This window comes from Acipenser ruthenus, chromosome 1 (assembly GCF_902713425.1).
Source record: "Acipenser ruthenus chromosome 1, fAciRut3.2 maternal haplotype, whole genome shotgun sequence".
Taxonomy (NCBI): domain Eukaryota; kingdom Metazoa; phylum Chordata; class Actinopteri; order Acipenseriformes; family Acipenseridae; genus Acipenser; species Acipenser ruthenus.
This window is the reverse complement of record NC_081189.1, coordinates 74,144,083-74,216,171: the sequence shown is the minus strand read 5'-3', so window position 1 is coordinate 74,216,171 and position 72,089 is coordinate 74,144,083.

The window sequence follows — 72,089 nt, the reverse complement described above, 5'->3', positions numbered from 1 at the left end:
GTGAAGAGTTTCATTATTGTATGATCTTTTTTGCTGTAGGGTGATTTCAGATTTCAACAGCAAAGAGACTGTAGATCCGCAATAACCATTTATGTAACACCAGTTGTTCATCTTATAAAGATAATCAGCTATGCATGTATATATTCAGTCTGTAGAAAATGCATCCATGTTAATGATAAGAGCATGTACTGTAATTAGATTAACAACAGCTGCATTACCACCATGTCTGAATTACATAATCTGGTAAAAAAAAAAAAAAAGGTAATTCTAAAAGCTGAAAAATAAGCATGTCTTTAAGTTATAACCAGTGTCAGAGAAAATAATGCTGGTTATTGGAAGCTGGGTAGTCTGTTATCTTTGCTTATTGCTACATCAGTAGGCAACTATTGTATATATACACTGCTTTGCAAAAGTCTTAGACATGTTGCATTTTTTTACTCTGATGCATTATGAGCATCAGTAATTTACTCAAAGCCACCACTAGTGTTTTCTACTATTATAACAACCTTGACTTGCATAAAGAAGTAAAAACATTGAGTGAAATAGCTCGCATCACTCGATTTTCAATATGTAGTATCTGAAGCATAAGCAACAGAACTGGCAGAAGGCACTGGTGTCGTTGTCCATTAAATCAATGGTACAAAGGTCACTCTTGAAATCAAGACTTAAAGGCATTGCAGTAAGAATACCTCTGTTAAGAAAGGGGAACAAGACTAAAAGGCTAACATATGTACAAGAACACAGAAATTAAACTATGGAACAATAATCAAAGGTGCTTTGGACTGTTGATGGATGGACAATGACACCTGTACCTTCTGCCAGTTCTGTTGTCAATTCAACGCTTGTCTGCTTTCTATTCCGTAAGGATATTATCTTCAAGTATTGCTCATCCTTGTTAGACAGCTTTTTGGGTCTTCCAGTCCTAGGTTTGTCAATTACAGATGATGTTTCTCTGTACTTGTTGATTATGCTTCGGATACCACACATTGAAAATCGAGTGATCCGAGTTATTTCACTCAATGTTTTTCCTTCTTTATGCAAGTCAAGGTTGTTATAATAGTAGAAAACACAATGGTGCTCATAAGACATTTTCTCCCAGAGAACATTCCTGAGTTTAGATGAGAATAACATCTTAAAAATGAATCAGATACAAATGACAGCTGTGTAGCTGAAATATGAATATTTCAACATTTCTAATGATGCATGGCATTTGCAGCTTTATGCATTGCACTTTATCTCTTTGCTTGATGCTTTTGGCATTGAAAGTGCATTATGTAAGTTGGGTAACAATTAAATGGACAACATGACATTGCCAAAACCAATTTACTAATAATTTGATTTATGGTTTGGAAAGGTTATGATCAATTATGTAAAGTGTTGCTCTTGAGCTATCACATATCTTTAACACTAGAACCACCGCGGTTATACTCATACCTACAACCGCCGCCGGCAGTCATTATGACGGTTACATTTTAAACAACATCAGTATTAAAATGAAAGACAAACTATCAGATACAACTCAAAAGAGTTATTCAAGCACATCATATCAAATACCCACACAGCTGAAACGCTGTATTTAAATGAACAATTAAACATAAAAGGGTTTATTTTCTAACTTACCACAAATAAAGCACTACTTCAAAAAATGAATAAACATTTCAAAAGAAACTGTGTGTAAACAGATGTAAACAGGTATATGTACATACAAAACTGTAAAAACAAAAGTAGTTTTTAATTTAAAATGAATATAACATGTTTTCTCTTGCGTGTGTGTCACTCGGTGCAGCACAGAATCTAGGTTGAGCTGCTGAAGCAGTTTTCTGATCGAAATGTTTCTGCTGAAGCACTGTGGCTAGCTTCAAGATGAAATCTCTTCTATTTATATTTTCCCTGGTGCATTCCTTGTACAATATGAAATAATTGATGGCTGCCAGGTCCAGTAGAGATAACATCAGGCTTGTATATAAAAATAAAATAAAATATTGTATGTTATATTCATGTATAAACATGTATTTTTTTATTTTTTCAATCCGGCTTTTCAAACCCCATTAGGGTATTTAATACATGTATTTAGGAAAAGTCAAGAACAGACAACTGCATAACTTTCACACACGCAGAGTAATTTACATTTTAAAAGTGAAAACCGTCAAAATGACTGCCATGGCGGTTTTAGTGTTAAGGTATTATGTACTACAGGGTTGTACCCCTAGAATTTGACCAATCATAAGGTTGTACCTGAAAGATCACAAACGTATTTTCAGTGAATACCTCTACATAGTTTCAATGCCTGATTAGTTCCTGAAACCCTGACAGCTTTATAGGTGTCACTAGGGCAAAATATAATGGCATTGTCCAAGAACTCCTTGTTTTGCAAGCAACCACTTTAAATAGAACATCAGTAACTAGTGGACTAACTTTCACTTGCAAATTGAGGTCACAGATTCTAACATATGATTGCCGGTAATACACATCACATTGTATTTTAATAGTAAAAACTGAACACCCTTTTTTGTTTGTTTAAAGACCTAATAATATGTTTTTATTTCTGGATTGTAAATTCCCACATTTCACACAAATCCATGAGTGCAGAAACAGATATAGAAGAATTTAGAACCAGATAATAACCAGATACAATATATATAGAAATTCACAGGGTATAAAGCATTAATTTAATTTGAACATAGAACTTTGAATTATCACAAACAAAAAAAAAAATCCTTCTCATTAAGTCAATTGAGTTAGAGATGTGTGTAAAAGGGTTATTTGTAAAGGTTCAAGAATTAAACTCAAGGGAATGACAATTTTATACGCTTCATTTTATCCATGAAAAACACCTGGATAATGTCTAATTGGATTCCATAATGTGTCTGACCTAAGCTGGAGCAGCAGACACATATAAAAGACTAATTAAGATAGACAACCATTGAGCCACAAATTCAGTTACAAGATGAAGAGTAAGGCACATTTATTTATATTTTGGTCATGGCTTTCAATGCCGAGAAGGGGACTAGACAAGATGAAACAAGTCAGTGTGATATCTGTTAGAATGTACCCAAAATTAGAGCAATCAGTAGCTGCCATTGCTGACGTATATCAACAGAAATGACAATGAATAGTTATACACAGAAAATGTAAGTGTGAAGTGTGTAAGCCTGATGAATGTACACAGTAGGGCAGTGCAGAGGACCTATTACTTGTCCTCGTGAACATACTTGGAAACCAATACTCATACTCTGATTTACTCGGACAACATTACTGTAAATGGGTGGAGATAAAACTGGAAGTGTTGTTAAAATGCATCTCTGGCCCTGATTTTCACTCATATATGCAAAAAAAGACACAGGAAAAAAAAAAAACATCCACAGCAGGCAGTTCTTAGAAACCCTGCTGCAAGTAAGTGTAAAAGTGATCAAAAAGAATGGACTGAATGGGCTAACACTGCTTCTAAAACAAAGAGTAACTATGAGGGACACAAACAGAGAAAATTTTTGAATTCCTAAAGAACTGATTTCTTGTGGGAAATCTGTGCTGACTGACCTTTACTCACAAGTGCTTTTTACTGCATATAATTTGTTATATCTTTATATTTTTCCAGAAAGCATGCTATTTTTTGTTTTGTTTCAAAGAATAGATGTATAGAAATTAGGGATGGGATGAATGCAGCGGTTCCGAATAATTTTCCTTTAAGGTCTCTCTGAACCAACACATTTTAATTGAAGGACGATTAAACTTTTAAATCACACAATTAGGTTGTGCTGTGTGTATAATCTCCAAAGTGCTTTCAATTAAAAAACACATTGTCGCCTTTTAATCTGTAGACAGGTGAGTTTTCGCGTGTCCGATGCAGATCCACATTATAAAAACATAAGCATAACAATAGTGTGTAATGTCTTCATGTCGGGTTTAAAAAAAACAAAAAACAGAACCGACATTTTATTTGAAGATGGTGATGCTCTTAAATTATGTCATTAGGTTCTACAGAGTCAAAGGGAATTGTCATCTTTTAACTGGCCAATTATCATCATGTTTGTTTTGCCTCATCTAAATTTAAAACTTTTAAACCTCAACATCAATAAATTGAATTGTAACAACAGGGATTTTTTAAAAAAAAAACCCTACCTTAAGACGTTACACACTATTGTTAGGCTTAAGGAGGCAGTGTGGTCCAGTGGTTAAAGTCCAGGGCTTGTAACCAGAAAGTCACTGGTTTAAATCCCACCTCTGCCACTGACTGACTCACTGTGTGACCCTGAGCAAGTCATTTAACCTCCTTGTGCTCCGTCCTTAGGATGAGATGTTAAATCAATGTCCTATTACAATGCATAGTTGACAGCCTACCTCTGTAAAGCACTTTGTGATTATTATAATTTTTTATTATTTATTTTTTGGCAGACACCCTTATCCAAGGCGACTTACAATTGTTACAAGATATCATATTATTTTTACATACAATTATATTATTTTTTACACATTATTTTTACATACAATTGCTCATTTATACAGTTGGGTTTTTACTGGAGCAATCCTGGCCCTGGGGAAAGACTTTAGAAATAATTAACAGATATCACCATTCATTATTTAAATTGTCTAAAGTAAATTACAAACAATTAAGACTGGGTCATTTTATATGGATTCTAGGACCAATACATATTAAAATACATGTTCTTAACCAGTATTTTTGGTCTGAAAAATATGACTCTACATTGAATTTTGTTTTGTGCACTTTTGCAAAGACATACCTTATATGTTTTCCCATAAACTTCCAATAAAATTACAATAATTATCAAAAAATAAAAAGCCTTGTGTGGCATACAAAAAGTAATATAGTGACTTTTCAATTTTCTAGCTATAAAACATTTCTATTAGTAGTTACCTGCTTTCAGTCCGGTGAGATATGAAGGAGAATTGTAGACTTTCCTTTTTGGTTTGGCTGCTGTGCTCTGCTCCTTGCCCTGGGTTCGTCAACCTCACAAAATGGAGAGACCGCTCCTTGTATACACCTGTGGCTGGGCTTAATTGATTGTTAATTAATCAATTAAGTCCCAGCCATAGTCTGCACGTGTAAGTCTGATCACACTGTATGCAAGATAGTGGGTATTTAGAAAACCTAAGCAACTTTTCAAAAAGACAACCCTACTATTAAAAAAAATGTTGGTGGCTTTGTAAGCAGGTTCTTTAATGCCATTTTTCAAATGGTTTATTTACTGAGCAACAGTTAAAAAAAATAGAAGAGTAAGGGGGCTCCCGAGTGGTGCATTGGTAAAGGCACTCCGAGTGGAGTGCAGGATGCACCCTATAGCCTGGAGGTCGCCGGTTCGAATCCAGGCTATTCTATTGCAAACTGTAGACGGGAGCTCCTAGGGGGCAGCGCACAATTATTACCGCGCTCACCACGCACCAGCGACCTCTGTAGTCTGGCCGGGTGCCTGCAGGCTTGCCTGTAAGCTGCCCAGAGTTGCGTTGTCCTCCGACGTTGTAGCTCTGAGGTGGCTGTACGGTAAGTCTGCAGTGTGAAAAAACAGCGGTCGGCTGACGGCACTCGCTTCATGTTATTATAGTAACACTATTATTCCTGAAAAAACAATTATTTGACCATGTCCTTCTTTATTTTGGCGTGGGTTTGCAACAACCTTTCTTCGTTGGCCCTTATTTGGCGTTCTTTGTTCTGAAGTTGTGCAATAAACATTTCTTAACACAAGACTTGCAACAGGATTACAGGAGATAAGGAAGTGTAGTTCTCAGTAAGATGACGATTTTTCAATTTGACACATTTTGTCCTACCCGCTTACAATGTGCTTTTCCAAAATCTATAAAAAAAAATATCTTACAATGATGATATTATAGCATCACAATTTTAGAAAAAAAAATTCAATTCTGTGTGACAAAAGATTTTGTAAATGTAACAGGGTGACAGATAAGGAGGGTACAGCGACAGCGGGGGCAACTACACCCACCCTAAGCCACCATCACTATGCCATGCAGTAGTCTGACTGCGCCATCTCTATAAAGAGCAATTAAAATGTAGAGTTTTCCAGTTTTGCCCTAATTTACCAACACAGGTTATTTTATTGGGAAAGAGAAATGCAGGAACTGCAAGAAAGGGGAGAACAAGCAAAACTATAGTTCACATTTTTTCATAAAATATGCCTTTTGTTTTTACAAGCAAAGATGATATATTTACAGACTTAAATTAATATGTTGTCAGTGCTTCTTAAAGAATGAGGCATATTACTTAACAAAAGTTACACAAATAACAAACTGCTTCAGATAGGCGAAATCAAGCCGACAAGCGTTTTTTTTCACAAATCAGCGTCACAGGTCATAAGGGGAACCTAAAGCAGAACAAAACAAAACAATCCAGACTGAGTTATGCTGGTAAATTAGAGGTGTGTTTGAGGACTCTGTCAAGATATATATATTTTTTTTCAGATAGAGCATATGGCACGTATTCTATTGGCTAAGGAATTTTTATTATTTGTTTATTTATTATTTAGCAGATGCCTTTATCCAAGGCGACTAGGGTGTGTGAACTATACATCAGCTGCAGAGTCACTTACAATTACATCTCACCCGAAAGACGGAGCACAAGGAGGTTAGTGGCTGAGGTGGGATTTAAACCGGGGACCTCCTGGTTATAAGACCTTTTCTTTAACCACTGGACCACACAGCCTCCTATCCCAATTTCAAAGCTAAGAAAGAAAGGAATTGGGTTTTCAATTTACAAGCTAAACTGCACAGAACCATTTTAGATCCCCCCTCTCACGACAGAACCCAACGGCTACTAGGCTAAAGAATACAACAGCAGCGTTGAGACATCTGAGCTATAATTACCATCTGCGGATACACACCACTTCACCATGAAATGCTACAGTTTAAAAAGCCTATGGCTCACTCAGTTTTACACTCAAAGTAGCGTTTGTCAAAACCCTTGCACTCTTCCAAACCTTCTACCACCGGTCTTACTTCTCAGTATGGCATTTTGCGGTGGCTTGCAACACCATGTGAATATCGGACAGTTTAAAATATTTTTGGCATTGGGCAATCCACTGTATATGGTCTTGTGCTTGAAGTATATAAAGCTGTCAAAAATGTTGTATATAAAAATATATATATAAGGCTACCAACGGGGTCAGACAACACTATTGGAGACTTTAAAAAAAGAGGATTCCCGCAATGTGCCAGAGCAATAGATGGGACATATCCCAATTATCGCCCCATCACACAACTCTTGTTTTAGTGTTTGAAGAAGAAGAAAACAACTAATTAACTGTAAATGGGAAAGTCTGGGAAAACAGAAGAAAGTGAGGACTGTGTCATTTTAACAGCTATGCTGTCAACTGGATTAGCTGCTTTCTAATGAAGAGTGAAATCCAAATGAACAGATGCAAAATTTACATATGCTCCTGCCTTTGGGAGTAATTGAAAAGAAAACAGTAATAGTCATGAACAGTCCAATATACAGGTGCAGGGTTTTAATTTTTTTTTTTAATTTGAATACCCTGGGTTGATACAGAAAACAAATTACATTGTTTTCTGTATCAACCATGCATATTAAAAAACAAATTAGTGGTAATTTGTAATTTATAATTAATATGTTTCCATATTCATGTTTTTTATGAGAGTACATTGCGTTTAATCCTCCTATTACGTTCAGATTTATTATTATTATTATTATTATTTGTTTATTTAGCAGACACCTTTATCCAAGGTGACTTACAGAGACTAGGGTGTGTAAACTATGCATCAGCTGCAGAGTCACTTACAACTACGTCTCACCCGAACGACGGAGCACAAGGAGGAAGTGACTTGCTCAGGGTCACACAATGAGTCAGTGGTTGAGGTGGGATTTGAACCGGGGACCTCCTGGTTACAAGCCCTTTTCTTTAGCCACTGGACCACACAGCCTCCTATATTTTAGGTAAGTCTGTTATGTTTCGTGTCCTATTTAAAAAAAAAAACGGAAACAGCCTTGATTTTTTTTCTTCTTTGTTTAGCTTTTACTCTTTTAAATATTAGAATTAATATATACATTAGATTTGGTTATCTCTTGTGATCTAATTATTCAGAATCTGTCCATCAATTATCTAACAATTTCAGATCATTATGTGGTTGTGTGGCAAAGTGGTTGCAGTGCGCAGGTGTAGGGGAGATACAGTGTTCAAGACAATGACAGACAACAAAGTACTGGTGAAATTGAGGTTTATTTTTATAATCCAAAGTCTGATGACAAAACAGTAAACAATAATTATAACAGAGAATACACATTGGGTTGCGTATTGCTCTGTAGTAATCCATGGATTGGCCTAGAAATAATTGTCCCAATATTTAAACACCCACACGTAACACAAACACGATCACAAGTGCACAGTGAGTGCTATAGTGCTCGTGGTGCAATTACAGTTATTCGTGACACAGGTGCAGTGTTGAACAGGTTTAGTGCTGGCCTTTAGCGACAGCTCCGGATCGTGTTAGCCGTCTAATAACAACAAACAAACCGTTTTTAGACACGACAAAACAAACAAAACACTCACGATTACAATGCGGGTCTCCTTCTTATTTAGCGTTAACCATAACAAAGGAACAGATCACCTCGCTTTGTCCCCTTATATACCGTCAATCATGACCCCTTGGTTAACGATTGCAACCGCTCCTCCAATCCACAGCTGCCACATCATTTCCCTTCCAGGTCGATGATTTAGTGTATCGTAGCTCCGCCCCCTTTCTAGATGGCCGACTTCCGCCTAACCCTGGGAATGAATTGTCTGGCCATCCAGTCCAGGGCACTCTGTTCCCTTTACACAGCGCCCTCACAGGTCAGGAGGGAGCTATATCACCAAGAATCATTCTGTCTCTGTCACAGGTTGTCTTTGAAATGTTATTACCTGACTCTATGAAACAGCCACCATGCTGTATTAAAGCTAGATCTCTAAATGTATCAACTTCTAAAAAGTTCCTGGAAGCTTTGTCTGTTTTAGATTTGACTCATTCTGGAGCGGCTTTGTCTGTTTTAGATTTTACACATTCTGGAGCGGTCGGAGAGTTGGTAAATAACTATAATGCCACTCTGACAAACACCTTGGATACTATTGCACACTATAAACTTAAGAAACTATCTACAAAAAAGATCTACATGATACAACATGTATACACAAACATATGTGTTGCAAACTAGAACGAAGATAGAGAGCTACAGGACTTCAGGTACATTATCTAACTTTCTTTCAAAATAGAGGGCTGCCTTGTCTCTAGCTAGATCAGTCTATTATTCTGATCTTATTGACAAAAATAAGAATAACCCAAAATGTCTGTCAGTCCATAACAAAATGAACACATCCACAATTGGAGTGTGTTACACAAAATACTCCTCAAGTAAGCTGTGACGAGTTTATGAATCACTTCAAGTCCTTGAGTAATTTTCAACACTACTCGTATCCTGTGATTTCTTTCAGGTGCTTCTCCAGGCAGTTTCCCTGTGTGCACTTGCATATTCCATGCATATCTGAATGTAGTATTACAGGTTGCCCATTATTATTAATTTCTTAGCAGACACCCTTATTCAGGGCGACTTACAATTGTTACAAGATATCACATTATTTTTACATACAATTACCCATTTATACAGTTGGGTTTTTAGTGGAGCAATCTAGGTAAAGTACCTTGCTCAAGGGTATAGCAGCAGTGTCCCCTTCCAAGGTTTGAACCCACGCCCTTCTGGTCAAGAGTCCAGAGCCCCAACCACTACTCCACACTGCCCATATTTTTATGTCATACTTCACAGACTTGTTAGGCATATACTACCTAAAGGGGCAGTATCTTCTGAATGGGACAATACACTCATCCACTAGGTTGTAAAGCTGGTCTATAGCAGGGCAGGAGAGAGCACTGCACATAGTGTGGCAGGGCAGAAAAGCCCTGCGTGTAAATAGGGGGCAGGGCAAAGCCTTGCTAATAAAATGTATTGTTTCTGTTTATTTCAACGGATAACATCAGTGTGTTATGATTTCAATGTATTTTGTGTTTGATGTAAAATACGATGTTTTGTTAATGTTGTTTTGTTTTTACCTCATGAGAATGCGTCACTGTCAGCTATTGATTATTTTATTAGCTGAGAATTGTTATACTCATGCAGACCATGGCTGAGGGGTTAACAGGATAATTTGGCTGCAAAAGGGGAGTGTTTAGGAGTAGAGAACGGGAGTAAGAGGAGATACCAGAATCAATACAAAGAAACAATTGTTACGCGTGCTGGTTCAAAAACAGCATAATACTTGTTTTAGTTATTTTCTTGTCTGTATTTTGTTTGGCCAACGTGCCAGTTTGTTTTGTTTGTTCTGTGGTCCTGTTTTGTTAAAACTTTGTATTTTTGTTAATTTACTAATAAAAGCACTGCAGCGCCTTTGATACCCCAGTCTGTGTGTGAGCTGCTTCATCCTGGTCTGACGTCATCTCTGTGACATGGTCCTAGGTTGTAAAGTAAAGGCAACATTTCTACCCATTTATATGAACTGTCTATTCTGTGGGGCAGGCTTGTACACTTTATTTTTATGGGTTTTTTCCAAAGCCTTTTATGAGACTATTTTGCTGCATGGGCCACAACATATTGGTTAAAATTACATAATTGTTTGATGTGCAGTGGAACAAAGGGATACTGCAGGAGTATATATACATTTGCCTAAAATGTTACTTTCCTACGTACAACCTATGTACAGAGACTACATTTTCCATACTGTCCTTTTGCGAGAGTCTGTAACAATGATCAGTTGATTTTAATATTCTGCACGTATAACATGACAAAAACATGTTCTTCTTAATGCAGCTGAATGTATTTTTCCAATAAATAGACCTAAGAGATCAAAAAGTAAACCAATGCAAAAAAATAAGTTAAAACAGTTAGAAAAACAGAATGTATATACATTGAGGTTTTGAAACCTGGTGGCAGATTAAGAAGTGAAAGTAAGTTTGACAGCAGAGTTTAGCTTCAGGTTAGATTTAGTCATACAAACCAATTTTGGAGACTTAAAGTATTATGGATAGCATGAAATATCACCTTAAGGTAAGTTACTATTGTGATTTGAGTTGATTAGACTGTATAGTTTTTTTAATATTATTTTTTATATGTCAGTGTTTTAGCTTTATAACCATAAAACATGAAAGCTTATTATGGCACCCTAGAATGAAATGTGCCTTGCTATATATCCTCTTGTTCAGGAGAATGTCCCTAATTCAGTGTCTCGAGACTGTTATATATTTTTTTATTGTTTTGATTCTATTGACATTGACAGATAAACATTTTTTAATTATTTCAGATCGCAGATAAGACTTTGTCTGGGGGGGGGGGGGGAAACAAAAACTGGTGTCAGTCTAACTACAGAATGATTATCTCAATACAACAATTATCAGTTTATTACTACTATTTTATTAAACAAGAAAATCAGCAAGCAATATGAAATAAGCATTAAATGTGCAGTCTTCATTTCTTTCTCTGTAAATATAATGGAGTCCATTGCTCCTGCATCACCAACAAGCTGGCTTGCACAGAACTCTGCAAGTGTGGACAGAGCTGTGAAAACTCTACACATTACAAGAGAATCTGAGGATCTGATGATGACAGTGATACTGACATATTAAAAATATAACTGTGTTTTCACACCACTGCAATCCTTCTCATTTTTTTTTTTTAATTTGTGATCAGAAGACAGTGCTTCATTTTTGTACGCCAGTTATGGGGCAGAATAATCCCCAGCTGAGAAACAGGGAGGGAGGATAGTCTACTCTACCCCCACTCACTCTCTCTTTCTCTTTCTCTCTCACACGCACATGCACACACACACTTGTATAAAAAGAAGATACACAGTTCAGTGTTGGTTTGGAGAACTGGAGGACAACAACCCTATCATCGATTGTGACTCCTTTATTTTTACCTTGATCTTGCCTTAAAGGACCAGATTGTTAAAATTAATTTATCATTATCAACAGCTTTATTAATAAAAGTACACATATTTTGTTTAAAACCAGAGCTTGACTCCAGCATCCTGCTTTTACTGTCTTTACGTACCAACCAACTACAGTATTTGACCATAAATGCAATTTATACAGCATATAAAAAATAAATATATATATATATATATATATATATATATATATATATATATATATATATATATATATATATATATATATATATATATATATATCAGGATAAGTGGTATCATTATGTTTATAAACATGATCAACAAATAACACTTGTTTAAGTGAACTGATCTTATAAAAAGGAGAGGAAGGAGTTCCATATGACATTCCTGAATTTAGCTAATGAATACGGTTCAGTACCACGTGAGCTTCTTGACGATGACAATAACAAACTTGGTAAAAGCCTACTTCGGAGATTTGCAATTTTGTTTTTCAACTCCAGAATTCACCACTACATGGCAATGTCTAGAAATTGGAATAATGGCAGAATGAACCATTTCTCCACTGGCTTTTACCATGGCAATGGAAGTAATCATTAGGGCATCAAAATGGGTAGTGGAAGGAGAGCGCTTGGCTTCTGGAATGCGACTACCACCAATTAGAGCATACATGGATGACATGACAACCATGACTACAACAGTAGCCTGCACTAATCGGTTATTGGGCAAAATAATCAATAATATTGAATGGGAATTAATGCAATAAAAGCCCACTAAGTCAAGGAGCAGCTCTATAATTAAAGGTAAAGTAGTGGATCAGAGGTTCTACATGGTGAGGCAATACCAAATGGTGAGGCAATACCAACAGTGTCTGAGAAGCTTATGAAAAGTCTTGGGAGATGGTATTATGGGGACCAAAAGGACACAGTTCCTGCGGGAGAAGTCAGACAACAAACAGTGCAAGGGTTGAAGAGCATAGACAGCAGCGCTTTACCGGGCAAACTTAAACTCTGGTGCTTTCAATTTGGTCTACTGCCAAGACTTCTGTGGCCACTCACTGTGTATGAGGTTTCCTTGACAACAGTAGAGAAGCTGGAAGCGTTAATCAGTTCATATGTCAGGAAATGGTTAGGTGTTCCACACTGCCTCAGCAGAGTGGGACTGTATGGTAAAGGAATACTGCAGCTGCCAGTCTCACCTCTGACTGAGTTTAAGTGCGCCAAGGTTCGATTGGAAATTACATTGGTAGAGTCACATGACAAATGTGTGAGGGAGGCAGCACCTGTGTTGAAAACTGGAAGAAAGTGGGCAGCAAAGTAAGCTGTGGAAGATGCAAAGGCTGCCCTTCGTATCAGTGATATCATGGGGCAAGTACAGCATGGAAGAGGAGGTCTTGGTCTCAGTTCAGCTCCTCCTACATGGTACAAAGCAGCCCCAGCTCAATGGAGGAAGCTGGTAGTCAATGAGGTGCAAAAGCAGGAGGAGAGGATGAGGTGCGTAAAGGCAGTTTCCCAGGCCAAGCAGGGAGAATGGATGAGATGGGAGAGTGTGGAACAAAGCAAGATCGGCTGGCGAGATCTATGGACAATGGAACAGAACAGGATTGGTTTCCTCATCAGGGTAACATATGATGTTCTCCCGTCACCACAGAACCTTAATCTATGGGTAGGAGAGGATCCATGGTGTCCTTTGTGTTCATCGCCAGCAACATTAAGACACATTTTGACAGGATGTAAGGTGGGTCTTAGCCAAGGGCTGTTTACTTGGCGTCATGACCAGGTGCTGCGATGTTTGGCCTTAGCATTGGAAGACAAGCGCAGCATGACCAACAGGTTGCCACCAATGCCAGCAATATATGACACATGAAGAACAACATTCCTCCATCCAGGGGAGCAACCTCCAAGAAAAGGTATTAAAACCAAAACTCGTCTAGGACAACTGGTAGCTGCTAGTGACTGGGGAATGCTGGCAGATGTTGGACAACGGTTTATTTTCCCACCTGAGATTGCCACCACTAACCTTCGATCTGATATTGTCTTGTGGTCTGGATCAGCACGCCTTGTTCACCTGGTAGAGTTAACAGTGCCATGGGAGGATCCTGTAGATGAGGCGTATGAAAGGAAGAAACTTCGGTACACTCAACTAGCTGCTGAAGCGGAACAATGAGGATGAAGAGTCCAGGTTTACCCAGTGGAGGTGGGTTGTCGAGGATTTGTGGCACACTCTACAACCCGGTTTCTCAGAGACATCGGATTCAGTGGTCAAGAGTTGCGTCGCACAGTGAAGAACTTATCTGAAGCAGCAGAGAGGAGCAGCAACTGGCTGTGGTTGAGATGGAAAGATTCTGGTTGGGGACTCAAGCACAATAGAAATAGAAAACCGTTGATATAAAGGAAGGTAAGTAAGCTGGGCTTAGCTGAGTGGGGGATGGAAGGGGGTGATGCTGGGACACCAAAATCAGTATCGAGCCCTCTTATGGTGTCGAGGGCTAGTCGACGAAACACCAAAGATAGAAGTGCCCACTTGAAGTCCCCAGGAAGTACCCTGCTCCGCTCAGTCTAGACGGTTGTCATGCTGATGCTCCAGGGAGGCAAAATAGGTTGATCCATGGAGCCAGCATTACACTTCATCCATCAGCACCAGGCAGAAGAATATCTACATCATCAGATGGAAGGAAATGCAGATGGATCACATTAGTTTACAGTAAAAGAAGCTATGTCTTCGTTGGTGCTTATCTTGGCGAGAGCTGAGTCCAATATCAGCATGAAGTTTTAACACCTACTCTCATGTAATGAAAATCATGTAGAAGTTCAAATTGTGTAGCTTGGTGAAGCTGAATCCATCTCAGAAAGTTAATTTAAAAATATTAATGTATTTCAGATATGAGAAGTAAATTCAGAACATACTGTTGCCAAGCTAAACGCACACAAAGTCAGCTTGGCAACAGGCAAAAATGGAATCTAGACATGTAAAGGAACAAAAAGATACCAAAAAACCTGATCGGGGGTGCAGCGAACTTGAAAATGTCAGGCTTTGGCACATGAACTAGAAGGCCTGCTGTCTTTGTGGCTTTCATCACAGTGGCCAAGCTGTTAAATGACTTTTTTTTGTTTTTGTTTCATTGAATCCACAAACTTCTTCTAGTAACCTCTCCTTTGATGCCCAAATCTCCTCTGTAGTCAAATCCTCCTTCTACCACCTCCGAAACATCTCAAAGGTCTATCCCTACCTTTCCCTCCCGGATGCAGAGATACTCTGTCATGCATTCATCTCCTCTCGAATCGACTACTACAACTCTCTCTACGGTGGTCTTCCATCACGTGCCATAAACAGACTGCAGCTGGTTCAAAATGCCGCTGCTAGGATCCTTACCAGATGTAAAAAAAACATGATCACATTACCCCCTGTCTTGCCGAGCTGCAATGGCTACCTGTTAAGTTCAGGATTAATTTAAAAATTCCCCTGCTCACCTACAATGCCCTTCATCACACAGGTCCAGAGTATCTCTCCAACCTGCTGACCCTCTATGTCCCTGCACGCAAGCTGAGGTCCTCTGACTCAAGCCTGCTGGGTATACCCAAGCAAAAGCACGCCACAGTGCTCTTTTAGCTTAATGGCCCTGACTCTCTGGAACTCTCTCCCAGCTAGTGTGTGCAGCTCCCACAGTCGCACGCTCCAAATCAACTCTTAAGACCCACTTGTTCTCTCTTGCTTTTAATGCTCTCTAAGCCTGGTATCTGTTACTAGCTGTTGTCTAAATTGGTATTTCAGGTTTTTTACTCCATTGTATTTGTATGATTCTGCTTGACACACACATCCACAATGTTTAGAATTCACATCCTAGCCTTTTATTGAATGTATTATGCCTGTATTTAAAATGTGTTTGCATTGTTTTTTAATGTTGTATTTAATGTACTATGCTCTGTATTTCACTGTATTTAATGTATTATGCATTGTTCCTCACTATCTTGTAAAGCACTTGGTGATGGTGTACCACTATAAAATAAATATTGATTGATTGATTGATTGATTGATGAACCCATTCTGCTGTATAGGCTTTATTTTTTTTTGCTCCCATCATGAGCACACAGAACCCAAAATAATGTGTGCTTTTAAATCCCAGCTTTAATTTTCCAACAATCCTTGCTTTTCAATGTTAGTGGTATACATTGCTATCATTCAGTAGTAGCAGAGGTGATTGAAACGATGACCTACCATAATCAAGTGCCAATTTTCAACTTAACATTTTAGTTAGTGATTGACATCTTTTGTTGTATTCATTTCAATTGAAAAATCTCATTTTAGCTCCAGATTGAAACTACTGACTTAGATAAGTGTTTGAATACTCTAGTCCCAAAGATGACTAGGAGAAAAGCTGAGAGCCAAAATCCAGCATTATTAAAGCAATAAAGATCATTGGCAGAGTGTTATAGCAGAATGTTATGAATACAGGTACTTATATCCAAGTTATGTGGGGTTGCAAAGTCATTATAAAGGATTATTCACATAGTAGTATGTAGTCTTTATGAAAGTGTAATGAATACTACGTAGTGTCTATTTCAAATAAAGCATTAAAAAAAACCATAACCTTTTGTCAGTTAGTATCTTTTCAATAATGTGCAAGGACCACATTATACATTTTGTTGAGATGAGTTGTCCCAAAGAAATCAAGTGTCGGACTCCTAAATGACATTTTCACAGAAGTTGTTTTTGCCTTCATCTCTAGCTGGTCTTTGCAGGAATCAGTTGTTTGCCATCAGTGATCTTTCAATTGATGAATGAAGTAATTCTGCTGGTTTAAATGTCAGCTTTTCTTCCTTAGATGTATTCTACTAAAGGGAGAACTGCCTTTCAAACACTGTCATTTCACACATTTCTTAGGGTCCTTGGGGTTTGCCAAATTATAGCAGGGTGATGCGGTGATGGAAGATGGCAAAGAGATTTGAAACTGTTCAGCCTCATGACCTTTGCACTTCTTTCTTTAGCTGATTGTGTTGCCTTTATATTATATTCTTGTGAAAGCTATTTTGTCAGCTGTTTGAACAAAATTTTGGACTGTAAGTGCATGCTGTGATTGAGAGATTCAGTTATATTTGTGCAACAAAATTAAACAATAATATTGTATTATTGATTAACTTTATTGCATCTGCTAATGTTAATTCTATGGAATGTCATTCAGATTACCTAGTTTGCAGTACAGTGAAAACATTAGCAATGGTGTTAAGCCAAAACAATGGAGGAGTAGATCATTGAAGGCAGTTCTGGTATGATCCATCACCGTTCAATTGAATAAGGTGTCCACACATAGCAGTTTGACTTGACAAAGTATGCTCAAATCATAGACAGTGCTGTTTCAAATAACTGAATGAGCCATAGATAAGAAAATGAGTTCAGTATATTAGTTTTGATTCTTAACAAAGATTGAAGTCAATTCAAAAAATCTATTAAGATACACAAATAAGGAAGAGTCGACTGTTCATTGTGGAATTGACAAGCATCTTTTTTTTTATATGTATCCATATTATCATTGACATACACTGTATGTTGTTTTCATCTCTTCAGCAGTCCCCAGTGACTTTTGAACCAATTCACAATTCAATATAATAATATTTATCTGTCAATCACTTATTAATTCGTTTTTTTATGCATGACAAAGATCTCATTGTTCCTGTTAAATGGTCTCTGACATTCATTATTCTGACTATGACAGAACAGAAACGATGAGTGTTACAATGGAACAACATATCATTCCTGCTATCTTTCATTAAATACATTTACTATGCATACAGTATTGTTAAAAATGACAGTAAAACCTGAGTTGCAGTAAAACCTGTGTTGCTTTTACAGAGATTATGTAAAATGTGATACTTAAAATGGCAACAAAAATATGTGGATGCATCAGAACACTTGATTAAACAATAAAGGGACTTCCTGGAATTAAAGGACTGTATTGGTGTTACTTTTAACTTTTCCCATTAATTATAGCAACCGGGTTTTCTCTGCTATAGATGCTGCCCAATACTGTACACAACTGTTCTTGATTGTATGTCTATTGCTTTCAAAATATACAAAACACTTGGAGGGGAGACCGGTTCATAATTAGACAGGACCTTGTTCTGTTACCTTTTTGAACCCCAAAATGTAATCCTACCAAAAACAGAACCCTTTAAGAATGTATAAAGCATTTGTGAATGTTGTTACTGCAGTTTATAGTATCCTATAATTACATTTTATAAAATCTATTAAGCATCTCTGAAGCGTAAAATTAGGTATTTATAAATTGCTGGATGTAAGGGAGGAGCTGTGGGGCAGTATAAAAGTAATTATGAGTTCTGATGTCTTTAAGTTTCCTAGCACAGGTAGCTCATGTTGCTTTTTCTTGCAATGCAGATGTTAACAGTACCTTAAAGACACTATTTTTGTTGCACCAGATTGTAAGGTAAAGGATTTAGAAAGATTTGTCTCTTTAATTTCCGATCTTAGCCTTCAGATATTAACAATAAGAGGGGATATTTTAATGATGGGAATTGGCTAGGCAATTGATTCAAATAAATATGTGTTTGATTTTCACTTTTAAAAAGTATGTTGTCATTAGCATGTACTCCTTAGAGAAGCTTGTAATCTTTTCTTCCTAAAAGAGGAAAGCAATTTATTTCTGTCATAAGATGAAAAGGGACTGTACTAATGATATAGCTGGCATGGTCATTGTAGGGTGATTGTCTTCTAATAATGCATTATCTTATACAATTTTAATTTGCTTTGCCATTAATGGTGCTCATTAGAGCAGGCTATTAAAATAGATTTTTTTTAATAGCCTGCAGTAATGAGCATCTGTAATAGGGCTGTGGAGTCCCAACAGTGTGGGGTAGTGTGTGGTCCCATCATGCCAAATTTCCTACCCTACAATGAATTTGCCCAAATGTTTTACTATCATTTTTAGGTAACTACTAATACATGATCTATTGTTTAATATATAAGCACCCTTTTAGTTTATTGTGTTTAGCTGTGTTTTGTTTGTTTGCAAATGTATTTCTCTACCATAATGAGGGGTGACATTAAACTTATGAATAATCTTTATATTATTGATATGTTTATAGTATGTGTAGGGCTTTTAATTTCATTTTTAACAGATAAAAAACGATTAAAACACCCCTGGTAGAAATAAAAAACACCCAAAACCAGTGTATAGCCAATAAACACCAGAAAACACCGGAAAAACAGTGGAAATGGTTACTCAATTCACATTGACCACCCGTTTCCTATTAAAAAAGAAAAAAAACTATGACTACTACAAAAAAAAATACCTTTCCCAGTGCAGCTGGGCAGTGTCTCTCCTTCCTGACTTGATTCATTATGAATATTTTTAAACCCACCCCAACTACTGAGTGGCAGCACATTCCTACATTTCTATTGGAGACTCCGCTTGCATGATTTAAAATGAGATTACAATTAGGAATGGAGGCTTGTTCGCGGGATTTAGAGTTAAAATATGGAGGATTTAACACCCCAGAAGAATGTGCCTGAGACCATAAGGATTTTGTGGCAAAGGAAAGAAGGTACAACTTAAGTGTGCAAGTACTGTCGAGTTATTACTGAACATATTTTGAGAGAAAAAAAAATCGCCCAAGCATTTTGGAAAGTAACCGAAAAACAATAATTTCATACAGTATATAAAAAGTAAAAGCCCCCAAAAAAACGATTTACATAAAACTCGAACAATATCTGAAAATAAGCACCGAAAAATTTAAAATGTATAAAAAATGAAAAACAGAAGCCCTAAGTAGGTGATATGTTTATTGGTGTGGCTATCTGTCTTAATTCTTTTTATAGAAATCTTTCCAATGTTCTATTTTTAATCCTTGCTGGTGAAGTTTAAATGAATGATATCCAGATTCGGAAAATGTCAACACATTAGATTGTATAGGTCATGTAACCAGGTCAGCAAAGGGGAATAAATACGCATTGACAATCACTGACCTATTAACGAAATGGGTCGAATGCTTCCCTGCACCCAATGACACCTCTAAAACAACTGTCCGTAAAACTGGTGAACCACATCTTAATTCGATGGGGGTTGCCACTAAGGGTGGAATCAGACAGAGGTGCCCATTTCACTGCCGCAGTGATGGAACACATGTGGAAAATACTGGGAGTAAAACAGAAACTCCAAGTGGCCTACCACCCCCAACCCCAAGTGGAAAGAGCTAACAGGACTATCATCCACACCATGAAGAAGTACCTGGAAAACACCCAGAAAGACTGGGACATGAAGCTTCCCCTCATCCTCATGGCCGTACGAGCCACGCCAGCTAGATCCACTGGTGTGACACCTTTTGAAATGACCGACAGGCAAATGGTGCTACCACTACATTTGCTGTACACAACATCAGGGCCTACCCCTCCACCTGCGATCAAGCCAGAGGAATACATATCTAATCTAAAGTCACACCTACAGGAAGTATTGGGCTTCGCCCAAAGAAACCTGGAAGCCCAGGTCCAAGGGCAGAAAGCCTACTATGACAGGAAATCTTCTAATAGAATATAAAGCTGGAGACCAGGTCCTCTACTTTAATCGCGGTAGAAACCGACATAAGTCGAAGACATTCCTACCAAGTATGAATTCAATCGCACTACCGCCATGTTTGCCAAACAAAGGCAGAAGATAGTAGTGTTAAAAATACAATCTCCAGACAAGCCCCAAACATCTAAACCAATAAGAATGCACCGCAGGAAGTTCAGATATTTTCTTTGTTTGAAATTCAATAAAGGCTTGCACCCTAGAATCAAACATTGCTCAGTTTTTGACCAAGAAACCTTTCCACCAAGATTGCTGCAGCCCCGACGACTCCATGCCGCAGTCTGACTGCCATCTCATCGGAATTCAACTAAGTATTATAATTATTTCCTACCCCCATTTGGGGATAGCTAGACTATTGTAGGTTTGCTGAGGTTTGTGCATACAATGGTAATCGTCAGTATTTCATTGGTATATTGTTGTCTAATGCTTTGTTTTATTGTGAAGTTGTTTTAATTAATATTGACTGTGCAATTGTTTATGTTGATATTCTGCATTATTGCTTTTGATGTTTTTATGAACGTATTACCTGCTTAATTGTTTACGTCAACATTCTGTATTGCTTGTTTTAGATTTTCTGAACTTACTAGATTTAATGCATGTTTGATAAATTCAATCATTTTAAAATAGATTCCTGGTAAATTATTTGTCCATGTAACAACCTCAATTTATGAACTTTAAATTAAATAGTTGTGGTCTATTTTTAGTTTGTTGTAAAATGTAGATCTGCTATCATTTTCAGAGAGCCATATTGAGAACAGGTTTATACTTTTATAAGAAACAGGGTTATTGTTTTAAGAATAATAACTGCCACGATATCACCCACAAATTCAACAGTTTCAAGCACTGGGTTACAATGTTTTATGGCTGCTACACACCAGACGTGATGAAATGCGTGAAAATGATAAGATAAGTATCTTTCACACGACTGGAGACAAGGGGGTGACACTGGAGCGACGCAAAACAAATAGGATTGAATCCTATTGTCTGCAACTACTTCTTGCAACAACTAGGGAATTTACCAATCAGAGAACAGCTTCAATGCATGGTGTCCACCAGGGTGATGCAGTATCCAAAATGACAGAAAAAAAATAATACTTGCTGTTGAAAAATACCCAGAGCTTTATGACAAAGATCATTGCAATTATAAGAAATCTGTCACCCAAACCATACCCATCTTATACAGACACCAATCCAAAAAAATACACCACTCAAGCAAAGCTATGATATTGCGGGACAGCAAGCACAGCCTACTGCTCTCAGTCTTTCCTCTAAACTACACTAAATGAGTCCCAGAACAAATCACTTGGTTCCTCTTTTATATCATGTGACTGAGCATAATTGACCATCAATTAATCAATTAAGACCCAGCCACCTTCTGCGCAGGGATTGGATTTTAACCCCATCCTGCTAAACTTGTATTCAAGTTATCAAAACATTAAAATTACTGTACAAAAAATTCTGCAAAACATGGCTGTATATCCAGCCATTTAAAAATAGAAAACTTTTGATAGATATGCATGTCATGCATCAGGGGAAATGTTTTCTTCTTGTTCATCATAACAAAAATTAGAAAACACACCAAAAACCTGCTAACAGTTGCAATGAAAATATTTTGACAAAAACAGATGATCATAACAGAGATGGAGTGACAAACAAAATCTGTGGTGAAAGGTGTTTGGTAGATTGAACTCGTCAAACCATCTAACCAAGGTTCTGTTCATTCAATTACTTTATATGCCTATGACAGTGTTAAATCACTTGTCAACAGCCATAGGATTCTCAGGCATGTCTAGCAGGATTCAGAATGACTTAATTCTGTCTCAGGTGCAATACAAGCAAAAGTGCCTAAAGCCAAATCTATGGCTAAAATGTTAAACAAAACTAACGATATCGAAAACACACTTTCTCATGTTTTTCAGCGTGACAGCGCGTGTCTTGGATAAATGTTTTGTTGATGTGACAGAAAATAAGATGTAGCCATTTGGTTTCTGAGTGATTTTGACTGTTTAAACAAATTGTTTGACCAAACCTAGTGGCAACCGCAAAGTGGAGTGCTCTGTTTTGAGATAATGGATAGCACTGAAGGGCATTTAGACACCCAATTATACACAGCTAACTGGTTTATGTAAAGCTATTTTATCTAGCTCTGTTTGGTCCAGCTTCTAGCATAAGTGAAAGACTTCTTAGAATATGTACTTCTCAACCTAACGGAAACATAGGGGCATGTGATACAGTATGAAGGAAAACTCATTTTGAAACAATCCCAGCCACCTGTGTAGGTTTGTACATCTTAACAGAACATATCATTCATATTTGATATTTAAGCTTTCAAATGAATCACCTATTAAAAGGAAGGTGTAGTTGTCATCCTGAAAAGAAGAATTTTTACTGTGACATACATTTAATTTACAACAACTGTGGTATTGCATATTATTTTAAAAACTTGTTCACAGGGAAACACAGATGCACTTTTTTTCCCAGCAGCACCACAGAGAGAAAACAGATTCAGTTCAGTACAATAAAAGCCATTTTTAAGTGGTTTTCAAATTACTTTATATATTTTTTCCGTTTTTTTGTGAAGACCGTAAAAGGGGTCCTGATACAGTACAACCAATATATATATATATATATACAGCTCTGGAAAAAATTAAGAGACCACTGGAAAATTATCAGTTTCTCTGGTTTTACTATTTATAGGTATGTGTTTGGGTAAAATGAACATTTTTGTTTTATTCTATAAACTACTGACAACATTTCTCCCAAATTCCAAATAAAAATTTTGTCATTTAGAGCATTTATTTGCAGAAAATGACAACTGGTCAAAATAACAAAAAAGATGCAGTGTTGTCAGACCTCGAATAATACAAAGAAAATAAGTTCATATTCATTTTTAAACAACACAATACTAATGTTTTAACTTAGGAATAGTTCAGAAATCAATATTTGGTGGAATAACCCTGATTTTCAAGCACAGCTTTCATGCGTCTTGGCATGCTCTCCACCAGTCTTTCACATTGATGTTGGGTGACTTTATGCCACTCCTGGCGCAAGAATTCAAGCAGCTCGGCTTTGTTTGATGGCTTGTGACCATCCATCTTCCTCTTGATCACATTCCAGAGGTTTTCAATGGGGTTCAGGTCTGGAGATTGGTCTGGCCATGACAGGGTCTTGATCTGGTGGTCCTCCATCCACACCTTGATTGACCTGGCTGTGTGGCATGGAGCATTGTCCTGCTGGAAAAACCAATCCTCAGAGTTGGGGAACATTGTCAGAGCAGAAGGAAGCAAGTTTTCTTCCAGGACAACCTTGTACTTGGCTTGATTCATGTGTCCTTCACAAAGACAAATCTGCCCGATTCCAGCCTTGCTGAAGCACCCCCAGATGAGTCAAATTTTCAGCTTTGCCCAACACCTGGTCGTCTAATGGTTAGACGGAGACCTGGAGAGACCAACAAGCCACAGTGTCTCGCACCCACTGTGAAATGTGGTGGAGGATCGGTGATGATCTGGGGGTGCTTCAGCAAGGCTGGAATCGGGCAGCTTTGCTTTACAACAGAGGATCAATCAGTCAATTTGCAATATGAAATGGTATGTGATGACTGTTGCTTTGGGGACCTATATAGCCAAGATATAAATGTCAGCAATATGGTCACTTTTCCATGATGCCAACAGTTCCAGATAATAATAATATGTGAGCATTGTCCATTTTCAATCAGGAGTGGTGATTTACACATTTTGATTGTTTGACCAATACATGAAAAAATATTGATGAATTTGTTTTGTATCTATTGTGTAGGTAGATTAGTTCTGTAAGAAATGATCCAGGCACATCTGAGGTTCAGAGAGTATCTATAGCACTTACTAACATAAACTGATCATGTGTGTAAGCTCCAATGCCCCTTTCTATATACACTTGCTTTGGGGATTGTCAACATGGTACAGTATTAAATTTAATCTATGAAATAAAGTAGTAAATACAAAAAAAATACTGTAGTGAGATTTATTTTAGTGTAAAATTAAACATGATTATCAAACACACCGAATGTAAGTACATACAGTACTGTATAGATTTTTTTCAAAACCAAAAGCCACTTCTGATTTGAGCAAATACTGCAAGAATTTTAATAATATTCGATGCTCTTACTATTTATTGTATACAATTTCATCTAGTACTGTATTCTGAAAGGTAAGGGACATAAACATAAAGTCTCTAGTTTCCCCTCATACATTTTCATATTTTATTAAGTATTTTATTTTCTCTTAAATTTTAAGTAATTCCAATCAGCCTGTAGGACACTTCCTAGATTTGATTAATTACTTCTTTCTGATTAGGTGATTAAACAATAATGTGGAAAAAGAAGAAAAAAATGATCCATGGTAATTTAAACTTTTGTGGAGATGTGGAACATTATTATTATATTATATAGAAAAAATACTGTCGCTTCGGGCCTCCAATCAGCTACCAGTGCCGCTGGATGAAGCCTTTGCTTTCTTCCCGACTTTCTCCACCTCCTTCCACTTCCACGTCCGCAGAGTCCTCCATTTGGTATTGTGGTGGATTAGTAGGTGGAATATCAGAGGGAATTGACATAGTCTCCTCTCTTCTTGGATCATCGTATGTCTCTTGAAGATATCTCTTCAACTCTGGCTTAGTTGCTGTAAGTATACAGTACATAAGCATTTGGAAAGCACAAATAGCGACAATGTACCTGGCAGTCGATTTATATTGACTTGCTTGTTTTGCTGACATCACATTCGTTTTGAATCTGGGTGACATTACATCAAATATGATAAATACATGGATAGGAGACATGCACTACTGCAATCTGATGCCATGAATGCTAAATTGTTTTTATGTACAAAGCACTTCTGAATGTTTCAATTTTTATCCAGTTACAAGATGATCAATGATGTTTAAAAAAAAAATATGTAAAAAATACAACCTTATATTAAACAGGGTTTATCCAAATATATACTGTGTTTGACACTTTAGTACAAAAAGCACATTCCCAGGATGCTTAGAACACATCAATGTGATCTGGTAACAAATTCAATCAGCTAAAAAGGAGAGGAGGGAGCTCCATGTGACATTCCTGGATTTGGCTAATGCATATAGTGAAAGTCTACTTTGGAGATTTGCAATTTAAATTTTATCAACGTCAGAATTCAGCACTACATGGCAATGCCTAGAAGTTGGAATAATGGCAGTGTGCACTATTTCTCCACTGGCTTTTACCATGGCAATGGAAGTAATCATTAGGGCATCAAAATGGGTAGTGGAAGGAGAGCGCTTGGCTTCTGGAATGCGACTACCACCAATTAGAGCATACATGGATGACATGACAACCATGACTAGAACAGTAGCCTGCACTAATCGGTTATTGGGCAAATTAACCAATTACATTGAATGGGCACAAATGCAATTGAAGCCAACTAAATCAAGGATCATCTCTATAATTAAAGGTAAAGTAGTAGATAAAATGTTCTACATTAATGGTGAGGCAATACCAACAGTGTCTGAGAAGCCAGTGGAAAGTCTTGGGAGATGGTATGACGGGGATCTAAAGGAAACAGTTCGTGTGGGAGAAGTTAGACAACAAGCAGTGGAAGGGTTGAAGAGCGTAGACAGCAGCGCTTTACCAGGCAAACTAAAACTCTGGTGCTTTCAGTTTGGTATACTGCCGAGGCTGCTGTGGCCACTGACTGTGTACGAGGTTTCTTTGACAACAGTAGAGAAGCTTTAATCAGTTCATACATCAGGAAATGGCTGGAAGTTGCACGCTGCCTCAGCAGAGTGGGACTTTATGATAAAGGAATACTGCAGCTACCAGTCTCCACTCTAACTGAGGAGTTTAAGTGCGCCAAGGTCCGACTGGAAATGACATTAGTAGAGTCACGCAACAAATGCGTAAGGGAGGCAGCACCTGTGTTGAAAACTGGAAGGAAGTGGGCGGCAAAGAAAGCTGTGGAAGATGCAAAGGCTACCCTTCGAATCAGTGATATCATGGGGCAAGTTCAGCATGGAAGAGGGGGTCTTGGTCTCAGTTCAGCTCTTCCTACATGGCACAAGGCAGCCCCAGCTCAAAGGAGGAAGCTGGTAGTCAAAGAGGTGCAAAAGCAGGAGGAGGGGATGAGGTGTATAAAGGCCATCATCATCATATGGAAGGAAACGCAAATGGATGGAGACACAGATGGATCACATTAGTTTACTGTAAAGCTACGTCTTAGTTGGTGCTTATCTTGGCGAGAGCCGAGTTCAAATCAGCATGAAGTTTTAACATCTACTAATCTAATAGAAACTGAAAAATGTGTACATGTAATAATTATTAACTTTAATTGGCCACTGTAATGAACACAGAGATGCATAAATAACATTTCTTATTGTTGAACTTGGAGAATCATGACTTCACAAGTTGCATTTGTATACTGCTTCTTACATTTTAACATGTTACATATCCACTTGCTTGTACTTTCTTGTATTCCCACAGATTTCAACTTTCGTGCAAAACGTACTCTGCCCATATATATAAATAGTATTAAATGGAAGGCAATTTTCTTTTTAGAAAAGTACAGTATGAACTTATTCAACACGATAGTTTTAATACAATCCTTAAAATAAATAGTTTAGTTTTGAGCAGTCTACATCTTCTTATCAAGCTTTAAAACCTGCCATATTTCCATATTTCCATATTTCACTGTAAATGTGTGAACGTAGTGTGTTGATATGACAAAGAGCGAATGAATCTGAGTCAACAATCTCCCTCTCGACCTGTGAAGGCATGGTATAACAGGAACTGTGTGCCCCGGACTGGATGGTTTGTCAGTTCATTCCAGGGTCAGTTGGAAGTCGGCCATCCAAAAAGGGGCGAAGCCACAATACTACAAGTCAGCACCTTACTGCGGTAGGCGATGTGTCACTCGCTACCAAAGGGGGCGTGACTGAAGGTATATCAGGGTGTGTGGCTGAGCGATCTGTTCCTTTGTTATGGTTACGGACTGACCTGTAAAAGGAGTACAGAGATAAGATAACCGTGAGTGCTGTATTTTGTTTGTGTTTATAACTGTTTATTTGTAATTATTAGACGGCTAAACACCCAGGAGCTGTCACTGTCAAGCCAGCATTAACCCCGGATTACAACTACTGCACCAGTCACTATTCACTGCGTATTCACCACCAGCACTGCGAAAGGACGCGGAGCCGTGCCGGGACACTGCCTTTGTTTATTATTGTTTTGGGACTGAAACCCAGTATTATTTCGCTGTGCAAACTACACATTGCCAGCGCTATTATTGAACAGTGCAAAACCGTGAAAAAGAAAAATAAAAGAACTGTTTGCACCGTGAACTCTGTCTGTGAGTTATTGTTGGAGCACTGCATCACCTTTGCACCTGCACACTACAAACCACTTTGAGTTTATCAAACTTTTTCTTAACTTTATGCCTAGATATATTTTAGTTACCCTTAACACACATTAAAATGAATAACCATAAGTGTCAGAGTTCTTCAATCGGAAAGGTTAAATAATGATCTGCTTTTGTACTCAGAACTTTCAATAGCATCAGTTAATTTACATGCACAGACAACTCTGAATAACTGCATTCTAAATACCTTGTTAAGCATAAATTATGTATTTCAACCCAATTCCCACTTCCCTGTAGTACATTGAATAATATGGTATATGATGGGCTAATGGCCAGGCATGCTTGGTTTTAGTGCAAAAAAAAAAAAAAAAAAAAAAAAAAAAGGTTTTATATGCAAAATTATTATTAACTGCATCTTTCACACTGTCGCTTAGTTTCATGTACCACAACACAAAATAATGTATTTCCACTTCCCTCAGCAGTGGCACGTTCACAATACATTCCTTCAAAATATTTTTATCCACTGATGCCCAAGTGGCTATCTCGGGTGGATTAAACAGTTGGCCAAGAGAAGTCAGGAAAAATTCTTTGCAATGTTGTTTAATTGTTATGCGTAATTTGGGCATTTTAGAAACAAATGTCTCTTCTCTTCCATCACAATTTGAATTCCCAAACGACTTTCTCCAAATTATACATCTGCACAAGTGCTAGTCAGAGCTTCCGTTTCCCTTCAGACCATGGTAACGGCTGAGCCTTGAGAACTACAATTGCAAGTATTTATTTAAAGTATTTTTTGTATAAACCCCCCCAATTTAAAAATGTCATTCTATGTTTGCTGTATAATGATTTTTCATTTTATTTCGTTTTATATTTGCATTTTGTTTTATTTTGTGCTATTTGTATTTGTGAAAAACACAGGGCTCTAACGATTACCAATCACGAAGATAACGAAAGTGGAAAGGATGAAAAATATCTTTCTGAGCTTTGCAAAGGGCCTTGTTATTTATTTATTTATTTATTTATTGCAAATGGTAATTTATTTTGTATTTGTACTAGCTGCAGTATTTTTATAGCCTTGCTTATAAAACAACTTAACTATAAAGCACTTTTTATCAGTCAAATGGCAATAATCTGAAACGCTGAATAAATGGTGTCACATAAAAAATAAAAAAAGCTGAATGAAGAGGTCTCTAAACCCCTCGTACTGTATGCTTATTTTTTCCCTATTTGGTTGAAGAAGCTTTCCAGGGCTACTTCCAGCAGATCTCAGATAATAAAGGATTGCTTGGTATGGCCTTGGTGTGGCTTGCGGTCAAGGCTGGTCCTGACATGCTCTCTCTGCTCCACTGCACTCTGACACGCTCTCTCCGCTCCACTGCACTCTGACACGCTCTCTCTGCTCCACTGCACTCTGACACGCTCTCTCTGCTCCACTGCACTCTGACACGCTCTCTCTGCTCCACTGCACTCTGACACTCTCTCCGCTCCACTGCACTCTGACACGCTCTCTCTGATCCACTGTACTCTGACACGCTCTCTCTGATCCACTGCACTCTGACATGCTCTCTCTGATCCACTGCACTCTGACACGCTCTCTCTGATCCACTGCACTCTGACACGCTCTCTCCGCTCCACTGCACTCTGACACTCTCTCTGATCCACTGTACTCTGACACACTCTCTGATCCACTGCACTCTGACACGCTCTCTCCGCTCCACTGCACTCTGACACTCTCTCTGATCCACTGCACTCTGACACTCTCTCTCTGATCCACTGCACTCTGACACACTCTTTCCGCTCCACTGCACTCTGACATGCTCTCTCCGCTCCACTGCACTCTGACACTCTCTCTGATCCACTGCACTCTGACACGCTCTCTCCGCTCCACTGCACTCTGACATGCTCTCTCTGCTCCACTGCACTCTGACACGCTCTCTCCGCTCCACTGCACTCTGACACGCTCTCTCTGCTCCACTGCACTCTGACACGCTCTCTCTGCTCCACTGCACTCTGACACGCTCTCTCCGCTCCACTGCACTCTGACACTCTCTCTGATCCACTGCACTCTGACACGCTCTCTCCGCTCCACTGCACTCTGACACGCTCTCTCTGCTCCACTGCACTCTGACACGCTCTCTCCGCTCCACTGCACTCTGACACTCTCTCTGATCCACTGCACTCTGACATGCTCTCTCTGCTCCACTGCACTCTGACACGCTCTCTCCGCTCCACTGCACTCTGACACGCTCTCTCTGCTCCACTGCACTCTGACACGATCTCTCTGCTCCACTGCACTCTGACACGCTCTCTCTGCTCCACTGCACTCTGACACGCTCTCTCCGCTCCACTGCACTCTGACACTCTCTCTGATCCACTGCACTCTGACACGCTCTCTCCGCTCCACTGCACTCTGACACGCTCTCTCTGCTCCACTGCACTCTGACACGCTCTCTCCGCTCCACTGCACTCTGACACTCTCTCTGATCCACTGCACTCTGACATGCTCTCTCTGCTCCACTGCACTCTGACACGCTCTCTCCGCTCCACTGCACTCTGACACTCTCTCTGCTCCACTGCACTCTGACACACTCTCTCCGCTCCACTGCACTCTGACACTCTCTGATCCACTGCACTCTGACACGCTCTCTCCGCTCCACTGCACTCTGACACTCTCTCTGATCCACTGCACTCTGACACACTCTCTCTGCTCCACTGCACTCTGAACGCTCTCTCTGCTCCACTGCACTCTGACACACTCTCTCCGCTCCACTGCACTCTGACACGCTCTCTCCGCTCCACTGCACTCTGACACTCTCTCTGATCCACTGCACTCTGACACACTCTCTCCGCTCCACTGCACTCTGAACGCTCTCTCTGCTCCACTGCACTCTGACACACTCTCTCCGCTCCACTGCACTCTGACACGCTCTCTCTGCTCCACTGCACTCTGACACACTCTCTCCGCTCCACTGCACTCTGACACGCTCTCTCTGATCCACTGCACTCTGACACGCTCTCTCCGCTCCACTGCACTCTGACACTCTCTCTGATCCACTGCACTCTGACACGCTCTCTCCGCTCCACTGCACTCTGACACTCTCTCTGATCCACTGCACTCTGACACACTCTCTCTGCTCCACTGCACTCTGAACGCTCTCTCTGCTCCACTGCACTCTGACACGCTCTCTCCGCTCCACTGTACTCTGACATGCTCTCTCCGCTCCACTGCACTCTGACACACTCTCTCTGCTCCACTGCACTTTGACACGCGTTCTCCGCTCCGCTGCACTCTGACATGCTCTCTCCGCTCTTTCCTCTCCACTGCACTCTCCGCCACTTTTCCATTCCCACAATCAATTACACAATTAATTATTCCATCAACCAGTTAAACCATGCCATGTGGTTGTGCAAAGGGTAGTCGTCTTGGTTCCAGCCTCCTTCACCAAGATGGCCGCCAGCCACCACACCCACTCTCTCGCTCACACACCCGTGCACCTATGTGCAGAGACTCTGCATTGTCACAGGCCTTTAATTCGCATGGTCGGTGCCGCGTCACTTCCACTTAGCCAACCAGCGGCTGGGGTGAAAACAGTGGGTATTCTTACATTTTGTTTTAGCACTGTTCCTTTTTTAGTGAATATTTATGATTATGGAATGTTTTGATATTATGCTTGTTGCAATATTGACTTAACAGTTAAACATTACTTAGTCCACTTTAGTACTTCTGAAATATATAAATAAATAGATTGGATGGTTTGATGATTTTATTTAAAAGCATATATGTCTGCAATGCTTTTATCTATTTTATTTATTTATGTATGTATGTATGTATGTATGTATCACTTTTTACATTTTTATTTCCATAGTACAGTTTGACACATTTAGCTACCCTGGAAAATAATTCAAACTAGTCTCACTTTGACACAAAGGGGTGGTCAGATCTTGTTCTGGTATTTGTTTTTATTCAGGTCAGCTTTGAGTAAAGTAAAATGTCTGCACAAGCCGAATAAGATTTCGTCTTTCAAAAAATGTGAATGAATGGCCCTCAAGGCGATGGGGTTGACCCGATCCCGTTGGGGTCGGATCGGCTTGGGATAACATAAAAATGATTTTTTTTTGGATGTACACAAAAGGTTTACATGATTAAAAAATATATATTTCAGGACTGTGGCAAAGTGGTTTGTAGTGCGTAGGTGTAGTGGTGATGCAGGTGCTCCAAACAACGACAAATACAAAGTTCACGGTTCAAACCATTCTTTTTATTTTCTTTTTGGTCAGCTTGACCGCTGAAATAATAACGCTGGCTCTACCCAACTATGGATATTGCCAGCGTATAAACCTAGGGGTTTCAGTCCCGAAATAAAAAAAAAACACAGACACACACCACAGATACAGACACGTCTCCGGACAGTGAGTGCTCAGGTGCAGGTGTGTGTTCATATTAGCCGTCTGGCAAAGACAAATACAGACAGTTACAAAACACTTCACTAATGAGTAGTAATAGGTTGTTTCCTTTCTCGGTCCTAGCGGTAACCACATCAGAAGGAACAGTTTGCTGGGGCCACTTCCCCTAAATACCCTCCATCACGCCCACTTTCGGTGGCGCGGCCAATCACGTCTCCTCCAATCCATGACTGACAATTCGCTTACCGATGACTTCTGGTATCGTGGCCCCGCACCCTTCCTGGATGGCCGGCTTCCGACTGACCCTGGAATGAACTGACAAACCATCCATTACGAGGCACTCTGCTCTGGTTATACAGCACCCTCACAGATCGGGAGGGAGATTGTTGACTAGGATTCATTCGCTATCTGTCACAAGGACGTATTAGACTAAAGCCTGTCTTCATCTGTGTAGAGAGAACAAATTAAGCATCCTGAAATAAATGATTAATATAAACCTTTTGTTTACATCCGAAAAAAAATAATAATTAATTTTCATTTTTGTACACTGCAGTTATACCTCCTTTCATACCTATAACTCCCATAATTTGTTCCGGTCATGTTTGTTTTATGTTGTCCTAATTAAACAAGCGAATGGTAAGACAGAATGTGCCCTCATGTTTGCATTTGCGTTTTGACTCATTTTCCGCTGGTTTAGTTCAATTTTCGATTGTGTTTATATAGCATTTGCTAACACAATTGAACCGGAAGTTTTATTTTGGTATATAAACTGCTTAAATGCTCATTACTTACTGTCACAAAGACGGCCGGAGTGGGTGGCGTCAGACCAGAAGCAGGAAATAAAACGACAGAGAGGTGTGGTTTGGTGGAGCTGAGCGAATGGTTTCGCTCAGCATTTAATAAACAGAACAGCAAAATAAAAAGGTTGTAACATACAAATACAAAACAGGACACGGCGCTTGAGGCCAAAATAAACAGACAAACAAAACAGACTACACAGACAAAACACGGTGAGCAGATTTAACTACTATTATTTTTACAATTACTACCTCCGTCTCCAATCCCGTTCTCCACTCACCGAACACCTAACCCCGAGTGAGTGAAAACATGCTGCTTTTATGCAGTTGTACCGAGACTCGACTGCTAATCAATCATTCAATTGGAGTCGCGGTACAACTGCACGTGAATCAATAATGTGCAATTCCCCGTGCTCACATATTACATTTTACTTGCACGTGAAGTGCTGTGCCATCCTTGTGCCTAAATACAAATATACATTTTAAACACTCGTGTTACACAGACCTGTTTATATCCCATGTACCAATGACTATACACCAACATTTAACACACCACACGCAACATATAACAGAAAATACACACAGGAGCGGGCACTTAGTCACACTTACTCATTTAGAACCACAAAAAATTATGCACGAAATGTGATCCGCTGGCAGATAAAACGGAGGATCGCATTAGAAAATAGGCGGATATTTTTTAACTGACTAACAGGTGGAAAAATTCAGCGGATTTTGCCATTTCCACCGGAAATGAACCCCCTATTGAAATTCGGGCCCATAATGTTTTCTTGTGTGTTTATTTTGATGTTTCAATGTTTCTGTGAAAGCCTGTGACCCTTATAACTTTGTCTCTTAAAAAAGTGGTTACCTTTTTGTTTAAAGACAATAGGCTAACATCCAAAACAACTGTAACAATTTAATCCTTTGTTGTATTTTGTCTACGTGGTTTTGTTTTTTGTAAATAAGATTTGTTTAAGTTTGAATGTTTTTGTTACATTTGACAGGGATAGGGTTAAAAACCTGCCCCTGCAAAAAACTTGTGATTGTTTGTGTACATTGCAGTGAATATTATTATTTATTTCTTAGCAGATACCCTTATCCAGGGCGACTTACAATTGTTACAAGATATCACGTTATTTTTACATACAATTACCCATTTATACAGTTGGGTTTTTACTGGAGCAATCTAGGTAAAGTACATTGCTCAAGGGTACAGCCTATTTAAGGGCCGGTAACAAACTGCGCCGGCTGCCGGTGAAAAGATTCAGTTTGGCACTCCCTAAACAAAAGGGGGTGCCAACAAACAAACGGCCGTTAAGTAACACAGTTTTCTTTCCCCCCTAAATTAAACGTTCAAAACAAAGGGGGGGGGGGGGGTACAGAGCACGCCACCCAGAGCCCACTGGTCGACAAAAGCCGTCATGTCGCCAGTGGACTCCACGTTGGCGTGCTCCAACGCCACCCGGGAACGAAGGAGGGCCCTGAACATGGCCCCACAGTCAAAGAGACCCTCCCTGGTGATCTTACGCTTCCTGGTCTTGTAGATGGTAAGTTTTCCAAGAGCCAGGAGCAGATTCACCAGGAGGTCCCTCTTCTTGGTGGAGCCACGAACAGGGTGCCCGAAAATAAAAAGGGTAGGGGAAAAATGCAGCCAGAACTGCAGCAGGAGGTTCTTGAGGAACACAAAGAACGGCTGCAGCCTGGCGCAAAGGAAATAAATGTGGAACACCGACTCCGACTCACCGCAGAAAGGGCATGCGGGGTCCGAGTTGGTGAAGTGACGCAGGACCTCTCCTGACGCGAGCGCTCTGTGTAGCACCCTCCATCCCAGGTCCCCAGCACCTCTGGGGACCCACGGGGAGTACAAAGCCTCCCACTGGGGACTCTCGCCCTCCGGGGGTTGGAGGGGCTCCCGTCAAGCGGTGTCTCGGCGGGAGACGAGGGCGAGGAAGTGGAGGGTGTGGAGCGCCATCGCGTACAGGGTCCTCCTCGACACGGAACGAAGGGGGGTTGAGGAGAACTGCGAGATCCTGCTCAGGTGATTCTCGAGGGGAGGCTGAGGGGGAGCCCGATCCTTTGGTTTTATCAGCAGGACCGGAGAGCCGGGGGTAGTGAGGGACGATGGCTCCCCGGTCCTGAGGACCCCCTCGAGATACCCGACAGAGTCTGGGTGCAAAGCTGCTTTGCACTCCCGAATCGCTCGGCGGGCCGTTCTGAGGGTCCCCCGAGTCGCCCTGGCGACCAGCGACTCGGGAGTCAGCCACGCCGAGCATTGGTGATCCAGGAGATCCCAGACTTTCCAGGAGATCCCTCACCTTGGCCGAGATCAACAGGCTCCGCACCGCGGGGGATTCCAACGCCTGCGCACCTAGATGGGGGTTGTGCAGCAGGGGCTCCAGAAGGAATTCCTCCCCCTCTGTCGGAACCGCGTCTCGGCCGATGTCGAACATGCTCCGGGTCTTGAGCAGGTCCCTGTAAAAGACTGGCGGAGGAGGAGGGAGGCCAGCGTGCACCACTGCGGGGCCGGGTCTGCGTACAGGTATCTCTGCAGGGTCTGGAGGCGGAAGGTGTGCACCTGAGTCCTGATGCACACCAACCCTTGTCCTCCCTCGGCCAGAGGGAGGCTCAGCACCCCTGCAGAGAACCAATGCTTTCCGGCCCAGAAGAAGTCCGTCAGCTTCCTCTGGACCTTGGCCATAAACTCAGGGGGCGGGCTCAGGATGGTGAGTCGATGCCAGAGCATCGACACCACCAGTTGGTTGATGACCAGAGCCCTGCCCCTGAAGGAAAGCACTTTCAGCAGACCCGACCAAGACCTCAGTCTCGCAGCAACCTTGTCCTCCAACTCCACCCTGTTGGCTGCAACCGAGGTCTCCGCGGGGATCAGGTGGACTCCCAGGTATTTGAAGCTGTCCGCGCTCCACTGGAATTGCTGGAGCGCGGCAGGGAGGTAGTCCACCCGCCAGGGGCCTACCAACAACCCGGAGCATTTGGTCCAGTTGATCCTGGCAGAGGACGCGGCAGAGTAAACGCTCTGGCAGCTCTGCATCCTCTCCAGATCGACCGGATCGGAGGCCACTAGGAGCACGTCGTCGGCGTAAGCCGACAGGACCACCCTCGTGTCCGGCGCGCCGAGCGCCATCCCCGTGAGCCTCCTGTGAAGGAGGCAGAGGAAGGGCTCGATGCACAGCGCGTACAGTTGTCCGGACAGAGGGCAGCCTTGACGTACTCCTCTCCTGAAGGCGAGGGGCGCGGTCAGGGACCAGTTCACCTTCAAAAGGCACTCGGCAGAGGCGTACAGCATTCGGAAGAGGCCGACGAACTTCGGCCCGAATCCGAATGCTCGCAGAGTTCCAAAGAGATACTCGTGATCCACCCGGTCGAACGCCTTCTCTTGGTCGAGAGACAAGAAGGCGACTGACCGACCGGTCCTCTTGCAGTAGTGCAGCAGGTCCCGAACCAGGAAGATGTTGTCGAAGATCGTCCGGTTCGGGACAGTGTAGGGCTGGTCGGGATGGATCACGTCTGCCAGCACGGACTTGAGCCTCAGGGAGGCGGCCTTGGCCACGATTTTGTAGTCCGTGCACAGCAGCGAGACCGGGTGCCAGTTCTTAAGGCAGCAGCTTGATCACCGCTCGCCTCATCGAAAGGGGCATCTCCCCGGTCTCGTAGGCTTCCGCCAGGACCCGCGCAAAGGCGGGCCCCAGCAAGTCCCAAAACTTTCTGAAGAACTCCATGGTCAGCCCGTCGATGCCCGGCGATTTGTTGTAGGGCATCAGACTAAGAGCGTCAAAGAGCTCGGCCAGGGTCAGTCGGCCCTCGAACTCCTCCCTGACGCCCTCGCCGACCGTGGGAAGCCCGTCCCAAAGAACCCTGCACACATTGGAGTCGACGGGATCCGGAGAGGTCAGAGTAAAAGGCTCTGGCCCTCTCGTTCACGCTCTCCGGATCCGTCAGAAGGGAGCCGTCGTCTGCCAGAAGGCAGGTGATGTTCCTGCGGCCTCCCTTCTTTTTCTCCAACGCGTAGAAGAAGTGTGAGCCGCGGTCCATCTCCCGAAGGAACTAGATCCGCGAGCGCACAAACACCCCCCGGGACCGCTGGAGCTGCAGGTCCCGCAGGGTGCTCTTCTTCTCTTCGTACGCGCTCTGCTCGAGTTGGTCCCCGCGAGCCAGGCGGCTCTCCAGATCGAGCAGCTCCCTTTCCAGCCGCTCGATCCGTGAGTCCCTCCGCCTGCTCGCGCCCCTCGTGTACTCCTGACAGAAGATCTTGATCTGCGCGTTCCCTACGTCCCACCACTGATGCCACGTGGGGAAGCGAGATCGTCTGCCGTGCCAGACCGTCCAAAAGTCCCGGAGAGACTGCTCAAAGCGCTCGTCCTCCAACAAGGCGTTGTTAAAGTGCCAGTAGGCGGAGGTGTGCCCGACTGGCACCAGGGCCACCGCCACGGCCACCAGGTTGTGGTCCGTGAACGGCGCCGGCCTTATGTCGGAGGAGCGAACGCAGTGAGCGTGGCTCCTGGTGACGTAGAACCTGTCGATCCGGGACTGAGACATCCGCCCCTCCCTCACCCTGGTGAAGGTGAAGGCGGGGACGTCTGGATGATGCCAACGCCAGATGTCGACCAGAGAGAGCTGAGCGGTCAGCTCTCTCAGTGCTGCCGACGAGAGAGGGTAGTGTTCTTGCCCCCCACCCTGTCCGCGGCCTCGAGGGTGAGGGCGCTCGGCGTACGCCGCCGAGCCAGATGGTTTGGTCCCCGGTCTGGGTCCCTCCTTTGAGGTCCGAGGCACGGTCTCAGGCCCGTCCTCTTTCCTCGAAGGAAGGGGATCCAGCCTCTCGGGTCCTTTCCCTCCCTCCCCTAGAGAAAGGGGATACACCCTTTCGGGTCCTTCCCCTCCCTCCGCATCAGTCACCGGGACCGCCTCGGGCGATGTTTCCCCCCCGGCGGCCGCGCAAGTGCCGGAGCCCTCGTCGCCGCCGGAAAGGGAAGCCCGAGGCGGTTGTTCTTCCAGGGGCTCCTCCCGCGCCCCCTCGGTGACTGGAACTGGCCCCTCAATGCTGGGTCGGGGACCGGTTTCTTGGCCCCGTTGCGCTTCGGGGAGGGTGTCTACCTTGAGGGCACCAACTTCTGCCCTCTCGGGTTCTTCCCCCTCCCTTCTGTACTCCGGAGACCATTGTAAGTGTGGGCTCAGCAGAGCCCACGTCTGCCTCAGGGGGTGTTTTCTTATCCCCCTCCGCGGCAGCACGAGGGCCGGAACCCCAAACAAAGCAAGTGTAGGAGAACAAAAGAAAAAAGAAATAAAGTGTGTTTTAAAACACTAAATAAAAGGTTTTATTAACAAAAAAGGTACCCTGCTGCTTTTGAAATAAGATAAAGTAAAAAGATTTTTAAAATAAAAAGTTGAAAGCACTGTTTTATAAACTTTGAGCAGGAGCTCTCCTCACACACGTCTGCTCTCGCTCAGCAGTGTCCCTCACCTGGGATTGAACCCACGACCCTTCGGTCAGAGTCCAGAGCCCTAACCACTACTCCACACTGTTGTAGGTGCACATATTCTTCGCAATTGCAGAATGGGTTGCTGGCTGGCACAGTAATAAATGTCAACCTTACTTCAGGAAAAAGGTTAAGAACACACAGTAACCATTTGTAATACCTCTCGAGTTTAAAGAGGATAGGCAAGAGTGTGTAGCCCAGGGTCGTGTCATCTTAGAAAGTATGCACTGTGACGTATGGCTCTAGTATAGCTGGGAGCGTGCTCAATATTAGCATATGGGGGGAACTAATATCTGGTGGTTTTGTTATATGAATGTATTTAGGCTGTAAGGAATTTATTCCAGTGCGGTGGAACTACATGTATTTATTTTGTTTCATTGTTAATGTGTTAGACTAGTCCAGGGGAGGGGCTAGTTTGGGCAGGAGTATAAACACCTGGAGCTGGGTCATTCATGAGTGGGAGGTTGCAGGCTGTGGTTGTTGAGTCTGCTGAGCAGCTGCATACTGTGAAGGTTCCGCCTTTGACAGTCCTGTGTATCCTGTTTTGTTTTCTGTTTGTTTTTTTAATTAGTTTATATTCAAGTAAGGAATACATTTTAATTGTTTGTTTTTGTTTTGTTATTTTTTTTGCCTGGGCTTCAAATAAAATTCCATATTTTTCATTACCACAAAAGACCCGTAAACAAATAAAGGTTCCATTCGTTTATTTCACTTAGAGTAGTGTTCCTGGTGAGGGTCACCCTTTTTAGGGGGTTGCGCATGGCAAAAGTAGGCCACCTTTTGTTTTTTAGTTTTGTTTTTTAACACTGTTTGTGCTGACATGGGCAACCTCAATCCCTCTATCACAGGACTCTTCCACACCCTTTTACAGTCTAGTATACTAATAGTGTATTCAATGTTTAATATTGTAACGTCTCCTCCCCCTCTGGTTCTGGCTCCAGCCACTGGGGGGGTCCTGGGGTCCAAAAGCCAAGCTGCGGATATCTTGCAGTCTCCCTTGGAGGCGTGGGTTTTAATCCCACTACTAACACCAAGTATAATAGGATCGTGAGTATCCGCTGACAGATAGGACAGAGACTGGAGATTGTAGTTGACAATTAACCCTCTAATCAATTTATTGAATACTAGATCAATATTAGGTAGATTTTAAAACCTAATTGTTTAGTTGCATTTCAACCATTTTGTGCTTTTGTATACATTCATTTAGTGGGTATGTATTGACCAAAAACTGATCAGTATCCTGTGATATAGGACACATTCCACTTTTGACCATCACAGTGACATCGCAAGGTTTACAATGGCAGTACAGCATAGAAAAATATCACAGAATATGAGAGGATGCAACATTTTATTAAAATCCAGGACCAAGACCAAAGGGCAAAGCACTTGTCCTAAATAGTTATAACAAGAGGATGCATTTAGTGTACATATCTCCACCACTAGTATGAAATCCATGACTCCATCTTGAATTGTATTAACCTAGAAGATTGATACAGTGTGTGTTCGTACAATTGATGAACCCTGTAGTTATTGGTTAATTACATGCAAATTACCACTGGGCAAACAACAGTAAATGGTAATTAATTAAGCACATTCATTTCTCCTCATGTATCAGTGAATATGTATATTTCAAGTGTAGTATACATGAGCATAATTTAAAATATTATTTATCTTGGCTAAAATAAAATATCACATTTACAAAATACATCTCTTTGTAAAGGTACAACCTAAAGTAGTCTTCAGCAAAGCATTAATTAAAAATATAATGAAGCTGAATTAATGTAATTGCTGTGAGCGCAGATGAAATATGCTTTTTTTTTGTTTATTTAGAAAATTGAATATTACTTGGATGACTTATGAGAATGCTAATATATAAACCCAAACATTGTATCAGTGCAAAAAATCTGTTGCCATCAGTTACTTTGAGCCTAACCAAATCACAATAATAGTATGACTGAGTCATAGACAACAGCCTTTAAACACACTTTACACACTTGGTTAACATCTCTACCTCAGATTCACTGTCACAGAACTTTCTCTTAGGCTTATGGATGTAATAGAGTTTCCCTCAGCTGGTGAAGCATATCTTGTATTATAGAATACACTGCTAACCAAACAATGTGTAATTTTGTACTGTATAAGACTGTAATCTCTGTAAGCCACGTTTTTCACACAAAAAGAAAATAATGAAATGATAAAAAAATAATATGCTGACAAAAATCAAAGTGGCTTTCAAGTGCATTTGCTATTTGTGGTGTCAAAATGTCTTAGTTTGCCCTTTTGCCCTGGTGATGCTATCCTCAACCGTGTCACGAGTCAACTGCATACCAATTACATCGCAAGAAAAACAAATGACACTATGCTCTGAATGATACAATTGGAGGACTTTCATGTCAGCAATCTACTGGTTTGAGGTTTAAAGGAAAAAATGATAAGGGAATTTTTTTTTTTAATAAACAGCCAAATACAATTGACTGGCATACAAATGTATTTCATAGATGCCAAGATTTATTTTTTGTGATCAAATTTTTGACAAATGAGATATAGATAATACATCAAAATGTAACAAAAGAACATACCCATTCTCCCCCCATGCCCCCCTCCCCACCCCACCCCCCAGATGCCTAGATTTCTAACAGTATTCCAGCATATTAATTTTAGTTTTACATAGCAAGCAGTTACGTAAGTTAACTATATGAAATAACCTTTTTTTTACATGTGGTATGGAAAAATCAATAAAACCATTGTACCACTGGATACTATTTATAGCCAATTTGTTGTTTCTTTTCATTTACCATTAATTTAAATATCTTAAAGTGTATCTTGCAGGTTTTTTTATCACTGAAATGGATGCAGTAGTGTTTATTAAGAATATTAGCATTATTATTAAAAAAAATAATAATAATTATTGGCAACTACAATGTGATTAATGTGGATCACGGAACACGTCTACCAAAAACACAACCTTTTTGTACCACGTCACGTGTGACATTTCCAAAGGGAAACCGTTCTCAGTCTGTATGTCTGGCCTACAGGTTTGTGAGACAAAAAATAAATAAATAAATAAATAAATAAATAAATAAATAATATGGTGAATTTGTACTTTTGCGGGGGTTGCAGGAACTCCAACATGTCAGGGCATCGCGTGCATGCCTTTGCAGGGAAAAAAAGAGTGCCGTATTTTGCTCCTGGGTGCAGTTTGTACAAGTCAAAAGAGGGGACTTCACCGCGAAATCCATTCACAAAAAGAATTCTGTCATTTGTGTTGCACACTTTCTCGACAGTGATTATCTGGAGGGCGTCTTACTTGAATGAGATTTAGAAGCAAGCAATGAGTCAGGCTGAAGTCAGATGCGGTACCCTTCAGTGCACGTCAGATTTTAGATAAATATATCATTGAGGTTTTATAGAAAACCACCATGAACACACACACACACACACACACACACACCGGTATATATATATATATATATATATATATATATATATATATATATATATATATATATATATATACATACCCGTATTAGCCCAAATATAAGGCAAGTTTTTTGTTTTTTTTTATGTAAATAAGATTGGAAAAATACAACTTGCCTTGTCAAGTCAAGGCTGTTGTGAAAGTGCGGATTGAGTACAGTATACAGTAATGAAAAAGGATAAAACTAGCTGCAATGACCATGTGAAAGGGGTCAAATATCAAAGGGATTACGAAGAAGTTATGATGCAATTTTTAAGATCATGGTTATCAGAAAAGCTGATTCATACAGCAATTATCGTGCTGCTGAAAAATTCATGTCACCTAAAACAACACAGACGGGGACAAAATAACTGCTATTGAACACCCACTCAGAGGAAATAGTTTTGTGCACTGTGGGTTGTCTGTTTCTTAAATTCATTGCTTACCTAACGAGTAAGTAAGTTACAGTATTTCAGTTACATTACTGTTTTTGACAGAAACCTACGGTCATAATATCAGCACTCACTTTTAAAATGATATAGAGACTTAATTCTTGTGTGTGCATCATCAGGATACAAAACATGTAAATAGTTGTTATGGCATTACCATACTGGAATATAAACCTGTATTTCTGGATTACAAATAACTAACTGAACTTTACTGCATCAGAACATTTGTACCACTGACGTAATGCTGAGTAAAGAAAAGTTTATTTTTCCATATTCATTGCTGAAGTTGTCTTATCTGCTTTATATAATGCCATCTTATCAATCCTTATGTTTTCTGTACATTATTGTAATGTTTGTAATTTATCGTCTTTGAAAAGATTTCACAGTGTCACTGTCAGTGGTCTGCTGTTCTGTGACAGTCTGTGGCCTGTGATCACAGACAAAATATGACAACAATGGGTATTAACAGACAATCGCTAAACTAATATAAACTAATTACAGAGTACAGATACTGAAGCGTATATTATTGGTAGTCAAACACATTACAGTTTTGGAAATTACACTCACTATGCAGTGTTACCGATCCGCCACAGGTTTTGGATGGTCCACAACTCTGTTTCTTGTCGATCCCCACTTAGTAGCTGCCTCTGTTGATCAGTGGGATCCCGCTGCCTCGCCGCTGGTTAAAAAATGTACGGTTGTGGCCCCTGTTCCCTAAAATGAATTGGGCCTTCGACTTCATCTTCGATGTTTTCAGCGGCAGTCGCCATGTGTGTTTATCTTTTCGTACGTAACTTCCACTTTTATTCCGGCCAGCACGATTTTTGAGTGGGTGTTGCCACACACCACACAAAATCTATCATATCTTTGTTGTTTATTAATATTTTCTAACCACATAAAAACTATTTTATTTCTATTGCTGAAATCTATTCAGAAATGTATTGGTGTGTTTGACCTGCAAGATACACTTTAACACAGCTCATGCCAAATCTATGTTCAGTTTTATTTGCCAAAAATAAACTAGCTGTGGTCACAGGGTGCTGTAGAAATAGATGTTACCGAGACACTCCCATTGCATCAGTCATACATCCAGATAATTGATGTAACACTTCAAGGAGAGGAAAGCTTAAATTTCCTGTTCCTCTAGAATAGGAAGCACAGGTCATCAGAGGAAACTGTGTTATTAGATTAGGTGCCATTGTCTGTCACTGTAATAAAAGTCACACATTCTTTTTCATAACCAAAAGACAAACTACTATTAAGCCACGAAAAACCCACCTGGTTAACGGACCATAGTAAATACAGATTGGGTTGTAGAGGCGGAGGGATGGAAATGAAATAAATGTGGTTTTAAAGGTGGAATTAGTGTAGGTTGTCACAGCAGGCTAATTCACCAGCTGTTCGTGCTTATGTTATAAGATACATTAGTTTAGTGGTCTCAATTAGTCAACATCACACAAAACCACCCCTCAATTTGGTTCAGCTGTCACGGCACCCACCAGCACAATGCTTTACTGGCCAGTGCCATTTTCCTCGTCTTTTATGAGCATTAAATGAAGCCACTGTCACAACGTTCTCTTTCCATCTTTATAATGCCATATTGATCTGTAGTCTGACACAGGTTCACATTATTGTCTTGACAGCACAGCAGTGAGATTTCAGAAGTATGAGTAAACAATTATTATTTTTTTGTGAATTGCTCTAGAGGTAAATAATGCAGAAACTGTATTTTATCAAAATTGTACAACAAAATTGATATGACAGGTGTATGTGCTGTATAATGTTGTGTTATATATATATATATATATATATATATATATATATATATATATATATATATATATATATATATATATATATATTATAAGTCATTTTGTACAGTTATATTTGCAAATTTGTCACAACTCTCTCACAAACTGAAAATGTGATTTTTTTTTCACTGAGTAATATCTTAGTAGAACAGGTTAATAACCTAATAAATAAATACTGCAATTCCTTCTCTGGATATGTCCAACACTGAGTCTAGCTTGTTGATGTTTTTAAAGGCGTGCCTTCAGATCAAAACCTAACTGTTTGGGGAACTGTTCACAGGGTAATGTTGCGTTCCTCCTCAGGGAAATTGCTTTATATTGAAAGCAAATTCATTCTCTTTCTCTCTCTCTCTCTCTCTCTTTCGGTTGTCTGGTTCTTGAAATCTGTAATATGCTACCTAAAGGAACCTCAAAGCATTATTTCTAAATTCCCTGCCACTGATATAAATCACCAAAATTGAGGTGTAAGTGTTTCAAAGAAAATTACCTTCTATTTATTTTCAGTTCTAATCACTACTATAGCCAGGTCATGCTCCCTCCTGCAATGCTGGCTTTCTGTTCCCACAATACGCCTCTCATTTCAATCTGAGCACCAGCACTGTTGCAAGAGGTGAGCATAAACTGAATACACTGCCATGTTACATTTTACTCTGGAACGTTCTCCTGGTGAACGTTCCAGGGTAAAATGTAATTCCCTAATTTATTTGCCTATGATGTGCGAATAAAAAAAAAAAAGACAAAACTACAGGGAATATGTTAAAAACAATACAGCGCTAATGATATGGACAACACTGAATACAGCAAAGGTAAAGTACAGTAGAACTATGAACACCCTGGGAATGGAGGTTGTTCCTAAATCGGAAATATCCGTAACTCTGAAAATTAGTTTTCAGCGGTTTTAGTAAATGTCTACAGCACCTTAATGCAATATTCATAGTGTTATGGTTTGAAAGGCTTTAAAATTATACTATACATGGGAACATTCTAAATTTAACTTACTATTCAGCTTGTAACTGTAGAAAAAATCTGGGTTAATGTAGTGCTTGTTATTATTTTATTTTAAACAAAATACATTTGTGCAGCTTGTTCAGTCATTCAGACTCCTTTAGCTTGAAAAAAACAACAACTTTGCTTTGTTTAAAACTAAAATATTCCTTGTAAAATTGAACATACTTGAGTTGAAAATGTGCCTCACCTTTGTCTGGATCCAGTTGTTGGTACAGTAGTTGCACCTTCTCCATGACCAGCACGCCGCTTCGGGTGCTTTGTCAAAATCAGCAGCAGCAGCTGTGCCTACAATACATCTGTTTTTACTGCTCTGCTGTCTTTTGTCTCCTTTGCAAATTGTTGGATTTTTTTTTCTTGGCCTTTTTTAATATCACTGACAATTTGCTTTGTTTTTACTGATGGAAAATATCTAAGGAATCAGAAGCAGTGTTGGATGGTTGTGAAGCACCATCTCCATTTACTATTCATGTCACTTTTACTTGCAGCTGTAAAGGAATAGTATATTGCATTGGTTGTGTCAAGTGTAAGCAAAACCGCGTTTAGCTGATCGCTTCGTGGAACATCTAAGAATCTAATTGTTTTCCTTTCTTTCATTGTAACTACTGTTGGAATAGACTGGAATACTGTAACTGAATTACTGTTCATTTATTTGCTGCCTGTTTCTGATTGCAATCAGTAACTGCATTAATGAGAATACCACTTTAAGATGACAGGCAACAGCAAAGTTTTAAAATTGTAATTATAGCAGGAAACAAGACCGTTTCCATTTAACTGCCTACTTATTCCAACAGTAGTTACAGTGAAAGAACAGAAAACAATTGGTATTTACCTTGTTAAACTGGATTATTACCATAATATTACACAGTAATTACATGGTTATTTGTGCAGTGTAATCTAAATCTCCTGTTGACAGCCATTTTAACACAAATTACCACACTTCAGAAGACATCACAATTTGTGGGATAAATCACTGCTATGGGACAAATGCAGCCAGGAAGCAAAAATAACACAAATTAATTTTCCAATTAGGCACTTTGGAACCTCTTGGACTGAACATTCTAATCTGAAGTCATCATGGCATCATCCTCCAAAACTTCTTTTGAAAGACAATTTGTTTACAGCACCTCTTTTTCCATCCAGCTGAAGAAAGATTTTTGTATTACCTGTAAAAACACCCAAACAGAGATCAGAGGCACTAAATCAACATCCATCAACCATTTACATGTACCTCTAAAGGAATAGTATACTGCATTATCTGCAAGAAATGCAACAAACTATACATTGAAGAAACTAAAAGGCATTTGCTGGCTGCTTTGTGGATCATTTATGAAGCATTCGAATTAACACCACTACATTTCCAGTAGCCCAACATTTCAATAATGATAATCACACTGCTGAAGACATCACCAGCTGTGGGATCAGTCAAATGCTGCTCGGAAACAAAGGGAATGCAAGTTTATCTTCAAACTAGGAACTCTGGAACCTCTTGGAATGAACATTATTTTCTGACATAAACCATATAAACCATGACGGGCCTTGGTTCTGAGGAAATATATATATACGCCTGGGTGATATATTTCATGGGAACTGTGTGGCCTGAAGTGGTTTATACTGCTTATAAAAGGGCTATTTTAAAGTTTGGGGGAAGAAAAATAATTAAAACACTTTGTAAATTAACACTGTGTTGAAATGTCTGGCAACAGAAGGGGTTTAATTTCCCCATTGGGTGGAAAAGTCATCTTTATTTTTAGCATGTGTTAGTACATCTAGGATTAAAATGAATATATATAACTGCACATCAAACAGTCTGAACTTAAAAGCCCCATTCATCATGTCAAGTCAAACAAATTAATTATGGTAATTGTGTATTTTAAAGAACTCTGTTACTGTTAGTATTGTATCCACTCTGTGTGAACCATGAAAAACAAGTGTTGGATCTTTAATCAGGATGGTGGGCCCCATTTAAAATCTTTAACTCGCGAGGTACTGATTTTTTTTTTTTAACTGGCACAAAGGGGCCCATAGAGATCAAAATAGTAAGTAGATTCCCTGGAATTTCACTTTCTATTTTGTGGTGTTTGCAGGTATTCTGAGTGGTTTGGCAGGGTTATACATATGGTTTACCTGGCTATGAGCTGCTTCAAGTTTGTCTAGAGTATCCTAAGCCCTGGGACTGAATAACCGTTCTTGTTTAAATCATGTGACACTAAGACATGTCACCCGTGCCAGTCCACCTACACTACATTTATATAGAGAGTGTACTTGGGGCTGGCAGAGCTGAAGGTCACATTTGAATGGAATGAGGCACTTAAGATTCTCCAGACCAGCTCAAAGTAGCTCAAAGTCAGATTTTCAGATAATATATAAATAAACCCTGGTGCTATTGTCAGGAGATACATTTTTATGCCCCTCCTGCCTGCAGTATAGTACTGTAGTGTGCACAGGGGAAGACATAAGCCCGATATATGCTCCTTGCAAGGGAGCCGGCTCTTTTGTACAGCGGTGTCAACGTTATGCTTTAGTGCGATAGGTCCCGGGTTCGCGCCCGCCCTCCGTCTGTGTGTGGATTGCCTCGTCCTGTGTGATGCACCTGCCTGCAGGAACTACAGTATTATAAAGGTGTTTAATTGAAAGCAGGGGAGTACTATCACAGGGGGTGAGATAGCCTTAAATCAGAGGTGGCCGTCACGGGGACTTTAGTCAGCAGTTAGAGTACAGCAGTGTGTTGTCCTTTTAAGAACAGCTTGCCTTTAAGAGATGACCCTATATAAGGATGGGGTTTGCTAATCAAAAGAGCAGGGGGTGGAATCAGGAAATGCAGCACAGCACAGCATAGCACAGCACAGCACAGAACAGCACAGCACATGGAACAGAGCTGGAATAAATAATTAATGAATTAATGAAAATTAGGAAATGAGTCAGCAAACGAGTGAGTAAGCCAAGACTACTGAACAGTACACGTGAATAAAAATGGATTGTTAATTAAAGTAAGAACTAGAGGTGCGCATAAGGCCAAGGAAGCCAGTTGGAAGCAGCAAAAGGAAATGTTAAATGATTAAAGAAGCCTATGTTACGGGACTATATAGGTAGGCAATTCTGATCTAGCAGGAGAATATTAAACTGATAATAACTGCCAATGCTGAGTTCATGTTGCAGAGGAAGTAAAAACACAGCAACATTGAGATGTGAAGGCATGTGGTTCTGAGAAGGGGGCAGTGGACAGTGAGACTGGCTGACCAGGCTTACTGTGTGGCCTACAATCAGGGAGTATACTGATTACAGCATAAATGCATTGTGTTATTGTATTGACAATTCAACTTTGCTAATTCAACAGCATTTTGTTGTGCTGTTTAGGAAAAACAGAAGTCATTAACTGTGCCTTGCATGTGGAGTGCTGTGGCGGAGTGTCCCGCCCCTATTTATTATTATTTGTATTTTTGTTTGCGGCGCGGGTAAAAGCGCCGCGTCTTTTATTATTATTTAAAAACCCAGTGAGGATGCATGGCTGATCAGCTACTGATTATTTAAATAGCTGACAGTCATGCATCCTTACCAAACGCGTGCAGACTCTGGCCGGGGGATAATAAGATAATTACCAACTAGTTAAATCCCTCGGCCAGAGTATATAAACCAGCAGCTCTCTGCACTCGGGGTTGGGGTGTTGGAGTAGAGAGTACGGGGAGCGGAGAGAAGGAATAACATTTAAAAAACAATTGCTAATACGTGCTGGATTATCCAGCACGACACTTACTTGTTTGTTTATTTATTCGTTTGGCCCTCGTGCCCTTTTGTTTGTATTTTGTTTAAATCTTTTGTTTGTTTATTATTAAATACGCTGAGTGCTTTTGCACTTGGTTTCACCCGCCCATCCACTGTTTTGGAGTCAGTTACTTCCTGGTCCGTGACGTCATCCACCACACCACTGCGAGCCAGACTGCCACAAGTGCTCTATTGCCTCAGCTCGCCTTTGGGACACGCCACTGGGATGTAAAGGAGTGGACGCAGCCCTGGGCAGCAGCATCGGAGGGATCCAGAGTCATTTGCCACACCTCAAGGCTGGGCTAGAGTGCTGGGCTAGTGAGCCTCAGTAACATCAAGGCAGTAGATGCTGGAAAGCACAAGTATAAAGGGCATTCGCTGTTAGAGGTGAAGCGAAATAGGACTGTCAGCGAGACCGTCAGCAGTGGACTGGTTAGCTGAGGGCCGTGTATCCCTCCCTTTCCTTTTCAGGTAGAGGCAGCGCGCAGGAGGGGAATGGAGCTGTAAGAGGACTGAGTGGGAAAGTAGCGGGACAAGCACATCACCGCTGACCTGCAAGTTAAAGGCTAGGGAGGCCTGAGGGAACCTGGGATCAGCAACCAAATCAGGGGATAATACCATGACTGTGGCATCGTGTTGAATCAGCACTCAAGGGGAGCTTGGATTGGGAGTGCAAGTGTGGACTGGTGAACTCATTCTTTTTAGGGTTTTCTGTGTGCTGCAAATTATTGTTGGGCAAGTTACAGGGTGCTGGGCTGACAGCCATTCTCTTAATTGTATAGGGTTGGGGCCAATTGATTGGTTATTAATAAGAACATAAGCGAGAGGAGGCCTTTCAGCCCATCTTGCTCATCTGGTTGTTAGTAGCTTATTGATCCCAGAATCTCATCAAGCAGCTTCCAGGGTGTCAGCTTCAACGACATTACTGGGGAGTTGGTTCCATACCCTCACAATTCTCTGTGTAAAAAAGTGCCTCCTATTTTCTGTTCTGATTGCCCCTTTATCTAATCTCCATTTGTGACCCCTGGTCCTTGTTTCTTTTTTCAGGTCAAAAAAGTCCCCTGGGTCGACATTGTCTATACCTTTTAGGATTTTGAATGCTTGAATCAGATCACCGCGTAGTCTTCTTTGTTCAAGACTGAATAGATTCAATTCTTTTAGCCTGTCTGCATTCGACATGCCTTTTAAACCTGGGATAATTCTGGTTGCTCTTCTTTGCACTCTTTCTAGAGCAGCAATATCCTTTTTTGTAACGAGGTGACCAGAATATACAGCTATACAGCACAGAATACTGTGCACTATATTCACTTTAGGTGTTGAGGTAGCTCAAGGAAACTTTCGATTTAACTTTATTTTAACTAGAATGTGTGTGTGTGTGTGTGTGTGTGTGGGTGTGTGTGTGGTTTATCACTTTTTAGTAATTTATATGTATATACAGTGCCTTGCGAAAGTATTCGGCCCCCTTGAACTTTGCGACCTTTTGCCACATTTCAGGCTTCAAACATAAAGATATGAAACTGTAATTTTTTGTGAAGAATCAACAACAAGTGGGACACAATCATGAAGTGGAACGAAATTTATTGGATATTTCAAACTTTTTTAACAAATAAAAAACTGAAAAATTGGGCGTGCAAAATTATTCAGCCCCTTTACTTTCAGTGCAGCAAACTCTCTCCAGAAGTTCAGTGAGGATCTCTGAATGATCCAATGTTGACCTAAATGACTAATGATGATAAATAGAATCCACCTGTGTGTAATCAAGTCTCCGTATAAATGCACCTGCACTGTGATAGTCTCAGAGGTCCGTTTAAAGCGCAGAGAGCATCATGAAGAACAAGGAACACACCAGGCAGGTCCGAGATACGGTTGTGGAGAAGTTTAAAGCCGGATTTGGATACAAAAAGATTTCCCAAGCTTTAAACATCCCAAGGAGCACTGTGCAAGCGATAATATTGAAATGGAAGGAGTATCAGACCACTGCAAATCTACCAAGACCTGGCCGTCCCTCTAAACTTTCAGCTCATACAAGGAGAAGACTGATCAGAGATGCAGCCAAGAGGCCCATGATCACTCTGGATGAACTGCAGAGATCTACAGCTGAGGTGGGAGACTCTGTCCATAGGACAACAATCAGTCGTATACTGCACAAATCTGGCCTTTATGGAAGAGTGGCAAGAAGAAAGCCATTTCTTAAAGATATCCATAAAAAGTGTCGTTTACAGTTTGCCACAAGCCACCTGGGAGACACACCAAACATGTGGAAGAAGGTGCTCTGGTCAGATGAAACCAAAATCAAACTTTTTGGCAACAATGCAAAACGTTATGTTTGGCGTAAAAGCAACACAGCTCATCACCCTGAACACACCATCCCCACTGTCAAACATGGTGGTGGCAGCATCATGGTTTGGGCCTGCTTTTCTTCAGCAGGGACAGGGAAGATGGTTAAAATTGATGGGAAGATGGATGGAGCCAAATACAGGACCATTCTGGAAGAAAACCTGATGGAGTCTGCAAAAGACCTGAGACTGGGACAGAGATTTGTCTTCCAACAAGACAATGATCCAAAACATAAAGCAAAATCTACAATGGAATGGTTCACAAATAAACATATCCAGGTGTTAGAATGGCCAAGTCAAAGTCCAGACCTGAATCCAATCGAGAATCTGTGGAAAGAACTGAAAACTGCTGTTCACAAATGCTCTCCATCCAACCTCACTGAGCTCGAGCTGTTTTGCAAGGAGGAATGGGCAAAAATTTCAGTCTCTCGATGTGCAAAACTGATAGAGACATACCCCAAGCGACTTACAGCTGTAATCGCAGCAAAAGGTGGCGCTACAAAGTATTAACTTAAAGGGGCTGAATAATTTTGCACGCCCAATTTTTCAGTTTTTTATTTGTTAAAAAAGTTTGAAATATCCAATAAATTTCGTTCCACTTCATGATTGTGTCCCACTTGTTGTTGATTCTTCACAAAAAATTACAGTTTCATATCTTTATGTTTGAAGCCTGAAATGTGGCAAAAGGTCGCAAAGTTCAAGGGGGCCGAATACTTTCGCAAGGCACTGTAACTGTTTGGGGAACTGTTCACAGGGTAATGTTGCGTTTCTCCTCAGGGAAATTACCTTCTACTGAAAGCAAAAGCACAGGTCATCAGAGGAAACTGTGTTTTTAGATTATGTGCCATTGTCTGCCACATTCTTGTTTCAGAACCAAAAGACAAACTACTATTAAGCCACGAAAAACCCACCTGGTTAACATACCATAGTAAATACAGATTGGGTTGTAGAGGCGGAGGGATGGAAATGAAATAAATGTGGTGGTAAAGGTGGAATTAGTGTAGGTTGTCACAGCAGGCTAATTCACCAGCTGTTCGTGCTTATGTTATAAGATACATTAGTTTAGTGGTCTCAATTAGTCAACATCACACAAAACCACCCCTCAATTTGGTTCAGCTGTCACGGCACCCACCAGCACAATGCTTTACTGGCCAGTGCCATTTTCCTCATCTTTCATGAGCATTAAATGAAGCCACTGTCACAACGTTCTCTTTCCATCTTTCTAATGCCATATTGATCTGTAGTCTGACACAGGTTCACATTATTGTCTTGACAGCACAGCAGTGAGATTTCAGAAGTATGAGTAAACAATTATTATTTTTTTTAAGTGAATTGCTCTAGAGGTAAATAATGCAGAAACTATATTTTATCAAAATTGTACAGCAAAAATGATATGACAGGTGTATGTGCTGTATAATGTGCTGTGTATAGATAGATAGATAGATAGATAGATAGATAGATAGATAGATATAAAATATCAAATATTAGGTAAAGTCATTTTGTACAGTTATATTTGCAAATTTGTCACAACTCTCTCACAAACTGGAAATGTGAATTTTTTTCAGTGATTTCTTTTTACAAGTTAATAACCTAATAAATGAATACTGCAATTCCTTCTCTGGATATGTCCAACACTGAGTCTAACTTGTTGATGTTTTTAAAGGCGTGCCTTCACATCAAAATCTAACTGTTTGGGGAACTGTTCACAGGGTAATGTTGCGTTCCTCCTCAGGGAAATTACCTTCTATTGAAAGCAAATTCCTTTTCTTTCTCTCTCTCTCTCTCTCTCTCTCTCTCTCTCTCTCTCTCTCTCTCTCTCTCTCTCTCTCTCTCTCTATATATATATATATATATATATATACAGTGCTCCCTCGCTATAAGGCTCTCAATTATAACGCCCCTCAGATATAATGCTCCTACAGCATGTCCCCCAATTCCCTACACTAGTGATTCATGCAATATTTCTACAGTAAATACAGTGCCGGTGTTGTTCAAACTGTAAACAACTTCACAGTCTAACTTCTATTTCTGTCTCTGCCTTTTGATAAGGAAGAAAAGCTGTGCTGACACTTCATAACACAGACATCTTATTAAGCATTTGTTTTATAACTAAATTAATATTAGGCCTATTACATGGTTATCTTTCCTAATGTATTTACTTTTTTGCTGAGAGAGGAGCTGCAGCTTTCTCCGGGAGACAAGACGCTTCAGCTTCAGCCCCACTCCAGCAGCCGAAACTAGGGCGAGCCCATTTCCTCTTCCCCTCGCACTTGCACAAGGTTGTCCTGGAAGAAAACTTGCTTCCTTCTGCTCTGACAATGTTCCCCAACTCTGAGTATTGGTTTTTCCAGCAGGACAATGCTCCATGCCACACAGCCAGGTCAATCAAGGTGTGGATGGAGGACCACCAGATCAAGACCCTGTCATGGCCAGACCAATCTCCAGACCTGAACCCCATTGAAAACCTCTGGAATGTGATCAAGAGGAAGATGGATGGTCACAAGCCATCAAACAAAGCCAAGCTGCTTGAATTTTTGCGCCAGGAGTGGCATAAAGTCACCCAACATCAATGTGAAAGACTGGTGAAGAGCATGCCAAGACGCATGAAAGCTGTGCTTGAAAATCAGGGTTATCCCACCAAATATTGATTTCTGAACTCTTCCTAAGTTAAAACATTAGTATTGTGTTGTTTAAAAATGAATATGAACTTATTTTCTTTGCATTATTCGAGGTCTGACAACACTGCATCTTTTTTGTTATTTTGACCAGCTGTCATTTTCTGCAAATAAATGCTCTAAATGACAATATTTATATTTGGAATTTGGGAGAAATGTTGTCAGTAGTTTATAGAATAAGACAAAAATGTTCATTTTACCCAAACACATACCTATAAATAGTAAAACCAGAGAAACTGATAATTTTGCAGTGGTCTCTTAATTTTTTCCAGAGCTGTATATACACTCTCTCTCTCTTTCTCTCTCTCTCTATATATCTATATATACTGTAGGGAAATAAATCTGACAAATGATTTTTTTTTTTAATCAAAAATACTTTATATGTATAAAAGCAAATAATGTTAATAGAATCGTATAAACATTAGATACAAGCAAGGAAAGACGCGCAGGTCACAGCATGCCCTAATGTATACGTTTGTATCATAACACAGACATCCGCAGAGTCAAATCAAAGAATTGACTGACAATTCAAACAAAAACATTACATTAAATACTATGAATATATTAGCATTTCCACCCCATCTCTTATACTCTCTTCCAATCAGTATGGATCCACCCTGCTATCACACACCTTCAACACACCTCCTGGTAAGGGGGGAACTCGCCGAAATCTATCACATTCTATAGTGCATCACATTTAAGCATTTTAACCTAATCTGTTGGAAGTTTTAGGCTAGTCCTGTGTTTGTGGTGTTCTGTTTTCCACTCCTCCACACATCTTGATTGGACACCTGCTAACTTTGGCCCTCTGCCCAGACGCCAAGATATGAGAGACTGCAAATGTCTTGCTTAGCTAGTTACATGTGCTTTAAGCTGTATCAAAATATGAAAATAAAACTTTAACATAGAAGTAAAGAAACTTATGATCAAATACATAATTAATACTTTATGCAGAATGTCATCTCCTACAATACTGAACATCAAAAGAAACTTATCACTATTATAACACATTTATTTTTGAAAAGAATAAGGTATATAAATGATGGACATTGACAAAATGTTTTTAGTTTCTTTTTAATCACTTGATCATTCATCCTTGACCATGATACGCTTGAGTGACTATGACTGAAGCATATGCACTTAATCACCTAATTAGTGAGACAGTTGATTGGACACTGGATATGGAGTGATTTCATTTGTTGAATTGCAAGCTTGAACAAAAACAATAAAGAAATTCACAGAAAAAAAACAATATGCCACGTCTGTCAAGAGAGCAGCGCCTTCTTGCAATCTGCATGTTGGAAGCTGGACTAGGGCAGCGTACTGTGGCTCACTGTCTTGGGTGCTCACAGCCAGCAATGTCAAACCTGATGAGATGGTATAACCAGACACATTCTGTCAATGACAGGTCACAAACTGAGAGACCAAGAGTCACAACACCTGCCCATCTTAGTGATGTCAGTTGTTAATCAGCACACTAAAACGTCACTGCACCTGCTCTAAAACAGAGTTTGTCATTTTTCAATCACATCTAGTGAATTTTATCCAAATATAATAAGTTTCTTTTGATGCTCAATATATATATATATATATATATATATATATATATATATATATATATATGTATATATATATATATATATATATATATATATATGTATATATATATATATATATATATATATATATATATATATATATATATATTGTGAGAAATGTATAACTGAAAGTGTGAAGACAGAGTCAGAGATAAGAAAGTTTAAAAACTATGATTCCCAACATTTCTAGACAGAAGGCAGAGGTATTTAGAAACTACAATTCCCATAATTCCCTAGCTAGTAGGAAGGAAAAGGAGCTGATTGACTTCCAGACTGGTATAAAAAGGGCCCAGTGATTTATACAGGGGTGGGGTGTAGAGATAAGAAATGTGAACAAAGGCAAGTGTTTGGAGAGAAGTGAAATGTGGAAAGACAGTGTTGCTTGTAAATCTTTAATGACAAAGAAAGTTTGTGGTACACACAAAGGAATCTGTGTGTGTGTGTGTGTGGAACCTACTTATCAGAACAAACAGCAGGACATACAGCGAGGCTCCTGCTGAAACAAAAATACAACTGTGACCCACCTTACCTAGGAACGGAGGACTCTTTCTGGATTTGTAGCAGAGAAAACGCTACACCCAAACAGTGAGTACACCTACGCTTATGCTTTGTTTACTTGGTGTATTAAACCAAGTGCGTTTGCTGAAAGAACATTTATACAGCAGTGGATATTGTGTATTATGGAAAGAGCCCATTTGATTACATGGACTGTATTATTAATACTCAGTAGCATTCAGACCTGAAGGAACACGCGCTGGGATAAACAAACAGGCCTAGTTTTCTTTTAAGCTGCACCCGCAGTAACTGCACTTTTGTTATTGGTTATACTTTGTTAGAAATAACCTGTTTAATCCACTGCTAATACTTTGTGCTCATTTAATCGGTGAATAATGTGTGAAGAAGGATTCAATTTGTTACTGTGATGTAAAGTGACAAGCCCAGGGCTGCAAGAACAGTGCACTACCCTATAAAGGATGGTGCTATTTTAAAAAGGTGACACTGCAGCCAAAATAAAGGAACAGCAGTCAAGGGGTTGATTTCAATACTTTATTTAAATATTGTCACAAACATTTTGAAGGGCTGCAGGGCCAAAGGACCAGAGGCCGCTGGACTGCTGGGCTTCCACAAGAGGGCGCTGCCCTGTAAGCAAAGACAAGAGTAATAGGAAAACGTTGAAAATAAATACTGTTGTGCAGTAGTTCGTGATACTTACCTTGTGGGTGAGTGCATCCTCTTCAGGTCCTCTGGATCCGCTGTGTGGGAAACCCTGGTGGCCAACTCTGGAAACAGCAAAAGGCAATACCTGGGGAAAGAGAACCAAACACCTGAGACAGGTACGGATCCCTGGGGAATACTTACCTGGAGAAGCATACTTGTCATCAACGCTCCAAAGAAGCTCAGGACTGAGATTCATTTGACAAGCCCTCACTGTAGGAATTCCCACTGTGTATGTAAAAGATTTGTATTTTACCTACCTGTCTGTGTGCTGGATATTGGGAAGTGTGACAGAGCAAATGAATCCTAGTCCACAATCTCCCTCCAAACCTGTGAGGGCTCTGTGTAGCAGGAACAGTGTGCACCGGACTGGATGGTTTGGCATTTCATTCCAGGGTCAGTCAGAAGCCAGCCATCCAGGAAGGGGGCGGAGTCACAATGCCAGAAGTCATCGCCCTAATGCGGTACGTGGAGTGTCAGTCATGGATTGGAGGAGACGTGATTGAACTAGCTATCGCAAGAGGTGTGACTGAAGGTATAATAGGGGATGTGACAATGTAATCTGTTCCTTTGTTGTGGTTATCAAAAAGATAATGGAGACTTGAGAATTGTATCCTGAGCATTAAGTGTTTTGTTTGTTTGTTGCTCATTGTCTGTGTTTGTTAGATGGCTAACACAAACCCAGGAGCTGTTGCTACCAGCCAGCACCAAAACCGGACTACTCTGCACCACTGTCACTATTATTGCCTTGCACCACACCTGCACTAAGAGCACACACTACCAGGAGAAGTGACCGTGTCTGTGTTGTGTGTTATTCTTGTTATATTATTTTGGGACTGAACCCTGTGATTTATATGTTGGCGATACACATCGTTGTGTAGAGCCAGCAATATTATTTAACCGGTTTCAAAAAGAAAGAAATAAAAGAACTGTTTTGAACCGTGAACTTTGTGTCTGTCGTTGTTTGGAGCACTAGCATCACCTGTACACCTGCGCACTGCAAACCACGCATTCACAGGAAGTCAGTGCTGGGTTACTCTGGGATTACTGCCAGATAAATTTAATATTTGTGGTTGGTGGACCTGGCACTATAGCACTGTAGGTCTCTCTGTAGATTAGCACATCCTAGACTACCTACCTCATCTACTGATCATATAGTATGTTTAAAAATTCCCATCATGAGACTCCATGCATATTCTATGATACTGCAGCATACAGCTTGAAAATCAGTTGAATACTTATTAGAAAATGGATTGGAAATTTCCTTTAACCTGATTGGTTAATAGGAGGGCCTTACTCTCTGGTAAAGGACTGTGACAGAGAGCGAATGAATCCTAGTCAACAATCTCCCTCCCAACCTGTGAGGGCACTGTATAACAGGAACAGTGTGCCCCGTACGGGATGGTTTGGCAGTTCATTCCAGGGTCAGTCGGAAGCCAGTCATCCAGGAAGGGGGCGGAGTGTCAATGCCAGAAGTCATCGTCCTAATGCGGTACGTGATATGTCAGTTATGGATTGGAGGATACGTGATTGAACTCGCTATCGTAGGGGGCGTGACTAAGGGTATTTCAGGAGATGTGACTATGCAATGTGTTCCTTGGTTATGGTTACTGAAAGGACCCGTAAGGAAACGGAAGTAAAAATGTATTGTGAGTGTATAGTGTTCTGTTTGTTTGTCTGTCTAACTGTTTTGTTTGCACCGAGAAAACAAAGAAATTTAATACAGAAATTACATCAAAACATGGTTTACATTACCTCGGGGGAGTCCGGAATACTGACATCCAGAGTATGTCCCTACAATATACCAATAAACATAACACACCACAGGAGTGCTGCATTCACCAACAGATTCAGAGGGAGAAAAACAATAGTGCAACTGGCCTACCTCTTTACAGGGGGAACCACGGGAACACGGGAACACGGGAACACGGGAACACGGGAACACCAACTACCTCGCTCTGCTGCACCTATGCGGTGCCGGTATTTATAATGCCGGTAAGTCACACTTCCTGGGTCCCACCCACTACACTACATGAAATAAAAAATACTGAAAAAACTAAACAAAATACTGAAGAATTGACTACAATATTTGTCATATTGACTTGATGTATCGTAATTATTACATTTTTTTATTTACCAGGATTGAGCACAAGACAGATGTCTCATTTCAGAGGTGCCTTGGGAGTGCAACTGCAGCATAATTTCAAATAGCCTAGCCCACACATCACATCAGATTTGGCTTTCTTATTCAGAATACTGTGACTGAGTTAATGACATTGTATAGTACTATCAAATATGATTGGCAAATATCGAGTTAGTTGCTGTTGTAACGCCAGTACAATAGAACAGTGTCCTAAACTGAACAACACGTATCTGGCTTGTCGCCAGGTTGTTGACCGCATGTTAACTAGAATATGGACGCATTTTCAAACCACAGATTTGTATACTACACATCCTGGACAAGGTCATGAGGGGTCATCACACTACGCAATGGCCGATATCTGCACAATATGTCACTGAGCATTCTCCAGTCCATTGCACATGGGCTCAATTTCCCCTTCACCATAAGCATCCAAACTGTAAGAAACAGATTGTAGGAGGCTGCTTTGAGGTCCTACAGCTCATCAATTGAGTCCACAACAGGAGAGAGACCCCTGATTACTGCTATGATCACAGGAACTGACAGCTCTGTTATAGGCACTTGTTTTGTTCACTGAATCAAGATTTAATCTGTCCACTAATGAACTATGGAGAGCTCAGTAAGAATGATTCTCAATTAAATGTAAAATTACATACAACAATGTTTTTATCTTTATTATTTGACCATTCAAACAAAACAAGCAAGGCAAACCTGAGCAAAGATATGTAAATGATTACATTTATTTTCAGGGTCTAAAACACAGTATACAGTAAAATTACAAAATAGCCTAAATATACATTTTCATATTTAAGATGCAGTTGCGTTGTAATATCACCTCATCTGTTTAATTACATATGGAATAATCATGTTTTGTTACCTAGGGATTATTTACACACTGTCAGAATTGGTAAACATTAGTCAAAGGTGAATATTTGCGCTGTTCAAGTTGTAAAAAGACGCTGCAACTTTTTTCTGGGCTTATGCAGTCAGAGGCAATGCGTATGAATCCTTATTAACGAAACTAAGATGTGCTTGAATCAAGGCCTGTAAATGCATCTAATTCAATTGTGATGGAATTACATGTTTAGCAGTATAACTGCTGGTTGAGGGTATATTTTTGTGCTGTTGCTGAGTAATACATGTGTGGCTACATGTATTATTATTATTATTATTATTATTATTATTATTATTATTATTATGTATTTCTTAGCAGACGCCCTTATCCAGGGCGACTTACAATTGTTGCAAGATATCAAATTATTTTTACATACAATTACATTATTTTTTACATATTATTTTTACATACAATTACCCATTTATACAGTTGGGTTTTTACTGGAGCAATCTAGGTAAAGTACCTTGCTCAAGGGTACAGCAGCAGTGTCCCCCACCTGGGATTGAGCCCACGGCCCTCCGGTCAAGAGTCCAGAGCCCTAACCACTACTTAATTATACTTAATTATACTAATTAAGTATAATTAAGGATAACAATGTAAAGTGTTACCAAATGATTTATAACTACATACCTTGGCCAATTTCAACCGTGCAACTTTGAGAAATGAAGATTAATAATAATTATTAACGATACCCTCCACAACAGGAATTATCTAGATATCAGTTTTGTCATCAGACCAATACCAATAGAGTGATTTTAAATGCAAATTTATAGTCCATTGTCCATATGCTGAGGTGGTGAATTTGAGACATCAGAGTTGGTTTGTGGCAACATATATCTTGAAAGGCCTTGGCTTTACATTCTTTAGACAGTCTCCAACCACCTTTTCAATCTGTCATTTCTGCCCCAGGGAAGAGCCTTCTTCCAAAACTGAGTTAAGTGGACTGCAAGAGAAATCGAGGCTCATTTTAGAGTATGATTATGTAGGGATATTAGAGCAGTTTTTCTGGCAGCACATGTAATTTGTGTAAAAAAAGTCTAATCTGATCTGATCCCATTTTTTGTTCTCGTTAGTGCAACCAGCCCCTCGAGCAGCGGGTAGTCCCATATATTATTTAGTGGATGGTTTGGTACTGTATACTCAAAGATGAAACGAAACCAATCTGTAACACATTTCTTTCAGAAGAATCCAACTTTGGGTACGACTGTTTAGTGATTGTATTATATTAATATTGTTTTTCTGCTAACAGTCCTTTGCAGTGTGATAGCTGTGATATGTTTTCATAAATCAGTGTTTTTCTTGCGCAATGACAACGCCTTCCCTCTCCCTCGATATAACTATTCATAGCTGTAGTACTTTTTATGTATTGTATTTGATGCCATGGGCTAGAAAAATCAGAAGTAATTCTATTGATAAATTCACTGTTTGGCAACAGCAGTTTAAAAAATAATAAAAAAGGTTGTTTTCCTAATGTTTTCGTCAGAGAAAAAAATCCAAGGAAGAATTGTTTTAATACAGTAATTTTTTTTTCTTCTTATAAATCGTTTTCAGCATCTTTAAACAGCTTGTTCAGTGGTAACAACGCACTCGATACTGAAGTAACCTGCAGCTACGTTCCAGCATGAATGTGACAGCACGCCTCGTTCAACCTTGACCTTTGTACACCAGAAGCAGTTTAAAGTATATTTACGTAAATTTAAAGCAACATTGTCTGTGTTGATGATTGTATATGATAAGTGTATTGGTTTGGTTATCAAACAAACAAAAAAAAAGCCTTTTTGCCCCGCCCTAAGTGTAAAACAAAAAATTATCCTACAGCATAGAGACAATCCGTGTTTTCTGCAGCAAACAGATTCCTAAGGTTCATGATGAGAAAGAGTTTAACTGCATCCTTTCAATATGTTTGATTGGTCTCACAGCAGTATGGGTAAAAACAGACTGAATGGCCTTGCCCTGCTATATGTCCACAGAGACATGTCCCAGGAAGTAGTGTTACAGCGTTTCAATAGATCAGGCCATAGGAGGATTGGCAAACTCTATTTAAAGTAAATCCTTCTAAATCAGTGTTTTTAATCGTGGCATCATACAGTCTTAGCACTAGTATCAGCAATTGTGGCAGCACCAGTCTTACCAGTTCCAGCAGTGGCAGCACCAGTCTTACCAGTTCCAGCAGTGGCAGCACCAGTCTTACCAGTTCCAGCAGTGTCAGCACCAGTCTTACCAGTTCTAGCAGTGTCAGCACTAGTCTTACCAGTCCCAGCAGTAGCAGCACCAGTCCCAGCAGTGGCAGCACCAGTCTTACCAGTCCCAGCAGTAGCAGCACTAGTCCCAGCACTGGCAGCACCAGTGTTACCAGTCCCAGCAGTGTCAGCACCAGTTCCAGCAGTAGCAGCACCAGTCTTACCAGTTCCAGTTGTAGCATCAGTGTCACCAGTCTCAGCATTAACTTCAGTAGCAGTGAACCAAACACATGTCTCAATGAACATATAAACCCATAAATATATAAGTTCTGTTCTTCTTGTCCTTTTGATATCACATATTTCTCTCTGTAAAAATCCATTCCTAGCTACACCCCTGCTTAATGAATATTGTGCACAATACCCTGACTGACAGCTGAAGTCTCCGCGGCAGAACGAAGCGGACCCGTCTGCCTTGCCTTCCATTGACTCTGAGTCCAGCTGTGCTGAAGCAGGAGAGGGGGAGCTCAGACTCCAAATAATAAGTGTAAGTTAGTTCTGTTCAACTATCCATTTTGTTCTGTGCATATTATTTTTACCTGTAAATTTATGCTATAAAAGTCTGTGTAATACACTTTTATATGCTGCGGTTTCTGTGGTTTATTTGAGACCATTTTTATCTTTATGTATTCATATAGCTCAGCTGTGACCAAACATTATTTCAAGTAGAATGTTGGTAACCATGGTTTTGTTGCATGTTGAATATAACAAAGGGGTTTCACTGAATGAGACATTTCTCAATGGCATGAAAAGTATTTTTTTTGTAAAAAAAAAAAGCATAAAGGTCGATTTCATCTATTCTCTGTTTGAATGGAAAAATAAAGATCAGAAAAAAACGGTAAATTCTTTAATCAAAGTTAATCAAACCAAACGAGTGCTATATTACATGTATGGAATGAAAATGTATCTTGCAACAAAACTTATCAGAATATGGAATGGTAATGTAAGCCTATAGAAAATGTACATTTTAATATGAGTTTTTGTTTCAATATGGTCCATATTCATAAAGCATTTTCAACCAAAATCAAAAATAAGCATTTGAACTGCCTACAGGGACTGTTAAATTAGCACATGAAAGATTTATCTGACACTACAACTTCTCTGTGTTGTTTTCTAATAAGGAAAAAAAGAGTACATGCTTTAGACCTCTTGGAAAGCCTGTGAGCCAGGGACATTTTGTTTTGTACAGAAAAAGGCAAATGTTTTAGTTATTTATTTATTTTTTTTTACCATTAATTCAGGCAAGTTGCTTATATATTTAACCCTTCTAATGCCTTGTTTTCATCAGGCATTGAGGTTCTACTTAAACATTTACAACTGCAAATTAAATGGTTTAATTATTTTTCCTCAAGTTAGTTTAATGTAAAAATCTAAATATAGCTTTTGTAAATTGTTAAGTAAAAATCCAGCACACATAATCTATTTGATTGGTATTAAAGTGTGTGGAGGGCTGTACACCAAGCCTTGGCAAGTAAATGGTAATCTCTGATCAATACAGAGATTACCATTTACTTTGTGGTTGGCTACCCTAAGGAGCGTAGAGGTGTACAGCCTGGCATTACCCAAGTTATTTTTACCTCAACAGATTTCAAGGTCTTCACCACTCTAAACTGTCATATTAACTAAATAATAACTACAATTATATTTAGTTAACTATAATAATAACTATAACTAAAATTAAACTAATAACTATAACTCAAATAAAAAATTCATAACTATAACTAAAAAAAAAAAAAACATACCTAAGAAAACACTGATGTCAGAAAGGATGTTAGGTCTGTTTTGCTCATGGCTTTGCGTTTGGTTTGTTTTATAACAAAATAAATAACAAACAAAAAAGAAAGAAAACCACAAGCACACATCCTAAAACAAGTTTAACATTAAATTTTAAGCCATTATTGTCTAGTAGTCAAGGGGGACATACTGTATAATCATAATTGCCACTGTATAAATGTTTGCTTTAAAAAAAAGAATCAACTGATACATAGTTATGGTACACTTTTATAGATGTATACAATATTTGGTGTACTTTGATGTACAATTTTAATTGTAGCAGTTAGCTTGGTAGAGTTGCAAGGTATCAGGCATATCAAGTACTGTTTTTCCCAGTTTTTCTTCTCAATTTGAAATGCACAATCTGAACGCTGCCTCAATGCTGCAACCCATATACCGATCAGGAGAATGATATTTTATTTCCATTTATTTCCATTTAGTTATTTATGTATTTATTTATTTATATGGCAAGCTGGCAGGGTGCTCCTCTTTTCCAGATGAGGGACAGTGTAGACACGCAATGAGGGTAAGGTGGGGTATTACTTTGATTATGATTGACTCATTGCATTAACCAATAATGAGTCTGGAGCGGGGATCAACTATGCACATACACCCAATCAAACCAGAAATATATATATATATATATATATATATATATATAAACCCCCAGTGCTTTATCAATACTATTTTTTCCCATTACCTGTTCCAATAATTTCCCAACTGAATTGACCATTAAGACATTGTGGTCTTGATGGACATAGTAAAATGACCATAATGTGACAACACTGCCATCTGGTGCCATGTATTTGAAAATAATATTACACAGCACAGAAGCCGGGGTAGATTACAAAGCCATACTGATGCATGTAACAAAATGCTAGTTTACATTAACTGGTATATCACTCTTTAAATAATAATAATAATAATAATAATAATAATAATAATAATAATAATAATAATAATAATAATAATAGAATAGTCGGTTGTGGAATAGGGAAAGACGACATATATATATATATATATATATATATATACAGTGCCTATAGAGAGTCTACACCCCCTTGAACTTTTTTCACATTTTGTTGTGTCAGTGCCTCAGAGTTTCATGCATTTAAATGAGGATTTTTTCCACTTATCTACACACCATACTCCACACTGTTAAGGGGGAAAAAGTTTTAATTGAGAAAAAAAATTATATTAAAAATACATAATTGGATAAGTCTCCACCCCCCTGAGTTAATACTGTGAGTCTGTTGGGATAGATCTCTACCAACTTTGCACACCTAGATTTGGCAATATTTGACCATTCTTCTTTACAAAACTGTTCAAGCTCTGTCAAGTTCATTGGGGAGCGTTGATGGACAGCAATCTTCAAGTCATGCCACAAATTTTTTTAGGTCGGGGCTCTGACTGGGCCACTCAAGGACATTTACCTTTTTGTTCCTTAGCCACTCCAGTGTATCTTTGGCTGTGTGCTTTGGGTCATTGTCATGTTGAAAGGTGAACTTCCGTCCCAGTTTCAGTTTTCTTGCAGAGAGCAGCAGGTTTTCCTCAAGGACTTCTCTGTACTTTGCTCCATTCATTTTCCCTTCTATCCTGACAGGTGCCCCAGTCCCTGCCGATGAGAAACATCCCCATAACATGATGCTGCCACCACCATGCTTCACAGTAGGGTGGTGTTCTTTGGGTGATGCGCTGTGTTGGGTTTGCGCCAAACATAATACTTTGCATTTAGGCCAAAAAGTTCCATTTTAGTTTCGTCAGACCACAAAACTTTTTGCCACATGGCTACAGAGTGTTGTTTGCATACTTCAAACTGGATTCAAGGTGGGATTTCTTGAGTAATGGCTTCCTTCTTGCCACCCTACCATACAAGCCAGATTTGTGAAGTGCTTGGGATATTGTTGTCACATGCACACTTAGACCAGTCTTGGCCATGAAAGCCTGTAGCTCTTGCAAAGTTGCCATTGGCCTCTTGGTAGCCTCTCTGATCAGTCTCCTTCTTGCTCGGTCATCCAGTTTGGAGGGACGGCCTGATCTAGGCAGGGTCTTGGTGGTGCCATACACCTTCCACTTCTTAATAATCGTCTTGACTGTGCTCCAAGGGATATTCAAGGCCTTTGATATTTTTTTAATACCCATGATATTGTACCTCCGCCATTTTGAAACGGAAGCTCTTCAGAACATCAGAATGTTAGCTGACGTCAGAATGTTAGCTGACGTTATGAAGCGCTCTCGGTGTGCAGGTCTTTCAATAGAAAGCACCACGTAACGCTCTGGAGCGCTCTGCCTATTGAACGCACCCCAGACATATTGCCTGGCCGTCAAAATTATTCAGTGAAAAAAATAATCATCTGGCTAACAATTTTGGAACCTTCTGCGTTCCTCCTCAACCTTTCACTTCCGTGACATCTCCAACTACTTTTTGGCTACTGATTTAAAATTTTACACAAGGTAAATTAAATAGTTTAAAACAAGCCTTCACTTCGCTAACTTGAAGCTACTGCACTAACAAGGAACTACGATGTGATAGGTATTACAGAAACTTGGTTATCCAAGAGATAAAGACTAATGTAATTTTAGTGTGTATACACTGTATACAAAGACAGGCAGGACAGAAGAGGTGGAGGGGTAGCACAATACATCAAAAATAGTCTTGAAGCCTAGGTGTTAAATCTGGAAGAAAAAAAACAACGCAAAATCAATATGGGTCAGGCATGCCTTGATTTAATCTATTCAAATAACAAAGACAGAATAACTAAAACAGAGGTCAGAGAACCATTGGTAAACTCAGATCACAACATGGTCTCATTTGAAATGCTTTTTAAAACCACTAAAGCTAAGGTTTACAATTTTAAAAAGGTAAACTATGAAGGAATGAAACAGAGACTACCAGAAGTAGATTGGAGTAAAATAGAGAAAGGATGGCTATTTTTAAAAAATGTAGAGGCGCAAAACAAATTCATCCCAAAAGTAGACAAATCAAATCTAAAACAAAATGGCCAAAATGGTTTAAGAGATCAATTAAAAAAAATATTCAGAGAAAAAAGGCACTTTACAGAGCGTTTAAAGGGGACCAAGAACAAAGTGCACAGAAAGAATACTTGAAACTGCAAGCGCAAGTCAAAAAGGAAGTTAGAAAGGCAAAGACAGAGACAGAAGTGAACATTGCCAAGGGGGCTAAAACCAATTCCAAAAAGTTTTTCCAATATTATAACAGCAAGAGAACATTCAAGTAAAATGTCTAAGAGACACAAATGGCAACATCATAGATGAAGAGAACAAAATTGCAAATATATTAAATGATTACTTTTCACAAGTTTTTATAAAGGATACTGACAGCATGCCCCACATGTCAACCTGTTCCTATCCAGTTTTAAATAACTTTAGCATAACAGAGGCAGGAGTGTTAAATGGACTAGGAGCTCTTAAAATAAACAAATCCCCTGGGCCAGAAGAGCTCCTCCCATTAGTACTCAAAGAAATGAAAGAAGCTATTTACAAACCGCTAACTAAGATCATGCAACAGCCTCTTGACACAGGGGTTGTACCGACAGACTGGAGAATTGCAAACATAATACCAATCCACAAAAAGGGAGACAAAACCGAACCAGGTAACTACAGACCAATAAGCCTGACTTCTATTATATGTAAACTTATGTAAACTATAATAAGATCCAAAATGGAACATTATCTATATGGTAACAGTATCCTGGGAGACAGTCAGCATGGTTTTAGGAAAGAGAGATCGTGTCTAACTAACCTGCTTGATTTTTTTGAGGATGCAACATTGACAATGGATCATTGCAAAGCATATAACATGGTTTATTTAGATTTCCAGAAAGCGTTTGACAAAGTCTTGCATAAAAGATTAATTCTCAAACTGCAATGTAGAAAATCTGTCCATCATGGTAAGATTTGTTACTGATTCAATACCTGAGGAGCATCTGATTGGCTTGCTTGAACTGCATCAGTTGGATGCAGAATACATTACAACTCAAACACTTCAACACCTCTCTGAAGTAGGCTTTAATGCTGACAACATCATCAGCCAATGCTACGATGGTGCATCATTGATGAGTGGGGTTAATGGAGGCATGCAGGCTATGCTGCAAAGAAAACTAGGAAGGCACATACCGTACATACATTTTGTTACAACCATCAGCTGCTCTTAGTAGCAGTGCATGCAATTCAAAGTGAACCATGTGCAAATAAATTGTTTGATCTTTGTAGTTCTCTGTATGCATTCTTTCATCGGCACTACATTACTCAAAAGTACAATGTCTCTTCACTAAAGAGATTGCTAGAAATTCACTGGACAAGCCTTTTTGAAGTGACCAAATGTGTTGTTTGATAATCAGGATCTTATTATTGATATACTGTCAAAAGTCTCAGAGGATAATATTGCTTCCATGGACCTATGTACAGAAACATCCAGACTTTTTTCTCAGCTGAAGAGACACAGCTTCTTTGTTCTTGGAAAGTTCCTAGTCCATATTCTTGGTATTTTAAAGCCAGCCAATGTTGTTCTTCAGTCACAATATGTTGATCGGTGCTCTGCTGATGAGGTGATAAATGCTTCAGTAGATGCATTACAAAATCATCAAGATGAAGATTTCTGGAATGAGCCCTGTAGTGTAGCTGTAGATGTGCATACTACAAAGAGACAGAGAACCATGAGTAAGCAGCTAGCTGATTCTGTTGTGTTTTCAACACTAGGACATTCAGACTGTACTGCTAAATCTGACTGCAGTCTGACATTAAAGAGATTTATTTTAAACATTCTAGATAGAGCAGTGCCAGAGATGGAACACAGATTCTCAGAAGAATCTGGATTTAATGAAGTCTTTGTCTTGCCTTTTACCCCAATCTAGTACATTTCTTTTTTTTTTTTTTTAAATGTAGTCATTGCCAATGATTTTTACCCAATTTTTATCCCCAATTTAGAATTTCCAATTGTGTTATTATTAATACTGGTTCACTGCTGCAACCCCCTGGCGACTCGGGAAACGGCGGCTGACACACGTCCTCTGAAACGTTTCCCTGCCAAGCCGTCTTTTTTCGCACTGCGGCTCCACAGCAAAGCCACCAGACCTATAGTTCCAGTGAACAACACAGATCTGAATGGCTCAGCTGCAGACCCACGGGCGCCCTATCAGCCAAAGGGGTCGCTGGTGAGCAGTGAACCGTGGATTGGCCTGCCGGGCAGCGCTCGGCCAATTGTGTGCCGCCACCTGGGAACTCCCGGTCACGGTCGGCAATGACATTGGATTCAAACCTGCGAACTCCAGGCTATAGGGTGCATCCGTCTAGTACATTTCTTGATGCTACCATGATAGAGCCTCTTCAGATGATATCTGTTGTTGACAAAAATGACACGGCCAATGAAACTGTTGTAGCTAAACCTAAGTTGTTTAAAAAAACTCAACAAAGATGCAGACTGTGCTGCTGTCTGTAAACTTCTGCATGGATATGCAGATGCATTTCCTTTGCTGCATAAGATGTATGTGTCAGCTTTAATAATTGGTGTATCTAGAGCTTTATGTGAAAATTCCTTCTCCACTGTCATGAGTACTTACTCCTTTTCGTCGATCCATGCTTCTTGACAGAAAGAGAAACTTAGTTTGAACATGGAGGACCTTGTAAAGGAGTTCTCCAAGTCATAATAGAAAACTTTAATTATATTGCTTTAATTATACTGCTTTCATTTTTTTTCATTACTTTTGGAAAGTGGAAAGGAAGATTGTATATATCTGTATAATAGTTTAAATAAAATTAATGGAAAGGCAGTTTAAGTTTAAAGGAATAAAAAAGACAGTTCAGAAAAAAAGGTAGGGATAAAAGTGTGGAGTAGTGGTTAGGGCTCTGGACTCCTGACCGGAGGGTTGTGGGTTCAATCCCCAGTGGGGGACACTGCTGTTGTACCCTTGAGCAAGGTACTTTACCTAGATTGCTCCAGTAAAAACCCAACTGTATAAATGGGTAATTGTATGTAAAATAATGTGATATCTGTATAATGTGATATCTTGTAACAATTGTAAGTCGCCCTGGATAAGGGCGTCTTCTAAGAAATAAATAATAATAATAATAAAAACTTCATCCCAAATGATGTACACCTGTAGAACATGGATGGCAGAGATGTACTGAATACATCTAAAAGAATATTCAGTATTTGGTGAGTCACTCTGCTTTTACATTTGTTTGTCATGGAATTGTCTATAAGACTATATTATTACTGCAACAAAAAGTTTCTAGGTTTAAAAGTATGTGTCCAATAGGAGCTGGAGCCAGGCCTGTACTAAATTTGAAACTGACGCATGGTCTGGAGAAAAGAGAAATCATGTCTGTAATGTAACAGGGCACCATAATGAAAGTTCAATTTGCAGCTATTGGACAGCAGATGTTCAGCGAAACACAATTGGTGTACAATACTATCCTCTGCTGGATCCTCCAAACAAGATTCAAAACCAACCAATCAAGCAGTGGATCCTGTTCCTGTCACTACCGCACCAGCCAATCCACTCCCTGTCAGCCAAAATGACGCTCCAATAACAAACAAACAGTTTTCAGACTCCATCACACACAGACTGTTCAGTAATTGCTGCGTTCATTTCTTAGGCAATGTCCAGATTATAAATTGGGGTTTAAAACCATGACGCATAACTCCCGTCGCGGTCAACTATCACACGATAGAGCCATCATCTATGGGCACTATCACTTGATTCAACACCATGGTTTTAAAAGAATATATATATATATTTAATAATTCATATTTAATATTTAATATACATTAAAAAAAAAAAAAAACTATTTTCTAGTTATGCTATAATTAGGGCATTTGTATTTTACAGTCTGACCTAGAAAAAGTCTTAAAAAGAGGCTGTTGTTTGCTGTTGTACACATGTACACTTGTTTTTGATGCAAAATGTGCAGTGTAAAATTCATTTTTAAAATGTGTATAGATATAAATTAACAGATTTGTATGGATGAAGTTAGGTTAGCTCTTCAGCTCCTTGCTGGCGCTGTGCAATTCTAAAACACAGATGTGACCTATTTACAGAATAGAATCTTGCACATGCAAGATAAATGCACACAAAGTGATTATGTTTATAAATTACATAATTTTCATCCACTAATCATGAAACTCCATTAGCTGGCACTACCTTCAATAAATGGGCGTAGAACTTCTAATTGAAATACAACCTTGTCTAATCAGGGGTTTATTGCTTAATTACACACTGGAAACACATAAACAAAATGTGATACACACAGGAGTTATGATGGTTTAGAACCGCCACTGAAGCGGTTTACAGGTCTGTAAGCCACTTCAGAACCGTCATATTTTATGCCGTCTCTGAACCACCTCGCAAGGTAGTTCAGTGACGGCACTGAACCGTCATAACTGCCTATGTGAAAGGCTATACCACCACTGAAGTGCTATAGTGGGTGTGGTTTCAAAGTCAACATCACATGTGACTGTCTACCAGACCTGTTGGGTATTTTTATCGTCAGTGTTACACGCTTTCATTTTTTTCAAATACAATGGATGGTTAAGAATGAGGTAGTAATTGGAGACCGGAAGAAGTTAAGGAATTGTTAACTTTACAATTCTAAGGAGTGACAGCTACTAAACAGATATGGCACTTTTGGGGGCACAGACCTTGCGCAAATCCAGTTAATGTGATGGGGGGTGCACAAAGTGAGCAACAGACAACAGGCTGTTAGATATATATATATACACACTACCGGTCAAAAGTTTTAGAACACCCCCATTTTTCCAGTTTTTATTGAAATTTAAGCAGTACAAGTCCAGTGAATAACCTGAAATGGTACAAAGGTAAGCGGTAAACTGCCAGAGGTTAAAAAAAAAAAGTTTAGGTTACCAAAAACTGAAAAATAATGTACATTTCAGAGTTATACAAAAAGGCCTTTTTCAGGAAACAAGTAATGGGTTAACAACTTACAGCTGTTCTGCAGCAATGGAAGTAAATTAAGCCTTGAAAGTTGATGCTAACAATTCCTACAGGTGTCCCGACTTTTGTTGATTACTTACAAACCATCTGTCTGTATAAAAGCAGTGTTGGAACAGACTGTGTTACTACACCCTCTTAAGCATTATTTGGACAGTATTGTACTGCAGGAAGTAGTATATTGCTCTCATAATGGCGAGAAAAAGGCAGTTAACAAAGGAAGAC